The 60,985-nt window shown below is 42.6% G+C and overlaps 2 protein-coding genes across 3 annotated transcripts; both read left to right on the top strand.

Annotated features, from left to right (window-relative positions):
* The first annotated feature begins 510 nt into the window (after positions 1-510).
* Positions 511-16,029, top strand: TMEM171 (transmembrane protein 171). 2 transcript variants are annotated; one of them, XM_069001397.1, is made up of 6 exons: positions 511-652; positions 924-1,118; positions 6,013-6,141; positions 6,613-7,306; positions 8,938-9,079; positions 15,569-16,029. In XM_069001397.1, exons 4-6 carry the CDS (start codon positions 6,676-6,678, stop codon positions 15,795-15,797), a joined length of 1,002 nt encoding a protein of 333 aa, XP_068857498.1. In that variant the 5' UTR covers positions 511-652; positions 924-1,118; positions 6,013-6,141; positions 6,613-6,675; the 3' UTR covers positions 15,798-16,029. The 2 variants fall into 2 exon arrangements, with proteins under 2 accessions (XP_068857498.1, XP_068857499.1); XM_069001398.1 differs by lacking the exon at positions 924-1,118.
* A 5,116-nt stretch (positions 16,030-21,145) lies between these two features.
* On the top strand, positions 21,146-24,620 carry TMEM174 (transmembrane protein 174). The gene is made up of 2 exons (XM_069002164.1): positions 21,146-23,092; positions 24,026-24,620. Exons 1-2 carry the CDS (start codon positions 22,461-22,463, stop codon positions 24,126-24,128), a joined length of 735 nt encoding a protein of 244 aa, XP_068858265.1. The 5' UTR covers positions 21,146-22,460; the 3' UTR covers positions 24,129-24,620.
* Positions 24,621-60,985: the final 36,365 nt, after the last annotated feature.

Below are 60,985 nucleotides of genomic sequence, written 5' to 3'. Positions count from 1 at the left end.
CACCACTGAAGGAAATCTGTCACATTTAGGCTCAGCCTGTCTTTAAGTTGCCTAACAAGTTCTCAAATGTGTGGAGTAAGGCAAGTGTTGTTAAGGGACTACAACACTGAGGGCTCCTGAAATAGAGTCTGGTTCTAAGTAATGCCAAGACTGTGGGTTCCATCCCTCTATGGGATATTCACTGGAGAGTTGCATCCGATGGCTCTTGTGGGTTCCTTTAAAATCAGAATATTCTGTGATTCTGTGAAACGGGAGACGTGGCACTAGCATCCTTAGGGGGCTGCTCACCTGCCTCACCTCGAAGCCACGGGTATTTCAGGGGCACCCTTGACTTCGGCCCCGTACACCCGACTCCAGAGTTGCGTGCCACAGCCCTGCCCCGCGAGCAACACTCGCACTCGGCCCATCGGCCCGGAGATCTCCCAGCCGGGCAGCGGCGCCCGCCCCGCCCCGGGGCCGGGGGGAGCCGCGGGCAGGCCCGGTCGGGGCTTCCGCCGGGCGGGGCGCTGGGCACGGGGGGGCGGTGCCGCCGCACTCGCGCTCCCCCGGGGCGGCTCGGCTGGGCCCGGCCCGGCCCTGCCCCACGCCGCCGGCCGCATGTGCTTAAATAGCGGCGCCTGCCGCGCCGCCGCGTCCTTCCCGCCGCCGCCAGGTAAGGGGCGGGCGCCCGGAGCCCTTCGCCGGCCGCCCTTTCTCGCCAGGGGCGGCCGCGGGGCCCTGCGGCTGTGCCGCCGTGGCGGGGCGGGTGGGAGAGGGAGAGCGGGCGGGCGGGCGGTCCCGCGGGGTCGGGGCAGCGCGGCGGGAGCGGGGCGGGCGGGCGGCTCGTCCTCCGGCTGTCCCCGGCCAGGGGCCGCCGCGGGCGGGCGGGGTCCGCAGCGTCTCCCCGCAGCCGCCGCCATTCCCGTGTTTTCACCCTTCTCCAGGGTGCGTGAGAATCATCCGGGGAGTAAGTGTCCTGTCTCCTCCCTGGAGAGCCCACCGCTCCCCACACTGCTTCTCCATTGCGACCTCTACGCCATCCCTGAGGGAGGATGGAGTATCACTGAAGGGGCTTCTGCAGTTATTCTGGCACGCAGTACTCTCGTGGCTGGTGCTGGCGTACAGCTGGGAAGGCACAGGTGAGGAGGTTCAGGTGCTGCTCCATCACGGAGAGGTGGTGGAGCGGTTGCCCTCCTTGCTCCGGTGTGATGCATGACAGCTTTTGGGACATGGCCCATCCTCTTGAAGACCTTATTGTGACTTAGAAGACTAAGTGACTTAGAATAGAGCATTCCTGATGGGCTGGTGCATGAGGACGGGTGTGCCATAGAATGCTGCTCTTCCTAGATGGAGTAGAGCTTAGTTGCTTGTCCATTAAATTGTCTGGCATAATGCCCCAGGCCAGCCTCAGGAAACTGGGTCAGGATGACTTTAGGTAGCTTCTGGAGCCCTGCATCTCCCTAATGGTCACCATGGTCTGTCCCGTGGTCAAAGATCTGTAAGTCTTTTTGTCTTGTGCCTTTTGCTGCTTTGAAATACATCAGCATCCTGGGACAGACCTTCCTGTGAATTTCCAGAAATTGATCTGTCATGCGTTACCTGTTTGAAAAATGTCAGCTCTGGTGTTAACTGTATCTGTCTGCTTTTTTCCCCTGTCTCCCTGCAGGTACTCCAGAATATAGGAGCTGCTTTGCCACAGCTCTTGTATACCACTAGTGTGTCATGTAAAAAGCATCCTGCCAACAAGCATGTCACCCTTCAGAGCTCATTTTTAAGTCTAGGTGCTGTCCTGGTTGCCTGCATAGCATCCAGTCAATGGGTTACCAAGTTTTGCTTCGCAAGCTCCTCACTGTTCAGACAGACTTTTGGGGTCCTCCTGTCCAGCTGTGGTGTCGGTGTTCTATCTGGTGAAGTGAGTGAGGAACATTTGTGCATCATCTTTTACTGTAGCTGCTTTCCTCTTGTAGCCCAAAGGGACAGGAATTGGCAGCTTTACAGAATGCAGTTCTGTTTGGCAGTCAGAATCCCTGACAGTGCTGATTTGTGGTGAGAAAGATCCCTGGTGTACATGTCTCTGGAGACTGGCAGGATTCACCCCACTTCCTGGAAATTCCTACTGCAGCTGCTTTCCAGCACTTCTCCAGGTGGCTCGGGCCCCACCTGCAATGGCCATAAATAACAGCACAGCATTACCCTTCCTATACTGTGAGCTGAAACAGTAATTTTGTGAACCCATATGGGCAGAGTTCCTGTGGCATCCACTTGCAGCTTAGGAATCTTTACACACACTGTCTAAATCTTGAAATCATTTAGGATAACAGAGTCTTACATTCTGGGAGATAAGACCACTGTCAGTCACTAATTAGTAACTGCATACATAAGAGATCAAATTGCATGTATTTGACATCTCGGAACTTGTTACTGCTTGTAGTCTTGTTTCTTAAAAGTAGAAAACTGAAAGGACATCCTGTTGGGTATTTCCCACTAGCTCTTCAAATAAGTGGTTAAAAACACCACGGGGAGGGAAGAGTGTGGGGATGAAGGTTGCACATTACAATTTAGTTTAACCAGCTGTACTCATGGATGAGTGTTTCTGAATGCCAAGTTGAGAGTCCAGTCCAGGGGGAAACTGGGATTTAATGAAGAACAGGAAGTAGTGTGTGTACAGAAGCAGATACAAACAGAGAAGGAAATTTAGACATAGGAAGCCATTCATGTTCTAATATGGAACTTAAACTGAATGAGGTTGAGAGCATTTTTCCTTACAGGTAACTTGACCAATAAGGAGTCGTGGTTTAATTTACCTGGGAAAAAAAAATAAAATAACCCAAAAATAATCACAAAATGGCAGTGGCAAGTTCCCAGTAGCAGTTCAAAATTTGGAATGGAGAAATTAAAGTCCTTGAAAAGGATGGCTTATAAATTCTAACGGGATTTCCATTGTGGACTGCAACTGACAGAGTGTTATAGTGTTTGAAATAACACAGACTAGGCCTGAAACTTCTGCTTGAAATTGTGTGCTTTTGCAAGCAAATAGAGGGGGAATGGTTCTACTCTGGGAAGGATAAAACAGAGGGACAGCAGTGTTTTAATTCTTCCAGTGCTTTTCTTTGAATTCTCTGTTCCTGAATTTATAATGTCTGCATGAAGAAATCAAATTTCATATGAATAAGGGGGAGTAAATTTGTAGCCCTGGTGTTTGCAGGGGAAATCTTGGAAAATATGACTCTGAAGGCTCAAGAAGAATTGTAGTAGAAGTATTTTTAAATCGTTGGAGTTGTCCATAGTATGAAAGTTGTGATACAAGTGCTACACAGAAAAATGACAAGAAATTGCAAAGTTATTTCCTGTTCTAAATGCCTGGCATAGGCCTGAGTTGCAAAAAGGTAAAGCACTATGTCATTTAGGTTAAGCTTATAACCAGACTTCCTTTACGAACTATGCTTCCAATTCCCTCTTCCCGTCGTACTTAATGGCCTCTACATTACTGGATTATGTTCTAATGGTTTCTGACCTGTTATTTCCATGTCTGCTTTCAGACTTGAGTTTGAAGGGAAAATTCCGTTACATCAATATGCCTGTGGAGATACCAGATCTAGTGGAAGTATTTCAAGCACATAGACAATAAAAGGTTTACTTCTTTGTTAAAATACTTTTTCTTGAAACACAGGAAGTAAATTTAATCTTACATTGGGTTTTCTGTTAAAATTTCATGGTAGTGTAAATGGAAATTAGTCCTCCCTGATTTTCCAGGATAAAATCTATGGCTTTCATCTTCAAAGTCACAACAGATTGTTCTGAATGTTCCTTCTTTTGTGGCCTGCAAGAATGAAGAAAATATGTACATGCTTAATTTCTAATGTGTGTTTTAACTTAATCTCATAACAACAAGACTGGTGGAAAAGAAGCAGGCACTGTGTTGGAGAAATGAGGACAAGTCTCTAGACTTTTCTTTGTAACAGAAATATATTTACTTTTTTTTTTTGCCTTCACATTATTTTGTTTTGTCCTAATTTGCTTGTATTTAAGTCCGTGTTTTCTTCCCTAGAGGGAACTGCAAAGAAAAGATTCAGAGTTGACTCAGATTATAGAGTGTTGGTGTTATAATGGTTAATATGCCTCAGTAGAAAAATATCTGAAGACAGTTGTGTCTGGAACTGGGCTTTGCTGGGATATATTTATTTGTTTGTGTATGTGTGTGTTTCAGAGGCCTTTTACTGAGCTTTGTATGTTTGTTGGTAAGTCAGGAAGTCTGAGCCAGCTCAGATAATTTATGAGAACGGAGCATATGCAGTTATCAGAAAGAATTTTATTAACTTAGCAAAGACCGCTGAAATCAGAGAAGTGACCAGCCCAATCCATTTTTTTCTGCTCAGAAGTAGAGCCTTCAGACTGATTCCAGCTCATGCCGTATTGAAAGTGTGCTGAGCTAAAGGTCTTCAGTTTGAAATCAATCAGGATATTTTAAAATTTTTTTCAGTGACATGCTGTCCTATCTTTAGTGCTCCTTGTAATGATTTTTTTTTTTTTTCCCCGAGAGTGAATCTGACTCTTCTACTGAGGGATCCTCAGTTAGCAGTTTTTCAAACTGATCTTAGTAGTGGGTTTTCAGTAGACTGAATTCAAAACAGTGAAAAAACACTTACCAGACACAGTTTACAAGTTAACCGCTCACGGTAATGGAATGCATTAAGAGGCATTCCCTCAGTTTTGCTGTTGGAGACAGCCAGCTAGGAAGGAGACTTGGTTGCTTTCTGTAGTGGCTTTCTTGCTGTGTTCCCTTGCCTCTCAGACCTTGTGCTTATTGTTCCTTTTACCTGCATGATGTACTCTGCTTTCCCCTGTGCTCTTGGGGGCCTGGTTTATTGTTCAGTGGTAAAATACGTAATAACTTCATTATTCATGTATCTGCTCAGCCTGTTCTTTAATTGGGTTCTACTCTTTAAAGTGGCTAAGTAGTGACTCAGTAGATCGCCTTGCATTGCAGATAAATAATTATGTGTTTTAGTGACTAGTGGGTTCTGTGGTTGTGTTTTGTTTTCCTTCCTCTGGGGCACTGCAGTTACTGGAGAGTGACACAAACTTTGTTGGGGCTGACACATGTTCAACAGTTTGCTGCCAGAAATCACGTAATACCTTGTTTTTATTGTGGAATGTGTACCTGAGGCATATGTAAGGAGGATCCAATCTAATTTGATGGTTTAGGTTCCAGTCATCTGAATTAGTAGCAGGGCAGTAGAAGCTGGTAGAGAAAAGGCTGAAGGTTAACTAACAAACAGCAGTAACTAAGCTGATTCCCTGCTTCCATCCGTGACAAACTCCACCAGTCCCTATATATCAGCCCTCAGATATCCAAGACATAGCTGAAACTGTCTGTCACGGGAGACTGCTGATGAGGGGAAAAGGGCAGTGTCAAAACACTGCAGCACAAGCATGCCTAAGTACTTCCTACACTTGGTAGGGAACGGCTTTCTTGTGGTCTGTCCATGAGACTTGTTATTTTCCATAGTCTGAACTTCCCCTGCATTTCAGGTTGGCTTTTGATGGATGTTAGCCAGGATGTCCATGGTTGCTAGTCAGCATGGAGTGTAGTACTGGTATCCATCTGGCTCTGTAGGCTAGAGTGTCAGAGTAGCAGAAACTTCCTTGTAGGTAACAGCAGAGTTGTTTTTTTTTAATAGAGCTCACTGACTGTAACTCTGGCCTCAGTCAGGCTTCTCTTGCCCCAGTAAATCCACATCCAGCAGATTTGTTATACCATATGGGCTGTTCTTGGCCTCAACACTGTTTTCTATTTTCTTCTATTTTACTTCTGAACCTAGAGTCTTGTGGGCTCAGAAGCCTTCTGGGAGCTGCCTTTGTTAATTTCTTTTTAAGGATCTTTGGACCACAGACAAAGTATTCAGAAGTAGGGGAAGTGGAAAGGAAATGTAGGATCACTATGCTTACCAGCTCTAACTATGGAATCGGTGAGACTTGAACTAGTCTTCAGAATGGGGTTTTTATTTTCTTTTTTTTGTTTTGTCATTTCAGAACAGAACCAAAAATCATCTCAGTACTTGCTTTTGCAGCAGCATAGGACAGGAAGCTCATTTAAAGAGAGAAACAGGAAGGTCTTTACTGACTGAGGAGAGAGAAGCCAGATTTATATGCTTTGAGAAGGTATGTAATAGAAGGTCTACTTGGTTAAAAAGTCCAGTAGTCATTGCTCATTTCCATTAAGGTACTATCTCTCACAAGTTGTCGCTTCCTGCAGTTCACCACAGAAATTTCCTGTAGCTTTCTCTTTTCAAGGGGAAAGCTAGCCTGTCCTTGTTCCAAATATTCAACTTTTGAAAATAATGTTCCCGTATTCATAAGACTGTTTCTCTAAAGAAACAATTCATTTAGCTGTGCAACAACAATTACAGTTGGTTTAAGTTGAACTGTAAAGTAAGTTCTGTCTTTTCATTGGCATTTAACATCAGCAAACTTGACTAGGCCCTGTAATCCATAGTGGAGGTACTGCAAAACAGGAAATACAGGAGAGTATGCAATAAAGACTGAAGAGCAAATTTAAAAGTGAGAAATATAATGTAGCTGTTCTTGCTGGGGTTTTTTCTTCTTTTAGTTTGTGTATTTTCATGTTCACAGGTCTACTGTAGTTTGCTGCCATTTAATGCTAACAGCTCATCTGCTTGAGGAGATTCTGTTGTAATGTATCCAGTGGCTGTTCCTGCACCAGGAGGTGAAGGAAGTAATGGACAACATGGGAAACTTATTTTTTTCCTTTTTGTTTTTGGAGCTGTGTTGCTCTGTGCTGGATTCCTTCTTTCAGTCTTTATTCTCCAGTCGTGTCCATCTGGAAGCTTCAGTGACTGTAACGAGGTCCTTAAGGCTGCTGGGCCAGTGCTGGCTGTAACTGGACTGGTTTGTGTTTTACTGGCACGATCAAGGGCCAGGATGTATATAAGACAAAGACAATTGCAAAATGAGCAGGTGTACAGCCTTGTTTTTTGTCATGGGAACTGTCAGTTTGCCCAGTTTCTCATATTTGGATTCCTGTTTTTAACTAGTGGAATGCTAATTAGCATCCTGGGCATTTGGGTTCCTGGTTGCAGCCCTGGCTGGCATACGATACAGCTCAACCACACTGGCAATTCTGATGTGGACCTCCAGGGCTGTGGATTCCTGTCACTTCAAATCATGGGACCTTTGATTGTGCTCACTGGGTTGTGTTTCTTTGTGATAGCTCATGTTAAAAAGAAGCAAAACTTAAATCTCAGCCAAGAATCCTGTGAAAGTGAAGAACATCCTCAGAATCACGAGTCTTTTCAGGTTACAGTAGGTGGGTAAAAAATGTTGGAACTTTACACTGGAAATCAGTAAGGGTTTTCTTCCACTAGTAATTTACTTCTGGGTATTACTTATTTGAGCTCTAAGCGTGTCAGTTCTGCCATGTCAAGACAGCCAAAATACAATAATGTTGCTTTGTCTCATATGCTTTCTGTATGGTCAGTTCAGTTACCTTTCTCAAAAAGGCAGAATCTCTCTTGGCATAAAAGGAAAGGTCTGACTGTGTAAAGCAACATAATCTGACACAAATGACTCTAACCCCAATTCTGTTCTCAGATGGTGTAATTGACACTGCAGATCACAGACTTCTATGGCTATATTTAGCCTTGAGCTCTGACTGCTTAAACAGAAGATTGATTCATAACCAGTGTATTGTATTTTTTAAATTGTGGCCACATCCTCAATCAGTCAGATATATAATTATAAGATGCCTCTGTTAATCTCACAGTATTTGAGCAAATGTGGTGTGTTAGCAGGGTGTAACACCCTGCATATGGCCCTGATTTTAGTGCCCAATGACTACATTGCATGCATAGGTTGTTTTGATAACTTTGATTATTCTGATAAATTCATTGATGGATGAGTCAGTCATAGTGTTGTTTCATTGCCGTCTGACTGACTGGACCTGAAATTCATTATGAAATTCAAGGAAATGTGTAGACCTGGTGACACTCAGGAAACAGAAGGGTTTGAAGTCAGTTTTCCAGCCACCAACATAAATTAATAGGAGGGAATTCAGATTGTCTTTAAATGCAAGAAAGCAAAATTAGTAGATTCCTTTTATACTTTTAGACTTTAAGGAAAAGTAAAACTGAAAGGCTGAAGGCTGAGGTCTGGTTGACATAATGTTGTTCTGGAACAGTGCTGACTTAGCTAGAAAACGCCCCCCACCTCACAATTCAACCATTTTGATGTTCTCTGAACTGTCCCAGCACACAAATTACAAAGGAAGAAAAGGTGCCAGGCAGCTGTGAATGTATGTAAATTATGCCAGCTCACTGAATGATACAAACTTTGTTTAAAAAAAAAAAAATTGTAAACTGTTCAATTGCAGAATGGAAATTGGTAGATTTTTTCCTGCACAAGAGTCTGAAGTAGTGAACTATGTATCAAGTCATGGTTAGTGTGGCTTGAACTACATGTAACTTCGTAGGGAAACTGTCATGGCACACAAAATCAGTCCTCAGAACCATTAATGACTGCCATTATAGAGCTTCAGTACATACAGAGAAACTTAAAATTACCTATTTTAGGTGTGGGAAGGAAACTCAATACTTTCCTACCCTTAAAGTGGTCCAACAGTAACTGTGTGCTTTGCACTTCTGCTTTTTGTAGACAGCCAACCATGTTTGTGTCTCTTATCTAGATAGAACACTCCCCTTCCTCAGCCGTATTGTCTAAATTAAATCCTTCGTTTATAAATACGTTGCATCTTTATTTTGGGATTATTTAGGTTTTGAATGTACCTCCAACTTAGTCTGACAGCCCAGAATGTAACAATTCTGTATGTGGGATCATTGCACTTTATCTTAAAAGCTAGACAAGTAAAAATTCTAGGATACTGTTAATATAAACAGAGGGGCTCAGTTTTTCAGAGGTAGTAATTGGTGTTTTTTCCCCTAGGTGATGCTGTAATGATATTCCCACCCCCACCACCTCCTTATTTTGCTGACCCTATGTCACCAACTCTGACACACTGTCTTATGTCAAGTGTTTTGCCTACAAGTGAAAATCCTCCACCATACCACTCTATCTTCAGTGATGGGTAAGACTGTGTTCATCTCTGACTTTAGAAATTTGAGCTCTTTCTTTAGGTATTGAAGACCCTGTTCTTACATAACACTGTGAATGAGCTACTAGGCATGACAAAGTTTTCTAGTACATAACTCAACTTTACTTCAGATACTTTACTCAAATTGGCATTAAAATACTGTAGTATACTAGGGGAATTACAAACTGCAGTGTCCTTTTTGAGGATTAAATTATTATTGTGACTGGAAAGAACTTCTGAAGTGAAAACAAAGTCTTAAATCATTGACCCTTTGTAGATTTCTTCCACAGATTGTCCAAGAGAAGGTGCTGCTGACAGCAGTGCAGCAGTGACATGATATCCATATTGCCAGGTTTTAGGAGTCTGTAGAAACAGAGCAGCAGTATTTTGTGACCCCTACCCACAGACCCTGGGAATGTTACTTTTACTGCCAATGTGTTCCGCTCTCCTGTGTCCATTATCTCTCTCTGCCTTAAAGAAGGAGAGACCTGCTGTGCTGGTCTGCCTTGTTCCTGCTGTGGCCATGTGTTGAGATTAAAGGATACCTTAATATTGCAGGAGGCTCCAGAGTGCTGGTAAAGAAGGCTGCAAAGCCAGTTTCATCTCAATATGTACCTCATCCTTGCAGCCATTCCTTACATACGTGGATTATAACTGAATTGCCCGATCTTGACCCCAACAAGTTCAGGAAACAGGAGCTGCCAGCTTATTAAAGACTTGCCTGTGCCACAAGAACTTGCAGGGTTATTTAGCCCCTGTGGGTTAGCACTAGTGGGCTGCTAACTTGAGGGTGAAAGGTCTCTGCAAGGGCCACATACTAGAAGTTAGAGCTAGATCTGACCAGAAGAGCTAGGTGCCACATGTCTAGAGTTCCCAACTTACTTTCAGGCCCTTAATGATGCAGAATTGACTTGACTTAATACCTTTAGAATGGTCCTACATCAGCTTGGGTTTGAACTGTGAGTCAGTAGGTTATGTGGGACTGTCATTTGATGACTTCAATTTACAAGACTGTTATGTGCAATATTGTGTCACTGAAAACTAGTAAAAAAACTCTCCAACCAATTTGTTACATTACAAAGCCAACATTAGTTTATTAACAGTGCTGGAGGCATGGGGAATTCTCCTCAAAGCATGTATGCTCAGTAACCTAACAGACCAGGTTATATTCCTGAAACTATACATATCCTGAATACATGCATGTATGCTAATTATTTCCATGGACTTGCTTGGATATGGTTCCAGATCTTCTGATGAATCTTTTTTTCTTGAGAGTATCTCAAATAAGTCATCAGGTCATAATGTACTTCTCTTATCATTCTTTTCTCCAACATACAATCCTTGTTCTCAAAACTAAGATACCATCTACTACATATTAATCACTGATATAAGGAAGTGTTAGCTGGAGCAAGACTTATTAGTCACAGATGTAGGGAATTAACACAAGGCCACATTAATCTCTGGTATTTGTGCGAAGCACTGTACGGGACAAAACTAAGCATTAACCATGAATATAGGGATAATACACTATTATGCTAGAGTTAAAAGAATTTTCTAACATCATCCCCTACTGCTGCATAGACTTCTTCTTACAGAAATATAACCTGTTTGGTAACAGTTGGAGGCACCATCACTGCCACTGGTGATGAGTGTCTGGAAAGTTGTCTGGCAGGAAAGGACATGGGGATGGTGGTCAATACACCTGAATATGAGCTATCAGTGTGCCCAGGTGGCCAAGGCAGCCAGTTGCATCCAGCTGTGTAGTAACAATAGTGTGTCCAGCAGGACCAGGGCATGTAAATCCTCTGTTGAAGGGGAGAGGGCAATAACTGGCTTGTTCCTGGCAAACTGAGATGAGAGGCAAAGTTTAGAAGGACAAGATGCTTGCAAGGGTACTCTGCCACTGACTCTGAAGTGTGCTGACCACATGGGAACACACTTGCAGTCTTAGAGAGTTGAGCCAAGGGCTCCTGAGGTAACAGAAGCCAAGAGGGAAACACTGGAGAATTATCTCAAAGGAATTAGGGGATGTTCCTCTAGGAAGGCAACATGGCCAACATCTCAGCTGAGGTGCCTTTACACCAATGCACACAGCATGGGCAACAAACAGGAGCAATTGGAAGCCACTGTGCTGCTGGAAAGCTGTGAACTTGTTGCCATTCCTGAAACTTGGTGGGATGAATCCTGTTTCTGGAGTGTGACTTTTAATGGCTACAGGCTGTTTAAAAGAGACAGGGAAAGAAGGAGAGACAGGGGTTGCTCTTTACATCAAGAGGTGGGTTGAATGTGAAGAGCTGTCCCTGAAGAATACCCATGAGCAGGTGGAAAGCCTGTGGGTAGGAGCCAGAGACCGAGGCTGCAAAGGGAATCTTGTGGCTGGGGTCGGCTACAGCCACCTGACCAAGGGCAGGCCACTGACAAAACCTTGGCTCCAGCCACAGGAGGTGTTGTGCCCGCAGGGTCTTGTCCTGCGGGGGGAACTCAGCCACCCCAGCAGCTGTTGGGAAAGTAGCTCAGAGGGCTGTAGGCAATCCTGGAATGCGTGGAGGATAACTTTCTGACCAGGTGATAGACAGCCCTGCCAGAGGGAATGTGCTCCAGGATCTGTTGGTCACCAGTGCCAGTGAGCTAACTGGGACACGAAGATTGGAGGCAGCCTGGGCAGCAGGGATCATGCCCTGGTGGAGTGTGCAGTCCTGAGGCATATGGGTTGGGTAAGGAGTAAAAGTTGGCTCTCAAACTCTAGGAAAGCAGCTTCCAGTCCTTTGGGAACCTAGTCAGTGGAATCTTGACAGACTGCCCTCAGGGACAAGGGAGTAGAAGAGAGCTGGCAGATCTTTAAGGAACTCTGCCATAGAGTGTAAGAGCTGGCAATCCCCAGGAGCAAGGAATCAGACATGGAGGGCAAGAGACAGGCATGGCTGAGTAGGAACTTGCTGGTCAAAATAAAGGGAAAGAAGCAAATGCACAGGCAGTGGAAACTGGAACAGGTGACCTAGGAACTGTTTAAAGATGAAGCACAGCTTTATAGGGAGGGGGTGAGGAAGGCCAAGGCCTGGCAAGGGACAGAAAGAATGGGGAGGGCTTCTACAGGTACATTAACCAGAAATGGAAAGTCAAAGAAGGGATACCCCCGATAAACAATGCTGGAAGAGTGGTGTAAAGTAGATGAGAAGGCTGAGGTACTCAACAACTTTTTTGCCTCTGTCTTGAATGGCAACCTCTCTTCCCACTCAAGGATGGATGGACAGCAGGATGGGGACTGGGGGAACAAAGTCCCTCCCACTGTAAGAGAAGATCAGGTTCATGGCTCTTAGAGGAACTGGAATGTACATAAGTCTGTGAGACCCAATGAACTGCATCCCAGAGTCCTGAGGGAATTGTCAGTAGATGTAGTCAGTAGACGTCAGTCAGAGGCAGTTGACAAGTCGCTCTCCATGACACTTGAAAAGTGACTGCAGTCAGGGCAAGTCCCAGGTGACTGGAAAAGGGGAAACATTATACCCACCTTTAAGAAGGGCAGAAAAGAGGACCCTGAGAAATATTGACCTGTCAGCCTCACCTCTGCCTGAGAAGATCATGGAACAGATGCTCCTAGAGCTGTGCACATGTAGGACAGGGAGGTGATTCAGGACAGACAACACAACTGCACCAAGGGCAGGTCCCGCCTGATCAACCCAGTGGCCTTCTGTGATGGGGTGACTGCAGCAGTGGACAAGGAAGGGGCTACAGATGTCACTTATCTGGACTTCTGTAAAGCCTTGGGCACAGTTCCCCACAACCTCCTTCTCCCTTAAAACGGAGAGAGAGGGATTCAACGGGTGGAGTGTTCGGTGGATGAGGAATTGGTTTGACAGTCACATCCAGAGTCATAGTGGTCAATGTCTCAGTCCCAGTGGACATCAGTGACAAGTGGTATCCCTCAGGGGTCCATATTCGGACCTGTGTTATTAAATATCTTCATTAATGATATAGATGAATGGATTTGCAGATGACACCAAGCTAAGCAGTGCAGCTGTCAGACTTGAAGGATGGATGCCATCCAGAGGAATCTGGACAAGATGGTGAAGTGGATCCATGGGAATCTCATGAGGTTTAACAAGGCCATATGCAAGGTGCTGCACCTCCGTTGGGGCAGCTCCTGGTATCACCACAGGCTGGGGATGAACAGATCAGAGCAGCCCTGCCCAGAAGGACTTGGGGGTGCTGGTGGGTGAGAGGCTGGACATGACCCAGCCATGGGCACTCACAGCCCAGAGAGCCAAACGTGTCCTGGGCTGCATCCAAAGTAGCGTGGGCAGCAGGGCCAGGGAGGGGATTCTGCTCTGCTCTGCTGAGACCCCACCCACAGTGCTGCATCCAGCTCTGAGGTCCCAGCACAGGAAGGACATGGAACTGTTGGAGCGAGTCCAGAGGAGGCCACCAAGATGACAGAGGTCTGGAGTACCTCTCCTATGAGGAAAGGCTGGGAGGGTTGGGTTTGTTCAGCCTGGAAAAGAGAAGGCTTTGATGTGACCTAATTGCAACTTTCCAGTACCTGAAGGGAGCCTACGTGAAAGGTGGAGAGGGACTTTTTACAAGAGCATGAAGCAGGAAGGGGGATTGGTTTCAAATTGAAAGAAATTTTAGATTAGATATTGGGAAGAATTTCTTTACTGTGAGTGGTGAGACACTGGAACAAGTTGCCCAGAGAAGTTGTGGATATCCCATCCCTAGAAGTGTTTAATGCCAGATTTGGACGGGGCTCTGAGTAACCTGGTCTAGTGAAAGATGTCCCTGTTGAAAGCATGGGAGGTTGGAACTAAATGATCTTTTAATGATCCCTTCCAACCCAGGCTATTCTAGGCTTCTGTGGTTCCTTTTTGGGCCCTTTGTGATGAGAAAGACACTGAGGTCCTGGAGCATGACAAAAGAGCAGCACAGCTGATGAAAGATCTGAAGCACAAGTCCTGTGAGGAGTGGCTGAGGGAGCTGGAGTTTTTCAGTCTGGAGAAAAGGAGGCTTGAGGGAGACCTTATTGTTCTCTTCAATTGCTGGAAAGGAGGGTGTGGCAAGATGGGGGTTGGCCTCTTGCCAGGTAACAAATGACTGGACAAGAGGAAATGGCCTTAAGCTGTGGCGGTTTATTTTAGCTGTTAGGAAGGTTTTTTTTCATGGAAAGGTTTGTAAAGCTTTGGAGCAGGCTGCTCAGGAAAGTGGTGGAGTCACCATCTCTGGAATTGTTGGAAAACCATGTGGATGTGGTTTAATACCTGTCTGGATTTCTGTCTTGTGAATGTATGTACACAAAGAAGCAGTTTGTTGGGATAGTATCCAGTGGAGTGGATAAAACACCTCAGGCTTGAATACAGAACCCTGAATGCCTAGCCTCATGCTGTGGTGTTTTCTGGCTGGGGGTGCTCTAGCTGTTGCCCTTCCATGCTTCCCAGTGTCCTCACAGAGACCTGCTGAGCTGATACCACCTCTGGGTTTTTCACTCAATCCTGCTCTCATGGTTCAGCACTTGCTGGCAGTCAGGGCATACTGACTAGTGCAAATTGCTTCCTGAGCACTTTCATGGAAGAGAAGCAATGGCCTCGTTGTTCATAACAGTGCCATGGTTGAAGAGCCCAAATATGGCAGGGGATACACATTTCTTATGTTGGTGGCTACTGGACAAAGGTGATTTGCCTCTTTGGTCCATTGGTCAGTGTTCTGTCAGTAACTCACTCAGTATTGGTATAGGTACAGATGTATGAAATGTATGTACAAAAGCAAGAGTCAGCTCTGGGAGTGAATCATGAGGAGTTCTTCCCTTTACTTGGGAAGCAGCTGAAGGAATGTGCTGAGGCCCAACTCCAGGGCAAGGTGAACAAGTTACCAGAACAATGTGGGTTCAGCTAGTTTGGATGCTGTGATGGTTAGAGAAGGACAGTGAATACTTGGCTGCTCACCTTGACTATCACTGGGAACTTTGCAGTCTGGTCATGTCCAGTTGTTTCTGTGTCTCCAGCTCTGCACAGGAATATGACTCCTTATGTCTGTCATGGATTGCTGGAATGCCTAATAAAAGTTTGATTGCCTTTCATGCAAGATCTCAAAAGGCTAAGGATTGTGATTTTTTTGTGATGCAGTTCTAAGTCTAGTAACTGTCTTTCATAAAGGAAGGGGACTGTTTATATGATATACTACGAAAGGGAAGATACATTGGGAACTAAGGATCAGAAGATGATTTAGTAAGATTGTGAAATAGCACAGCCAGAAGCAGTTAATACCCATAAGCCAGGCTGTGACTGATGATCTGAAAGGTTAGAAGGGAAATCATAAAATTTTCATATGAGTCATAATGTAGCCCACAAAATGAAATCCTAATACTTATGCAAGTTCTTTGCTTCAGGGATTTTTAGGAATTGTATGCATATATGTATGTTTGTGTAAATCAAGTCAAATTTCACTCACTGTGGCTAAATGAATTATGCTAATACATAGTTTTGTGTTTTATAGAGCACAGCTTGCTGATGATGAAGGAACAGTTGCTGTTAGAGACTATGAATCCATATATACAATTTCTGGAAGCAGCTCACCTTCAGATATTTTACCAATGCTGTACCTTTCTTCTGAATCACCACCAAAATATGAAGAAAAAGCATCAATAACAAATAATGAATATTCACCATCTTCTTCCTCATCTTTTTCATCTATTTCCTTAGCCACATCTGACACCAGCTCATAAGGGACAGACAGTTCACTTAATTTTTAATTAAAATGTACACAGATTCACAATTTTTGAATTTATTTACATTTTGTAATAAAAGCAGTAATGTTGGCTGTGTCTAATTTTTCATCAGGAAGAATAAACAATGAATGTGGATTTCAAGAAATACTAGATAATGCTGGGCCTCTGCTGAAGTAGTCTGAAGGGAGTTCACTACAAGAACATTAAATGCTCATCTTGTTCTGTTACAGCTTCAGTTTCTATTTATAGCTGTTCTTTTTATTATGAAGACACTAAGTAGAAACCAACTTTTTTGATTATTTTAATTAAATATGTTTGGAGCTTCAAAAAAAGAAGTAATTAGGAAGTGTTTTTATTTCTATTTTTGCATTACTTTTGTGGAAAATACTTGTTTGTGAAGTTATTGCCTTAACAAGTACTCTGAGAGCATTCACAAATAGGGGTATTAAGATTGGTACCAAAGATGCCATGAAGAGCTTCAGTGGTTACCTTTTGGTCTGCCTGGTAACAAACACTCTGTATTTAGACTATCTCTGGTCCTTATGTAAGTATAATCCCCATGAAAATCAGTTTTAGCTGCAGTTAAGAGCCTGAAGGGAGCCCTGAGGATAGTTAATAGGCTAACAGTTTAACTGTGGTAATGACTGGTTTCAGGGGGATTATTCTGCTGTTTTATATCATCATTCGTGGATTATACAGGAAGTGCTTATTGTGTGAGAGTGAGTGCCACAAAGAAATGGTATCTTTGAGGTGCAGACATTACTTATCAGCAGATGCAGGAGAGGCGGTTTCATGGAAACCCATGCAGCAGATGTTTTTAACTGACACAGGACTTGACAGACCCTTCAGAAATACAACCCTCGCCTCTGCCATCCTGCTGCCACCCCAGAGTACTGGTAGTGCCCTGCCTGAAGGTTCTAGTTCTGTTTTGTGTTTGTTTGCGCCTGTTCCCAAACTGAAGGATTAGCTTGTAGTAGGTAAAGATAATTAGGAGGAACTGAGTTGCTGCTGATCTTTGACATTTTATGACTTGCTCTGAATGCTGTTTGAGAAAAACAGACCTGATTCTGTGCCCATAACTAGAAGTGGCAGAGCTACTCTTTGGGCTTGGTTCAGCCTGGTGAACTTGCCAGCATTAAAACTTTTTACAAGAGCTCACTGTCTTGTTCAGCTGAGTCTCTGAACACCTGTGTGCTTTGGGCCTTCAGTTAAAACTCAGCTTGTCATCTACCATGCTGAATTTCAGACAACTTGGCTGTAACAGAATGCCAAACTATGAATTAAGAACTTAAATTCCCTCCTGTGCCTAGGGAAAGGTGATTGCCATGTGTCACCTTTCTATGAATGTGCTTCTCACCTGCTGAGTGCTTTAGAGAGATATTCAGGAGCTCCTGCATTTGCCATTTATTTTCAGTTCCGTGTCATTCCCTCAGTCGTGCTAGGACAGCTCTTTGTGCAGCCACACAAAAACAAACCAGCCAGCGAGGGAGGTATATTTAGCCAGCAATAGAGCTAGAGGCTTATGCATGCAGAGTAATGAGCAAACACAGCACAGAGGGGGATTTAGTATGTGGGAGCTGATTAAACTGTCATGACTCAGCCGTGGGAAATGTCTATATGAAGAAAGGGAATCCACAAAAGCCAGTAGGCATTTTGTCCTCCGTTTTCTGAAACATTTTTTACCTAGTGAGATTTTCAAGGATGTTGGTCCTTGTACGCAATCTTCAATACAAACTATAGTTTGCCATGTTCATGATTATTTTTTTAGCTTTTGCCTCTACTATTTAAACAGTGGGGCCCACTGCCATGCATGATTCATGCATAAAAAGCTTTGCACATGTCTAAGGAGCCTGTTACACTCTCAATTTATCCTTCTATTACGTAACAAGAACAGAAGCTGGGGTATTTTACCTGAAAGATCCCATGCAACGAAGGCCCATATTAGCTTTATGCTGTTGTCTGGAACACTCATTTTTTGAAAAGGCTAAATATCAAAAAGTGTTTAAACAAATCTGGAAATATTTCACCATCTTTAAAAAAAAAAAGCAGTTGCATCTGGTGGCAAACTGCAGAAGTATTAACCTTTTCTGCTGCCTGCAATTTGCTCAGTTGATTGTTCCCAAGATGTACCCAAGAGACCAGGCAAATCAAGCAGATATGTTGACTCATCTGAGTCCTCTGTAACAGAGACATAATCTTGTTTTCCTTTAAGGTTATTGTGTTTTGATCATCTACTGCTGCGTCTTCGGTGTGGATCACTTTACTTCTAAAAAAGTAGTCTTCGCAGAAACCATGGTTCAGAAAGTTGCTGACCTGACTTCAGACTCAGCACCTGAGTTTCCTGGGAATGATAGGTGTTACCTCTGAAAACAAGGAGTGAAAACAGAATTTACGTCTGTATATTTTGCAAAGATGCTTAGGAAATAGATTGGTTTACAGCTGTATTAGCATCTTGTGTTTTTTACTTAGAAAATCATTACTTGCAAACTCAGTGGATGTGCTGGATGCATCTCCATAGACTGCTCAGTGCTGAAGGAGTTAACATAGCCAGTGCCTACAGTATTTGCCTACTGTGTTGTTGAATCTGTGGCAGCAAGGTCAGAAGAGGTGAGTAAGAGGCTAGCAGGTCTGCCTTCACCACCGAAGGCTACCACTGGGTGAAGGGCAATAGAAGGAGGAATTTTTGATGTGGGGAGTAGGAGTGAAATGTCTGTATTAGAAAGGAAGCAACACCTTGTAAAACTATAAAAGTAGCTTAAAATAATACAGAATAGCATTTTTATTGAGGAAGTGAGATACTTTACTGTCCCACTAATGGTGCTATAACCCACTTTCTGCCCTAAGGTTGGCTTAAGTGTTTGACATACAAATGCTAGGAGCAAATCAAGTTGGTTACTGATTCACACGTACTTAAACAGGCAAAGTGGGAGGTAAGGGTTGCCTGCCCTGTCTAAATGAAGTTAAGGTCTGTCTTCCTTGCTGCCTGCACTGACGTTGCGCTGCTTCTAACTGCAACAGTGCAATCCTTTGGATATGAGAGGGATTGACAAAATATAAATGAATGCCTTTTCTCTAGGAAAAGTCTTCCTGCATCACCAGCAGCTAAAAAAATGAACGGGTAACCTATCTGAAAAACTAAGATTGCACAGATCTTTGCAATGTTGCTATGTTTTTGGGATAACAGCACTTGCTGGATTGAACCCACCCCATCTTTGCCCTTTGTGGTTTGTGTTGCTGTATCCATTTATCCCTTTGCCGTCCTATCTTCAGAGTCATAGCTTGTAGGACCAATACCTCCACATTGCTGCAGTGAACATGCCAGACTTCATCTAGATCAGTGCTCCTCTCTCTATCACACATGCACGCATCTGAACAATTAGGCATGGAAAAACCTTCATTTTGGTGTGCCTGCTCACAAGAAAACATTCCCTGGAGCATATAAAGCCACCTTGCTGGTAAATGCAGTTGTGGGCAGCAGGCTGAACCTGCTCCTCACAATTTATTTATGCTTTGAGGCTGGCAGTGCAGTAGTTCAGGGGTGAAAGACCCACTCGCAGTGGTTCTTCATGTACTGCTCTTACACACGTAATTCATGTTTTCCACTAAAGATGTCATGTGCAGTTACCTTTCTCTTGGAAAAGTCCCACTAAGTCAAATCATTGGCTCCCTAATCTCCGTACAGTTGAATGTTTCATTATGGAGTGGTAATTTGTACTTACTCATTTTAAAGCTAGTCAGTGTGCAATACCATGTGTTGTGCAGCTTCTTTTGCGTGTTCTTTGACTAAGTCCCTGCTTATGTTACTGGCTTGTAAGAAAATAAAACCTTACTACAACAGGCTGATAATGTGAAAAACTATGTAGAAATAGGTAACATGAGGAGAGGAAAAAAGGGTGAAGTGATGGCCTGTCAGTGTTCACTAGGATGACTCTTGAAACAGGTTAGAGAATTGAGGGGGTGCAGAGCACCTGCTTCCAGCAGCAAGCGCTGCAGGAGAAGTCTGCATTGGTAATAGAAAATTAGGTGGAGGAACAGAAAGCAAAGCGGTGCTTGTGTCCAAAGGTAAATTCTGAAGCAGATGAGAACAAAACTGTAGTGAGATCTGAAAACAGCACTCATTCTGAAAAACCTTACTCTGACCAATTTTCCTTGGTTTCACAAAACTCTTTTGCTTAGGAGTCATACCAGGTAAAAGGGATGTATTTAGTAAATCAGCATGTTAAGGTGAGTCCCCAGAACATACATTTATTAGCAAAGAAAAGCACTGGTCTTAAAAAAATCAGTGTGACCCAGTAATCTCTTAGGACCTTGACAGCTGCCTGACTGCAGCATTACCATTCTCTGGGCAAATAATTGGAGAAATATGGGGAGGCATAGAGGAAACTGTCTTACAAAGAGGGGACAGTTTACAGGGAAAGGAGTAATTTTAATGCAGATCCTAGCACACCAAATGGAGAGTGTTTTCCATGCAGTTCAAGTGGCATATAGCTTTGGAAAGAAAAAAAGAAGCCTATGTTCTCCAGCTCTACTATGCACTTGCTAAACAATCATGAAGTCATGTCCTAGACCAGAGGCAAAGAGACAGCCGTGGGATGACACAACACCCAACTTGGAAAATTCTGATTCCAGACAGGATCTAAGGACTATTCCATAGGATTGAGGAAGTGCACTGGCATGATCCCATTGCAAATAGCAGTTGCAGAGTTCTTGAATGAATGAAAGAAGCAAGATGACACTACATCTGTATAAACTATTAGCTAGACCGCTCTTATAATATAGTGCTGCTTTTAAAAGGATGTTGGAAAGCCTGAAAGATTCAGCAGTGGCAAGAATGATTCATGGTATGGAAAAACCTGAGTTGTAAAGAGCAGTAACAGTTCATTCCATTAAGTTTAACAAATGTAAGGTTGAAGATGACTTAGACTTTGGCTATAATTACCAGTAGAAGGACAGTTTATCTAGTATTTCAGCACTTTCTAGTTTAGTTGTCATCATACAAAACCACTGCATTGCAAGACTGATCTCTTTGCTCAAGAGGTGCAGAGAATCCTGACCAGACTTAGTGTTGTGGGATAGGCTGATCTTGAGTGTATTTGTCAGAAAATTTGTTGACACCATGGGTAATAGGACCAACTTAATAATGCTGAGTTTGGAAACTTCACAGCTGTTTTTTTAAGGAATCCAGCACTAATATTCTTCGAGGTCTATGTGCTAAAAAATGAGAAAGACATCTGCAATTGCATTCAGCTTCAGTTCTGAAGGTGCCAAATTTGGTGAGTAGCCCTTTCCAGAAGAGAGCTGTTGTCACACAACAGCTTGTTTGTTGTCTTGTTTGTGTTTTGTGAATGCACAGTGGACTAAAGGCACTTTTACTGACTTTGAAGAAGCAGTCTGAAAGAATAATTTTCTAGTTCTAGAGCTATTTTTAATCTTATAAATCTCAGGATAAGCTTGCTTCCCCAGAGCTGCTGGTAGCAGGAAATAGCATTATGTGTTCTACTGCCTGAGTAGTAATCAATGTCCTGTGTATAGCACCCTGCCATGCTAGTCAAAACAGACAGAGTACTTGGATGATTTTTCATCTAAGGAGATTTTTCTTCCTTAAGGAATTGTACAAAGACATTCTACCAGAACATTCCAACAGCACTTACTTTAGTCTGAAACTGTTAGGAAACAGAAAATCTCAAAATTCAATGATCTATCTGTTTAGTGTATGAGACAGAAGTTCAGCAGAACAATTCACTGTGATATGAAGAAATATCCTAGGTACTTTTGAGTACAGGATAAGATTCCCCACTCTGTCAAGCTTAGCATTACAGGAGATGCTTTCTCATTCCTACAGTGATGTGCTGTTCAGGGTATTTGGGCATTATTCTGTATAAACCTTAAAGAAGGTGTGGAAATCCCACAACAAAAAATGTCCACAATTAAGGGGAACTTACAGGGTAATTATGCTACCTTCAACCAGCTGGAAAGCTTTGGCTGGCCTGAAATAATGTTTCTCCCACAGCCAACAGCTCTCCCAGGCTGTTGCCACTTACCCTCCTGCTCGCCTAGTGGTTGTCCCAGAAAAATATAAGAAAGTCTACTTTGATATTTTTTTAAACCATGAACTGCAAAATGAGCTGCAACAGACGTCCAGGCATGACTATATGTCACACTTCAGAGCATGAAAAAGCATTCCTACCAATGGCCATGTGGAATTTTCCTGCAGAAAATGGAGCAGGAAGTGGAGAGCAAGGATCTCCTCACTGCTGTTGACTAAACATGTGCTGTCCATATGCTGGATGCGTCAGCTAGCTGGGACCAAGGAAAAGCTGTGATAGCTCCAGCTTGCTTTTTCTTCTATCCAGAATGGGCACAGTATCATGGGTGCTAAATTAAAGAAGAAGAAACACAAAGAAACAGGCAGCCATGCAGGGGTGAAGCCATTTTGGAAGTGATGGTGGTAATTCAAGAAATCTTTGGTGATGGCTTCAGGCTTCACTTCCCAGACCTTTATTCTTCCAAGCAAAGTTTATTCTTTCACATGATGGACTCTGTTAACCATACACATGCAAAGTTCTTGTATAACTAACCTGAACCTTCAACTTTAAATGCTCTGCCAAGTCCTTTACAAGCCCTCTTTCTCTTGAGGGAGAAGATACATTATACTCAGTAATGGAGCAAAACAACAACAATGTAGAAGATTTCTCCTTGAATGTCTTTTCTGTCACTCCTTGTCAGCCAAACAGATCTGATGCCCTGGTGTCAGATGGGGATAAAGCTGGCACAACCCTGCTCTTTTCAGGTGTGTTTTTGGGACTGGTGGGGATCACTTTCACTGTGATGGGATGGATAAAATATGATGGCATTACTCACCTGGAGTGGACTCAGTTACTAGGGCCTATTCTGCTGTCTGTTGGAGTGACTTTTATTCTGATTGCTGTTTGTAAATTTAACATGCTTACGTGCAAGCCCTGTAAAGAAAGAGAGGAAAATACATCGGAACTTGACCAGACTGCAAGCGGACAGTCCTTTGTCTTCACTGGCATTAACCAGCCTATAACTTTCCATGGTGCCACAGTGGTGCAGTACATCCCTCCACCCTACCCGTCCCAGGAAGGCGCTGCTGTGAGTCCCAGCTACCTTCACCCAGCGCTCAGCTGCTGCAGTGCTGTTCCCCCCAGCACCTCGCCGGTTCTCAGCCCGGGTTCTCCTCACTTCTGTCCTGCCTACACCCTGGATAACCTGGCTTTTACTGGAGATGAGAACTACACTACTTACGCTTCAGAGAACACCAGGAATCAGAGGTACATCTTCTGAATAGTGTGCTTGGACACAGGGTTCTGAATGTTTTAAGTACTATGCGTGGTTTCGTAGGAAGCTACAGCTAGTTCAGGGTATTATCCTTCCTCAGACTTCTTTTTGTTTTTGTTAGGAATTTTTCTTGCATGAGGAAACATACTTTTCCTGTAAAGTGATTTTATACAATTTAAATTTAAATTCACTTAAAAATGCCTTTCAATTTTCAGTCAACTAAATGTCTTTTAAGATATATATGCTCCTGTATGTGGTGGTGTTTTTATGCTTATCTTACTTACCACCTTTAGTCTATTATGTGTACAGCCAGAGGCTTCCACTAAAATCACAACACATGAGTCAGCACACAAACAGCATTTCTGCAACAATGCAAGAATCAGTCTGGTACCAGATGCTCTCGCTCCTGAATACGCCTGGTCACAGCATGTTCCTCTCCCACTGTAACAGCCTTCCAGCCCTTCCACTTTTCATATTTTTGAGGCGTAAACAAGATTGCTGATGTTGCACAGCAGTTTGTAGCTGCTCAAATTGTATACAAAATAATTTTATATAGTTCTTTCCTCTAGGAAAAATATTGTAATTATAGGAATTACTCTTAATTATATCCTTTCTACAGCACAAGTCACTGTTAGTTCATTTATCAAAGTCTGCTTGAAAAACTGCTGACTGACCCATTGTCCTCAGCAATATGGGTGACAGGCATAGGGAGGGTGAAGACAAAGGTCACTTCCTGACACTTTTAAACTTCATGGAAAAAACACAGAAAACAGCTGAATCTCAGTAGAACTTCATCTCTTAGCATTTTCTCAAGAAGCCAGGGAGTACTTTGCCCAGATAAGGCTGGGAAGATGAAGCACTGATATTACTTGCATGTTCTGTGTTTGGTAAATTCTTTTTGCATCTGCTCCTCTTCCTCTTTTCAGGTCAGAAGACAGTTCTGATGAGCCAGAAGGACTGCTGGAAGACTATGCCTGTACTAACTTGTCCCCTCCACGTTATGAGGAAATATACCCTCTGTCTTCATAAAATCATCACAGACAAGAGACAACAATCCTAAGAGATGCCAACAAGAATCCAAAAAAAATCTTTTCCTTAAATGCTTGTGTGATAAGACAATGTGAGCAAGATCTTGATATTGACACACAGTTCAGTATCACTGAAGATATTTAACTGATCCCTTCCTTCTTCTCTGTCAAAGTTCATTAGCTCTTTGTGATGCAACTTAATAGCAGAGCTATTAATTATTTAATAGCAAAACTATTAATAGCAAAACCATTAAACTAAACAATCTAAATCCATATTAGGATTCCCCAACAAGAAGCTTAATTTTCAGACTTGCTGAAACCAGTGTGAACTGTGAATGCACAAGATGTTTGTGGAAGATCATGATTGCTCCTGGACATTCAGCATCTTTAGAGAACACTTGATTTTCTCTTGATGTATTTTCATTCTTAATTGCTTGGGAAACTTCAAAAGTGCTCAAGTGTCTGATCCATGAAAGTGCATATTATGTCTTAATTTTGTCTGATTCTTTAGACTAGCTTACTCATTAATAAGTCCAGTCTACATATTAGACTTCTTCTGCTTGGTTTACCTGTACAACTCAGTCCTGTTCCACAACCCTGTCCTGTAGACATTCTTTGGAGCATCCTGCTTGAGCCAGAGCATCTCAGAACAGAGAAAACAAATAGTGACTTCTGCCCACTTTTACACAGATCTCGAAGAGATCCTGCATGCATCAAATTCAGTTAGTTCCCTTCCCCACCTGATGGGAGGTCTCCCACCAGTAGTCTAATAACTACTAGGTTAATGTCACGACAGAAAATGGCATCTTTCTGAAGCCTCTGCAGAGGTGTGTGATCCTACCACTGTTGAGGACTTTGACAATCACAGCTGCTGCACCCCCACTCTGTGGGAGAGCTGTGATGGAACATCTGTGAGGTCCTTTCTTATTTGAATGTGGGTCTTAGGCACACAACCCAGGCTGCAGGTTGCCCCCAGTGTGGGCTATAGTGAATGCTCTTGCTCAAGTTCAGGTTGGTTCCATGCATTGAATCCACAACAACTTGAGATTAGCTTATTTGATTAGAGAATGGTGTTGCTGAACACTAAGACTGTGGGTTTGATTCCTATATGGGCTATTCACTTAAGATTTGGGCTTGATGATCCTTGTGGGCCCCTTTCAATTAACAATATTCTGTGATTCTGTGAAATGTATTTACAGCTGTATTTAACAAAGGATGAGCTCTGAAATTTTGCCGTTCAGAATGAAGATCCAAAAAAGCTTTCCTCGGGAGCCTTTTAAACCCCAGAGCAATGACAATGCCTTAAGTCCCTACATTTTCATTTTATTTTTCCACATATATTTCAGATTTTGTTTTTGAATGTGCCTAGAAGTGCGTCAGAGCTGGACAAGCTAGTATATCATTATGATGATCCCATGTCTTGGTTCGAGACAAAATAGGAGGAAACGTCCAAAATTAATGTGTCCTCTAATAGAAGGCAGGTTTCAGCAGCCCCTACCCACCAGGTTCAGAAAGAAATTTCTTGGAGGAAAGTGAAAAAAACCTGTTTATTTAACAAGCAAAGTCAATGCAGGAACAAAATGAATAATGTTAGATAATGAACCTTTTTGTTGTGGAGAAAACATGGTAAATTCAGAGTCCTTTCTGTAGGTGTGGCTCTGCTCTCTCCAGAGCTGGGGTGCTGCGTGGGCCCTTCTAGGCCGCAGTGTGGGGCCTCCTGGTGGTGATGTTCCAGACTGGAGCTGGACAGTCCCAGGAAAACTCCTTGCTTCAGCTAACAAACAAGAAACTAGCTAAAAAGCAAGAGAATGCATCTCTCTGCCCTGCTGCAGAGCTGAGAGCTGGGGAGAGAGCGAGCGAGTTATCTGTGTTTTGAATACAGGCCGCCTTCCCCCCTCTCTCTCAGATCTACCTTAAAGGTGCAACCCGACAATAGGGAATACAGTATCATAGTCACCCCAGGACACCCTATTAGGTTTGCCTATCTCCCTCAGAGGGGTCAAACCAAAAGCCGATCTCAGCTCTCACCTGCTGGAGTGGGCACCACAAAAAATGTCCAAAGTAACCAAGCGGTGCACTGCTACTGTGCCTGCAGGTCAGCTTTCTGGCCTGGCACAGCACAGCTCAAACCAGGTGTCCATTATGGAGGGCATCAGCTTTCTCTTACTTTGAACACAGCTGTCTTGGCTCTTGCCAGATTCCATCCATTTGTGATTGATCCCATATCTGGGCACTGGAGAAGCTTGGCATTTGAGCACAGACGGTTGCACACCAACCTGATGTACCTGACAGCTGGAAGTCTCAGAGCTTCTTTGCAGCTCCTTTTGCAATTAGGAGACATAGCTCTGGATGGAGATGTGCATTCAGAACACTGCCCAGCTGCATGGACCTTGCAGGTGCACACCTCCCTGTCCTGTATACTTAGAAGTTGCAAGAAATAAAGCATTTGTGGGGAGCACAAAAAAACCACTGTGCTCCGCAGTGATGGACAAGACATTGACAGTGGTCGTATTTGGGACACATCATTTAAATAGACTCAAAACTGGATTAGCAACTGCAGCAGCAGCTACTCAACATTGACTGCCAACTTTGTGTGAGGTTTTTCTTGTTAGAGAAATATGGGACACACTATTTTTCAGCAGTGATAGCCGGGTGTTAGCAGGTAGTTGGAGAAGGGGAGGCACGTGTAGTTGGAGAAGGAGAGACATGCTGTGTTCAGCATGACCTCTATGGGATTGAGTGAGAGAACAGAAGATCTAAAAATAAGTGCAAGTTTCTCTTATGGAAGTGTCTTTCTCCTTTTCTGGAATTTACACAGAGGTGAACTCATCCTCCCTCCACAGCAGGAAACTGGAAGGTCCCAAATCCCCAGTTAGTTCCACATGGACAGAGCCCTGCACTTAGCACTTAGTTCTGCTGACTCCAGCAAGCACTGCAGTAGCACAGGGGTCAGGCTTGATGGATCCAGTTGCAGGACTGGGGTCAAAATTTCTGCCCAGTCACCCTCCCCCACAACAAGAAAATTCCTTCAGTCAGACACCACAGATTTTTCCTGCTGCTCTTTCCTCCTGCCTTCCCCTACCCCCCCAACATAAATTTCATGAGGTAATCATATCTTTATTTTTATTACATCAAATCATACAGAGTAAATATAAGAAAACCCAGAAGGTTGCACTGTGGACTCCATATTGATTTAAAGTTTACTTCTAGCAACACTATATTCATTGAAAATAATTCAAAGAGCCCTGGGTTTCTCTTTAAAGAGAAGATTGAATATTAAGTTTAAATAGCGACATATTGAAATGATCTTGACTCGTCAGATGAATTCTGTCTGAATTCTGTGGGAGTCTTTTCATGCTCAACAGATATTTGAGAAACTCCAGGGTGATGACATTTCCCTGCTGTACTGAGTGCTGATCATCAATTTTAAGAACAGAGAGAAGTTCTGTAAAGGCTTTTTCTTCCTTCTCTTCCTTCCACCTTCTACTTTCATCCTTTTTTTTTCTGTTTTAACAGTCTTTTTAACTTTAGGGTTTGGGGGCTTGTTGGGGGGTATGTGTGTTTTCTTTGTTTGTAGGATTTGGGGGCTGGGTTTTTTGTTTTTTACTGGGATGTAACCATCACGTGAATTCACTTCTTAGCCCTATGATTTCTTTCTGCCCTATGATGAGTGAAAGAACAAACCTTTTTGGGTGAGTCTTCAACCAAGGTGAATTGTCACAGCCTTAGATTATACTGGTGTAACTCCAAAGCACCTGGAAGACTGTATTTGAGATTTTTCTCAATCCATTTTTGGTTTAAGCTGGTGCTCTTTAAGCAAAATTGCACTCTTCCACATTGCCTGCAATGCTAATGCAGACCTGCAGAATGCTGGGGTTTTAATAGTTTAAGGTGTCTTGCATTCTAGTCATAGTGACAGAATGCCGTATGTATTTTCAGCTATGTAACCCTGCATGCGTTCTTGGGATTTTTCCTAACATAACTCTATTTATAAGATTTTGATCATAAACTGGTTAACATATGAAATCAGTAGAGCCATGTCTCTTGATATGAAACTGTGCACGATCTATTCATTTCAGTAAAAACTCTGCGCAGAGCTTTTCTAAGATCGAGCAGCTATTTCCAGATACTGAATGTCACATGCTGCAGCGTGCAAATTTCTTCTCAGATTAAATCCAAAATCTGCTTTTTAACACCGGCGCTGCCGTATCTGCGAGTGAGTACGGGAGTACACCAGGCACGGTTCTGTTTGCTGTCCTTCAGCAGCACTTCCCACAGCAGCCGAATTTCACCAGCTGTTCCCGTTCCTGACTCGGGTACTCCTGCGCGAGTGATGCTCCCCAGCGCAGACCACGCACGGGCGGGGGCGCTGAAGCCCTTCGAAGAGCTATTTTTAAATTGAATCGGGATTTAGGAAATCTGGGTCTCCGAGAAAAAAAATAAACCTGTAAGTAGGGCTCGTTCCTCTCCAGAGAGCCGTAGTGACGCACACGGCAGGCCTCAGCGCGGCGGCCCCTCCCCGCGGGGAGGATGCTGCGGCTTCCATCCCGCGTGGAGCCCGAGCCCCCGCTCCCGCGGGGCCGTGTCCCAGCTGGACCGCGGCCGAGGGACTCCCCGCGGGCCGGAGCGGTGAGTGCCCGGCTGTCTCGCCACGCCGGCAGCGCCAGAGGGCCCCGGGGCCGCCCGGGCGCAGCCGCGGCCGCGGAGATGCTGTGCCGGCGCGGCAGCTCCGCAGGCGCCGCCGGTGCCTGCTCTGCTCACCCGCCCGAGTTAAAACTGTGTGGGTGTAAGGAGATCTGTTCCCCCACTGACTCGACGGGTGTCAGAAGTGCAGAGCCGACACTTTGTAAGCGGCCCCTCGTTGTGAGACACCCGGCGTTTGAGCCCGGGGAGCCCAAGCTTTTGTCCTTTGCTACGAATACTAGAGATGAAAAATATCCTGTGCTCTCTCACAACCAAGGGTTGGCTTATTCAAGAAAAAAATACTAATGGTGAAAGACCCAGTGAAATCGCCAAAGAACATTGTACCCGTCCCCACTCTCACAGCAGGAGTGGAGACATCTGGAAGGACGGCACAGTGCACTCCCATGCACCCCCATCTCCTCCTCCTCACCGCTGTGACCTAATGGGACAGGCTTCTGTCTGCATGAAGGAGCAGGGGGGAGTCCAAGGGTCATTTGCGAAGAACTAGGGCATGCTGTTTGTATACAGCACCTACGATAGTCTGTGCCTGCTGCAAGTATCGTTATTGGCTCCACTTTAGCTGTCAGGGTGAATAGACATCAACAGGACATGCTGAACATCGCTGTTGCTGCTCCATCCCCAGTGTGAATCAGTGTGTTTGTCAGAGAAGCATACAGCAGAGCCAGGTGGGGGATCTCCTGGGCTGTGCCTGCATTAGCTGAGCAGCACTGCTCAGCGGAAGCGGATCTGAAAGGGAAACAGCAGGTGCAGAGAACCCAGTGTCCACATGCACTGCATGTTGGAGAGGTTTATATCAGACTTACTCCTGTGGACTGGATGCTGATTAGCAGTTGAAATACACCTTGATCTCCTATGGTGTGTTTTTTGGTACAGCTTCATCCAACAGAAATTATTCATCGCACACCTGTGATGTGATGAAAAGCCTCATAGAGCAGGTGGGGAGTGTAGGGAGTCTCTTCAAAAACACCTCATTTAGAGACACTTGTTGCCCTTCAGACGTGGAATGACTTGCAGCAGCTGCAGGAGTTGCATGTGGTACAGCAAAGAGACTTTTCTCACCTTCCTGACTGCAGTGAGCTCATGGGGGAGCTTTTCCCAGTACTGATGGAGGTTACTTTGAGAGATCTCACAGCATAGTGTTGACATCTCCAAAGGTACATGTAGTCTAATTTTGATATGTAGCAGGCTTGTGCTTTCCTGAACAATAATTGCAAAGTGATGAAGAAGTTTTCCCACAGGGAAGAGGAAAAATTGCTCCCTAGCTCTTGTGGTCTTGCACCTCATTCCTTATGTGATAACAGCACAGGGTCAAGGGTAAATCAGTAATGGCATGATTGTTTGTATCTGTGTCATGTGTGGCATCTCTAATGAACAATTGATTATATCTACACACGCTATTTAGCAAACACCATGAGAGATGCTCTAGCAGAATAGCTCTTGTACTTTTATAAAATCCTAGGATGAGATTATTGCTCTCCTATTTGGGTTATATTGTGTCAGATTTAATTTTGTTTATTTGTTTATTTTTGCAGATGAATCGTCACTCTGTCACTCTATATGTAAGACGCTGTGCTTGCTTCTTAGGGAACAGGGCATGCTATTAACAGCCCTGGGTAGATGACCCGATAATTTCATGTTTTGCATAACTGCAGCGTCCTCTTTACTTACAGTTCAGCGAGTCTGCTCAAGAGCTGAGCTCTAAGGTAAAGCTTCATGCTCTGTCAGCTGAAGACATATGTAAAGAAATACAGAACAATAAAGCAGTCCAAATACATGACTTCCAACACAAACTAACAGTCAAACCTAAAACAAAGAGGTGTACATTTTAAACTTCTAACCATGAAACTGGTGGTAGCTTCTATGTTAATGGGCACTACTTGAGGTACCCTTCTTGTTTTTCTGCTGCTCTACAACCCAAACCCAGCCAGAAACAGTCAACACTGGCATTCAAGGGGGCATTGACTTGTCACATTGCCTTTTGTCCCCAGGCACCTGCCACACATCCCTGTGGTCAGCTGACAGAGCTTTGCCTCACACAGAGGCCTGGCACAAGCTGGCAGTTTGAGAAGGCTGTGATTTGCACCTCTTTGCTATTTTTGTTTGTCACCATTTGTTTTTCACCATTTAACAGGCCACCTTCTGCATTTATGCAGAGCAGGACAGCAGTTACCACAGCACAATCATGAAAAGAGTTTCATTATCTTTTTCGAAATACACATGCATTACATAACCATTCAGCCTGACTCTGCTTATACCCTCTTAAGAGAGGGAAGAAAATAAACTAAGACTTCACCAAAAATTAATCTCTTCTGAACTGCAGAGGTGCTGTAGGATTTTTTTGCCACAAAACAGAAGTTCCCTGCAAAATCTTTCATGAAAATGTACAGAAGGAGACACATTATAGTGAATATACATATATAATCCATCAATACAGTGGTCTTATTAATCCTGATAAAATATTAAGAGAAAATAAATATTATTTTTACTGTATCGGTTCGAATAAGATATTGTTGTTGCTGTTGTTGTTGTTGTTGTTGTTGTTGTTGTTGTTGTTATTATTATTATTATTATTATTATTATATTCCACTTCCCCAGATTTTGCCCTCAAATCAGAGGCATTTGAGTGTTTTGCAGTGTGCCAACATGGCACTATTGTAGAATTTTCTATGTTTCTATGTTCTTTTTCAGACAGACAGGTGGTTTATCCTCCTGCCCTCCATGCTGACTGAACAGGGACTGATCAGCCCACCTATAGACAGCACTGTGCTGCCACAGGAACAAACACAGATACACATGAACCCAGCACACACACGCACAGAGTAGAATGACTTGTTTAAAAATCACCTTCTGTAAGGCTGTGTCAGTGGGAACTGGACTAATGTGCCAGTTGATGAGAGACTGCAGCACTGGGAGCATCAAAGTGGAAAAGATTTGCACGGCTCCTGCTGTGGTAGGCAACTGCACAAGCCCTTTCATAAATTGTTCAAGCCCTACGTTAGTATTAGTTAGGATTTGGCCTAGCTTTTAATGGAAGGGAGGGAAAACTCAAGAAGAGAAAGAAAGACTCAACATGGCAGAAAAGAGAAAACCAGGTAATGGTTAGGAGGGAAAATATAATCTCCTTTTACACATTATGATACCTGTTTTAATGCCTTTGCCTTCTCAGTCCATGCTCTGCATGTTGCTCTTGACTGTTAATCAAAATCAAGCAACAAATGTGTTAATCTTTGATGTTTACTTAGCCAAACAGAGACCGAGAGGTGGTGACCCACAGGGTAGCATTACTGAGTTGGTTGTTTTTACATTACATGTTCAAGTATTTTATGTTACCTTCCTGTTATTTTCACAAAAAACAACCTCTCCTCCATCTGTTTAGGAAAAAAAAAAATCCAAATGAGCTGCAAAACTATGCTCCTGCTTCCAAACAAGTAGTGAAACCTTAATGTGAATAAACATGCCATCATAATCAAAGCTGTGTTTGTGAGCTAACTGGATAATAATTCACTTGTAATATCATCAGAGCAGAATGAACATCAGTGTAAGTGTTGTTGGTGCAGGTGTAACTTAATGAGTTCAGGCTCATTTTATCTGGCACTTAGTTGCTTATATTGGTGTTGGGAGCATTAGGTCCCCCAATTTTTCATAATGAGCAACACCATTAAACTGTCACAGAGCAACATAAATCAGAGATTTTCCTTAGACCCCATAAAACAACTAACGAAATTGTTATGGTTGCCAGATTCATCATGTGCTTTTATACATCCAGCAAACAGTACTGACTATAACGCTTTCCCTCTGGCTATTATTTTTGCTATTGTTTCAATAGTGTATGAAAATCGATGCGAAAATATAAGATAAGTAGGCTAGCCTGAAGAACTCACTGTCAAAGACATAGAGGTGATAGCAGGTTCCTGAACACAGCACAGGATCTCTGCTTGTATTCTTCTCCGCTGCACTGGACACATATTTTAGTCAAGTTAAATACACAAGCAATGAGGCCACAAGAAAGTGTGTGATTGCAGAGTCGTGTCACGAGCCCATTTAGAACGTCTTGGGTTGTACAATTGCATGTAATTCGTAATCACATGGGGACATGCCTAAAATGCTCACATCTTGATTTAGCCTATTGACACAAGTCTGTATTAAGTCACTGAAGGCTGGAAATACTAGGAAAAGGTATCCATTGGTATTTTTCAGAAGTTGATGTTACTGTTTGTTGTTCATTATCAGAGGATAAATTATGTTCATTCCTCGTTTAATTGGAGTCATAATACATTTAATAATAATATATATAAAGTATTTCATAACTTGTATCTTGCAGTTGAATTTTACATCTTCTGTTTACTAAAGAGACACCTAATCCTAATTTGACACCCTTCAACAGCAGAATATTATGTTACCCAGCTCTCTTCCTTCTGACCATGGTGAGAGTAAACTTTGCCTGACCTGCCACAGAAAACTGAGAGAAATCCATCTATTTCAAAAGTGACAAATTACACACTGCTTTTTGTGTTCATACATGAGTATGTTTTTTCAGCCTTCTATAGAAACTTCTAAGATGTCCATTATCTGCAAAATTGGAATAAATTCAGTCATGGTTCCATGGGTGCAACCAATTAAAATAATGTTACTGGCCCACAGTTACACCAAGCTAGCCCAATACATCTAAAAATAATTAGCTTCATATCAGGTATTCGTAGTCATTTGCCAGCCAGCTACAGGACCTGAAGAATATGATGAATGCTTCAAGCCAGTTTTAATCAAATAGCTGCCAGATAATGCCTGAAACAGAATCTTCCCTGCTTTTATAAATACTTTTTAATTAACGTATGAATAAACTGCATATTTGAATTTTCACCAACACAACTGTTTCCCCCAGGAAATCACAGTTGAAAGCTGAAGTGAATGTTCCTTTAGAAAGTGCTCTTTGTTTATAGAAATAGTCTAGTCTTAGCAGTTAATGGTTGGCAAGGTTTCAAACTTGGAATTACATTACATTGGTAATTTTAACTTTGTCATCTTAAATAGATCCAGTTTGGATGTATGAATACAAGCAAAGTAGGACAGCCCTCAAAGAACTGCCTTTAAGCAGGCTTTATTCTGTCCCGTGAAGCTTTGTAATTCCTTCTGTTATTATTAATAGCTGTTAAGTGCTGACAGCATGCTTGGCACTGAATGAAACGCAGGAGCAGACATGGTTCTTGTTAAGGGTGGCCCTCGGGAGGTCATTTACTGCGTGTAACAACAACAACAACTTTATTGGAGTAACCCACTAGCACAGCTGCAGGCTGGGTATCAGGAGGTGTCGCTGTTTAGACGAAATAGTGGTGTGCACCGACATGCTGGTATGACTCCTTTTACATGTTAATTTTTTCACCGCTAACAAGGCTGTCAGCTGAGCAGATAAGACCTTCGGGGGTAGCCAAAGAAAAGCTATGGCCCAGAATGCCATTTTGCAGGTTTTCCTCCCTCAGCCAGGGGATGTGCAAACTACAGGAACAGACCAAGCACTTAGGAGCATAGCAGGTTCTGGATGCGCTGGGATGGAAGGACAATCCTCGGCTGCTAGAGGTTGTGGCAGGTTCAACCACAGGTTTAAAGGAAATGGCAGAAAAGGACAGGCAAGAATTTCAGGCAAAGGGACCTTGAAGGTGCCTTATGTAGATGGCTTTCTTTTGAGCCAGGAACAGTTGGAAAATAGTGTTGAGGGAATGGTGTGGAAGACAGCTTCAGACCCTGACTCCTAGACAGAGGGCTTCTGAATCCCTTGAATCCTCCTAGAGGGAGCTGAAGCAGGTAAAGCTGGCATGCCCAGCAGCCACCATCTGTCTACAGTCACAGAGACAATGCCCAATTCCTGACCTTCAAGGTCCTATGAGATGTCATTGACCAGTTTTAGCTAAGCCAAGATGAGACCTCTACTGCATCATCATCACCTGTAGAGGGTAGAAGAGAGGGAGGAGAGGCAGTGGCGCCAAACCTCACCAAGTTCATGCTCCAAGATGTATGTGAGCCAGGAGCTTTGCAAGGGACCTGGTCAGGTGCCTGTGCAATACCCAAAGCAGAGGAAAATGTAACTGACTACTCCCCGAAGGTGACTGACTCCCCAGCAATGTCACTGCTGACCCCCTCCTCCTCAATGTGAGTAGTGCTCACATCCACCAGAGATTCTGATTTGACATATTAATGCCACTAAGGCAGGGTTGGCCATCCTCTGCTGTCTTCTCCTTTGGATATGCACTAATACTTCATACCAATGTCCAGGTAGTACTCTTGATGTTACAGCTGAACTCATGTTTGTATCATCTTCCCCAGGGCTCTGCTGTTTTACTCCAGCCATGGCCACAAACAACCTTACATCAAGCAAGGCTGGCTGGGGGTTTCTGACCTGTAAGCAAGAGTGGTAAAGCTCCACATAAATAGATGCTGCACCATGCAGGAGGTAAGTTACTCCTAGGTGTACAGATACTGGTCAGTGATAATGGCAGGAGAAAGCAGGTCCAAACAGGTCAAATAGTTCTCTCAAAACTGTTTATCGTATTTTCATTTTAATTGCCGGGCTGTCTTGTTTCCTGCTGCACAAAACCTTCCCGCCCCCTTTAACATCACCTACTCTTGAACAAATACTAACAGGCCTCCTCCCCTCTTTGCTGTCTGCCTCCTAATCCTAATTTTAGATGCATCTGCTTTTTGAGTACCTCTGCTAAAAGCAGAAAAACTTTCAGAAAATGCTCAAAAACACTATGTAGAAACACATAATTTTAAGGTGTTATATCTGAGTACTCAAAAAAATATTAATTCAAAAGTCATTAGTCACTTGTGGCCATTTGGGCTATATAATATATTAATTAAACAGATATTTTTAACTTCCTGAGGAATAGCCTTGCTTTCCATACTCTCATATGCAGTGTTGTTAAAATCTGCTTTTCTGTAAACCCACTGATTCTGTTGTATTAACACTTGAATTTGCAAAGGCTGTTCCCTGCACAGTGTTTAGTGGAGTTACACCCATTTGACCACGATGTACTTTTCAAAAGAACATTGAAGGGGTGGCACAGGGGGAATGTCTGCAGGAGCTGCATAGTGACTGTGCAGAATGAGCTGATTTCCATATCATTCCTCTGCTGGGAACATGCTCTCAAACCTCAGACAAGAGCAAAGTCATGACAGGATGATTTGCAGCTAGACACCGTGAGATAGGCATCTTGCAATGCATCAGAGGGATCTGAGATCATAAGTAACCTGTCCAGATTGCTGGGCTCTGTGACTGCACTACAAGAGGGAGAAGATCCAGCAAGGCTAGAGCTAGTTCACCAATGATGCTACAGCTGGACTATGAAGAGTGTCACCCAGTTTTTTGGCTGTGCTGCATCATGTTGCAGTGTCTATGAAACAGACCTCCCCCGGGCTTTTTGCACCAATGTGCTGCTGATATAATCTTAGTCTAAGAAAAGATAGAAGGTACAAAATGCTGGTCAATCCTAAAGTCTCTCATTTTCCAGAAGATTTTGATTGTGACAGCAGAAATAATATATCTGTTACAAGACAGTGAATAGGAAGCACTTCACAGAAGGGACTGTTCTCTATATTAGAATCAGTATTAACATATCCCTGGTTTCTCCTTTACTTTCAAATAAAAATCTAAACCAAACAACTTATGGATACAGAAGATGTCTTCCTCACCCTCACTGCTTACTACCATTTACTGTGTTTCAGATAATATTGTTGTTTAAGACCAAGGCCATTCCCAGTCTCCCTCCTCAACCACTCATCCACTTGACATGTCACCTCTGGCTGCTCCTCATTTCCTTCTGAACTTCAGCACAGAGCATGCTTAGTTCAATTGTTTTTCAAACATTAACTCCTCCACCGTCACACAAAAAAGAGCAACTTTGTGTATCTACCATAATAGTAGTCTCTTTATTTTCCTGTTTTGTAAGTAAATCAACCAGCATTTCACTTTTCCAATGCCATTGCAGATAAGATAGTCATAAAGGCATTTTCGAGCAGGCTTTGAGAAGAATTGAACACTGAGTTGCAAAGCGTCCCAATTAAGGCACAAAATAGGCCTGGCAATCTTCATAGTACTTAATACGTCATCTTCTTCCTATCTCTTAAACCCAATAACCTGAAAACCACCACTATATTGGAGCATTATATCTGCCATAACTTATGTCAACTTGGATCACATTCCCCCTCTTTCTTAAACAATATTTGGCAGCCAACCAAGTGTGGAAAGTGGACTGTTTTACATTAGCCAGAAGTACATTTAAATCATTCTTACTAAATGATTTACTGTGGATTACAAATTCTTATACGGCATTTTAAGTTAATGATTAGGCAAAGTAATATATCACTAAAATGATTGGGTGCATATGTATTTAGCTTCCATGATTCTAAATTTCTCTTTGGTTTGGAAGACCTCTCTGCACTTACTTTCCCCAGTTGCAGGGAAAATAAAAAGGAGAAAAGAGTAGGAGACTCTAACATTTCTGCCTGTCTTCCTAAACTATTGATTAGGTCAAGAGGGTTTTTCTCCTACAGAAGGGTCAGGTCATGAGGAAACACAGTAAGTTGATTAGTGCTCTTCAGGCAGATATTGGCAGGTGTCAGTATTGCATAGCATTTTCTAGCCCTACTGCATCCCAGTGAGAGGAGGAAAAGCTGGACAGAGAAGGATTAAGACTTTATAGCAAAAGTGAATGAAAAAGTGAATGAACCATCTGTAAAGACAAGATATTGTGGCAGAATATGTAAACTATCTCACAGGGAAAACAGAGCAGGACAAAACAAATCAAACAAAAACACTGACAACAAAACAAACAAACAAAACCCAAACAAAACTGTACTCATTCTCCATGCACAGACATTTCTGTGGAGTTCTAAAAATTGTAGGGGTCCTATGACAGCGGAAAAAAAGAGATTTGCTGACTCTGTCTAGCAAGTGGACTTTGAAACCCAAGCAAAAGAAAGATAGAACACACTAATAAAACATGGGCTGTTACAACAGATGCTCACAGGTGACTGGAATTCTTAAAAAGAAACAGTGGCATACAATAAATTATTTGTTTAATTTATTGCTGGGGGTCAGGATCCTGCAAGTGCTGAAAGATAACAAGAAACTTTGCATTTACAACTTACATGAAATAAGGAAGACAATTCTCTCTGCTGCAGAGGTAATAAAAAGAAAGGAAACCATTCACCAGTGCAAAGTTACTTGTGTGTAACTGTGTGCAAATCAAGACTTGTGGCCCTCACCCTCTGGTCTGCCACATACAAACAGCTGCCCAGTTGGTTTCACTGAGGCTGTGTGTGGCTGCAGAGATTCATTCGTAAGAGCCTTGTTCTTAGCATGGCAACGCCAGGCCAAATATGCACTGCACACTCATTTTGGCATCAATCACATCTTTCATCTGCAGTTGCAGATTGCTGACAAATAACAGACAGGATTACTGCAATATTTATTTAATTTATTAATGCCCTTAGGTCTTAAAAGCATATAGGGAATTAAAAAAAGAGTAAGTGCCGGATAGAAGGAGTGATCTGATATTCATTATTGACTTCTGCTTGGATTTCCCTAGACACTCCTTGGGGTTTCCAACACATTCTGTAACAGATCAGACTCCATATATTTCTCAGAGAAGTCTGCCACAGGTCATGCCACAAGGGCAATTTCTGCCATCATGATTCTTTACTAAAAGTTTTTAAAGAAAGGCATCTCTCTCTCCTTGCACTAAACCCGAAGATGTTAGGTCTTTTTCCTCAATCAATGCCAACACTCAGGAGGTGACAGGAGGAGAGAAGCTGGGACAAGATTTCAGATCATCAGACAAGGCCAATGCTATGTGTTGGCCCTAGGACCAAACTGAGAACCACCGCCAATCATAAATCATAGGCACAAAGTGTTTTGGTGGAGAGGTAGATTGAAATGTATGATGTTCAGGACAAGTGTCCAGAAGGAGGATTCAAGAGAAATCTAATCCTGAAGTGATTAGATTAGTTAGCAAATGAAGGGCTAACTATAGCAATGTGAGCCTACTTGGGGGAAATAAAAATCACAGATTCTCACCCCATAAAATCATGAGACTGCAACACAATAAAGAATGAAAGCTGACAGAAACTAGGGCAACACCAGACCATCTGGACTGAAATCTAAATTCAGCCTAAATTGTCCAGGTTTTCTCTACAGTGCAAGTACACCTAATAAGAGGAATAAGAAGAAGGCCCAAGCAGTTACAAGATGGGAACACAGAACGGGCTCACAAAGAATGCTAGGGACAGGGGGAAACCTGAAATCCTATCTGGCCTTTCACTGTTTAAGCACCTGATGGATATATCTGTAGGTAACTGTCTTCACCTGCATAGGCAATATGGCCTAATATCTCCTTTGGATCATATTGTACATACACAGAGTATGCGGTTACCTCAGATGAAGAAAATATTACCATTAGCTATATAGTAAAAAAAAAATCTAAGAAAACAATTACAGCATTTTCTCTGGAAGTAGGAAGGATGGCTTCATTTCCTTAGCACAGTGACTGGTGGCTCAAACCTACATCCACCTTTTCCATAAAAGCACAGACATTCCATATTCTAGCTATGTGGAGTGAAGAGTGTTGGTTAGCACAGTGAGTAAGCACTGCTCAACCCTCAAAAATAGCATCGCTTGGAAAGCATGGGAGTTCTGCAGTTTTGAGTCCTCTTCTGAGGAACTAAAACCAAAAGCATTAAATTACAAGTATTAGCAGAACAGGAAGCAGGTACCAGAAGCATAACTAAATGCCTGAAAATAAAGGATCCAGAGCTGTACTCCCCTTGCACTGGCAGTGCAGCTTACCTTAAGAAGGGTAATGGTTTAGATATTCTCATCACAAATGGGAAACATAGATTTCATTCAAAAATTTTCAGCCTCTGAGGCTGAGGACACTGAACTCGGGTGTCTCACTTCTGTCACACTGTTACATATATAATGGGCTCCATCATCCAGTCCTGTATTTCGAGCTGGCATCCGGCAACGCACTTAATCCAAAATAAATGAGGTCCAAAGTCAGATCTTCCTGGTGTGTTCTAGATGAGCTTAGAATTCCCCTGTTCACATAGATGACATAGGAAAGTGCTGGTTAGGGACAAAACTGACAAGAACTTAGATTAATATTTCAGTGTGAAACTGAAGTCTTAGGATTCCATTCAACAGCCCTTGGGGAGGGAGAGGGGAAAGAGAAAGACCTTTGGCAAAATTATACAACGGCACCCTTAAAGACGGCAAGTCCTCCTACATGTCCAGTGAAGCCTGGTATTGACTGGGAGACTCAGGTTTCTGGACTTTCAACAAACTTATTAAGAGTGATGGTCTTAGGGCTTAGAGTAAAATGATTTATAGTCGGTATGTAAATTTCTAGAGATGTTACACATCTAGAGATGTTAGGGTTGGTATTGCGTGGGACCCAGTGGGCATTTGGTTCTTTCTCAGCCCTCTCTGAATACTGTTATATAGTAACCCAAGAGATTGAATTAATTGTCCAGTGTTACACAACAGGACAGTGACGATAAGACAATTCCAAGCACTAGTTTGTGTTGCTTCTTCTTTCAAAAAAGGTGAAATCTGGGACATAAATGTTTTGTATGTAATATTTCTGACCTATCTGACAATCTTCGCTAAACAGTCTCCTTATAAAGACCCAAGATACAATCATCGTGGAATTTAATTTTTTTCTTCCAGCTGAGACAGCAAGATTGAGCCTTAAAGTATCTTTGTTAAACCAGTTAATAGATTATTGTCAAAAATAAACATATTTCAGTAAGTGCAAGACTGTTTTTTCCTCCCTCTTTCTGTCTTTTGTTCAACTCAGCTATTTATGATTCATTTCATGAGCCACTAGGTTTTCTCTGAAGGCACTAAAAAGAGCCAGAGCTATCAAACAGTTTTAGTGACTAGTGCCAACAAGGAACTGTTTTCCTCCTTGCTATAAAACAGGCACTGTCAATAGACTACAACCGGCAATAAACTATTAAAAAAGGAATTTATGATGGCTACTTATTATCCTCCTGAAATAATGTTGTTACAAGACTGCCCTTTCCAGTCCTTCACACGGATCACATGGCAAGTGCCTAACAAAGGGAAAGGCCCACATCTGCAGGGACTGTCTGCAAAGAGCCCAGGAATTACCCCACGTTATGTGGGCACACACACCACACCAGAGTTTCAAAGCAGCAGAGAAATTGTCCCACACTGGACTTGGGCTTGTTACACACAAACATTTGATTTAAGGTGGGGCCTTAATTAACTTATATATAGAACATGTTGAATTGTTTTAATAGCTAAATATCAAATTATGAAGGAATGTCTATTATTGTTTAGCGAGGAATTGGTAAACCACAAGAACAAAATAAGAAATGGCGAAAGCTCAAATGCAATCAGATCTGCCTCTTATTTTAGATTTCTAAAAACCTCCCAGTTCTAGCTCTTTTCCCTTCCTCTCCAACCCCATAACAGGCTTTCTTTTTTGCTGAAGTGTCTGCCTCTGTTAAGTTTACATTTGACTATGACACTGATCTGTAACTGCTACAAATTGTGGTATACCACTTGTGTTAATAGCTATGTCTTATCTTACTCCAATTAATGAAATGTTGCCTTCAATAAATATTTTAGACAGACTAAAATTATACAATTCAAACTTCAGTGTCATTTGGATTGACTCCTCCTGTTCTGGACCTTCATACATTGTGCCCCTTGGATCCTCAGTATGTCAGTCTGGAGATGTACAGGCTGCGGTCAAGGCTGAATGCACAGCCCTGAAAGGATGTATCCTAATAACATGCAGCTCTCAGGAATGACAGAGAGGGTCCTAAAGGTGTCTACAAAGAAGAGGGGTGTGGTTTGAAGATCTTGAGAGAAAAGAAACATTTTTGTCTAGAGAAGGGAGAGCTAGGCTGAGCTGAGAAAAAGAACGAAAACTGAGGTGTGGTGAAATGGGATGGAAGGACACTGTTACTGAGCTTTGGATTAAAAAACAAAGCAAACAAACCAGGAACCAAACCAAACCAAACCAAAAAAACCCCACCCCCAAATACAAAAATACATTTGCAGCATTAAGATTTCTCAATGTCCTGATCACTTGAAGTAGAGTTATCGAGGGTGAGGTTCTCCTCTTGTTGATTTCACTGTAAAAAAGTAGTTGCCTTATATTCTGTTTCTGAACAGTGCATCTGGTCGAGAGAAGACGTTATTTAATAGCAGATATTATTCTGAGAACATAACACATTCTCAGCAAGGGACTAGTTTTAAATCCAGTTTTGTAAATTTTATGAACATCAAATAAAGAACGTACACAACAGAAAATCATGAAATAGCATGTGTAGAGACCTCAGAAGGAAAATAACCATTTCAGTAAGAGAAATTTTTACACATATCATCTGTATGGTAAAAGCACTGGTGAGCAAGAGTTAAACTGCTGCTGAGACTATAACTCTGGGTTTACATTGTTTTCCCTTATTATTTCTCAGTGAAAAAGACAGTCCTGCCTGTCTCTCACTGGCTTCTTGACTTCACAATTCAGTTATGATCACATCTCTACAGTGAGAGGAGCAACAATTAAAATACTCCCGCAAAAACACTGAAGTTGCTCACATCAATCTCCAAATGCTTGTTTACATATTAATGTACATATTAATGTACATATTAATATTGACATTAGTTTATGTTTATTATTGTTATTACTATTATTATTATTATTATTATTATTATTATTAGAAGAAGAAGAAGAAGAAAAAGAAGAAGAAAAAGAAAAAGAAAAAGAAAAAGAAAAAGAAAAAGAAAAAGAAAAAGAAAAAGAAAAAGAAAAAGAAAAAGAAAAAGAAAAAGAAAGAAGAATTATTTACACTCTCTTTCCACAGCACCTTCTGCCCCTTGCAACCCTCCCATGGTCTGCAAGCACCCACCCAGAGAGCCAGGGCATGGAGGGGAAGTACAGCCTGCAGCTGGCTGCACAGAATATTCTCCCCTTCCCTGGAAACCCCTGGAGTGAAATATGGTAATTAATCATTTTTTGGCTCTTTTAATTAGTGTATGAATAGTCTGAAGTGAAACTATCACCTTTCACTAAGTCCTTAGAGGACTGCAGGAAAAAGACCTAAGTCTTCAAAATCTATGGTATGGCAGCATTTTTTAAGCAAAGGAATTTGGAGGCAAGTAAAAAAGAAAAGTGTTTAAGTGTGCACGAACAGAGAGAACCATTTAATTAAAAGCATGAAAGAGGACTAAAGACTACATTCATTCCTGCTTTTTGGTAACATATGCCTATCCTATAATTGCCTGTAAACAGCCACTGCAAAAGCAACTCAGATTAGTGGGTTTCTGGATGAGGGATGGAAACTCTGACGAGTTCAGCTGTCGAAATCTTACATGAACTAGTGCTGTACGGGGATGGGGCGGGGAGGGAGGGAGAGGGGGGCAGAAAGGGAGGCGACGGGTAAGGGAAATAGCAAAAAAAAAAAAAAAAAAAAAAAAAAAAAAAAAAAAGCTAAACCTATAGAAACTCTGGCTTGCAGGGATACTTTTCTAATTATCACCTTGGCAAGATACAGTTCCGTACCTCCAAAGCCAAGTTCTCCCTCACCAGCACGGATTTTGTACTCTCGCAAATGTTCTCCACTTCCGTCCGTTCCTCTCCCTCCCTCTCTCCCTCCCTTTCTCCCTCGCTTCCTCTCCGACCTTTCCACGGGTTTGTAGAAATCACCCACAAAAATGCCCCCGGGAGTTGCTTCGCGGTGCTCGGAGCCGGCAGGCGAACGGGGCTGTACCAGAGGTACCCGCTCCCACCGCTCGGCCATGGCCCCTCCGTGGCACAGACAGCAAAAGCCGCTCTTTCTGGGCCACCCCATGTCCTCCACACAGGCTTGAAACACCTTTTTTTTCCCTGTGTATAGGTACCCCTCTGCCAAGCTCCTCGGTAAGACGCCGCACATTTTAGGACAGAGACGCAGAGTGGTCCGCGGAGAGAAAGGAGAGGGTCGGAGGAGAACAAGAAGCAGGGGTGTGCCCATTGGGACCCCTGCGGATCCCCTCACAAGTCCGCTCACCCCAGAGCAGACATAGCTGAAGCCCGCAGAGGCGAGGTCCCCTCCAGCATTCGCCGCCGCAGTGTCCGGGTCAAGGCGGAGTGCGCCGGGCTGGGGGTCCCTTCCCCGGGAGCCACCGGCACCGGTGACCCGGAGGGGCTGGCGGAGCCGCCGGTAACGGCGCGTAGAGGATGCAAGCGTCTCCGCGGGGGGAGCGATAGCAAAGAGAGCTCCGTGCGCCCCTCAGGAGGGTGGGGGGCTGCGAAGGGGCGGCGTTCTGATTTCTCAGCCGTTTTGTTAATAATAACGCTTTAATGCTTTGGTTACAGCACAGTCGTCCTTCACGGTATCTTGCGCTGGGCTGATTTTATGAGGAACTGAACCGCGAGACGAGGATTTACACTGAATAGTTATTATTGTCCAGTCTGATGTATTAAACCACGCCAGGTTTCATGGCTACATCGACAACTCGTTTCAGGCACAAATATTGGGATATCAAGTTGTCACAAATTCCATCCCCTTCCCTGACCTACGTCCATGCGATTGCACTGGAACAACGGCGGATGCTCGGGAGAATATTTGTTCCCGAAAATTCATCGCCCAGTCTTTCCCTTCGACCTCCGCCGGCCGCGTGTGAGCACCCGAGATCGGGGAGCGCGGCACCGCCACCTCGGCTCCCCGCCGCTCTCCGGCACTGCTGCGGCTCCCATCGGCTCCCCGCCGGCAGTCTCCAAGCCGGAGAGCCGCGTCCTCGGTGTGAGCTTTCTTCGCTTCCTGAAAAGCACCGCCGGGGCTCTTTTGCTGTACATGCGGCACCGGGCAGACCGGAGAGCAGCGGGGCAGGCAAATTTCCTCTGTGACATCGGACCGCGAAAATCTGGTTTTGAGTTTTCCGTTACCTGTTGACTGGGATCACGCATATAGGGGAAGCTTTCGATATAATGCTGCTTTCGCTCACTGTAAATCCCACATGTTGCAGCCAAATTCTTACCAGCTGGGAGGGCCAGAGCAATAAAACCCAGCAATTCTGTTTCATCATAAATCAAGTTTATGAACTGTAGTACAAGGTATATAACTCTGGAAGCTGAACGTTTTGGTGGTAAATGACTGTTGAAATATTCGACTGTGACATTGTCAAATTCCCTTTTCCACCTAAAACTTGACACAAGTTAATTCTTACAGTTATCGGCGCCTCTTGCTTAGTTTGAAAGAAAACTACCAGGCATAAATTGCATTAGACAAAGAGAGAAAAAGAAAAAAAAAGTTAAAAAGTAAACCTCACAGCATAGTATTTAGAATAAAACCCCCAGGTACTGATACAGCCTGCGGTTCTGATCCACATATTTGTAATCAGATGTGTGCAGGAGCCTGACCGCAACAGACTGTCACGCAGTGGTAGTCAAAGAGTAACTGACCTCGTTTTAAAAGGAAATGTAAAAGTACCCATTCAAATTTCGTTTTTTAAGGCCACTTTCCTCCCTCTCTATACTTGCAATAAGCACAACAAGATTGGAAATACGCCCGCACAAGACAAATGCCATTCCAGTCTTATTTCCTCCTTGCTTTTAATTTCTTACTGATTTATTCTAGAGCTTCCTAGGAGCAGAGATGCTGAAGGAATAAACCCATGGTGTCCTCTCATTTGTGCTTGGATGCTGGTTTGCAGTTTCTTGTTCCTCTCCTAAAATTCAGATTACCAGCTACACCGAAGTTCGATGTTCCTTGTTCGGGGTTTGATCGTGCACTAGGTAGGAAGGTTGACCAGGAATATCTGGAGAAGGGTAGCTTAGTGCATTATTTGCTGCCACAGTTTTCATACCTATGCTTATGATAGGAACGAAATACGGCATTTAGCAAGACACCGATGATTGTTACCATTATAACAACAACCACGAACATTGCAGAGACTACTAATAAAATAAATCGATCTAGCAACAGAGAACACAGTAGTACGGCAGCATAATAGAAGATTTGGGTAGACTTCTCTGACTCCCGGCAATCAGAGTAGGGTCTCTATCAGGGCTCTTCTGCTTGTCAAAACTTGTCTGATCAAAGGAAGTGAAAGTGAGGATTTAAAGAATAGGGATTTCGCCGTGTAACTTTGGAGACGGGGGACGGGTTAGGGATCGAGTTTGCTCATGCCATGCCTGTGAGGTTGCAGCGGGCATTTGGGCTAGGAAATAACGCCGGTAAGCTGTTAATTTTTCTCCACAGAAATCACCCAGAAGATTGTCGTGAGAAACAGTTGTCAAGATTTTACGCTTGGGGAAAAGAAGAAAAGAAACCACACGCCACACACCCACACACTACTGCATATAAATAGCAACCTGTTATGTGGTGGGACTCCAGGGTTCTCAAAGAGGTGTCTCGTACATTCAAAACGATTTAGAGATACTTTAAAACTAAGTATTGTTTGGTTTAATAACTGTTCCATTTTCCCGTCAATAGATATCTGGATCCGATATCAAGAAAGTACGGAGACGTTCTGCATCTGTCCCCGTGGGACAGGGCTTGAATTTTGCTTGGTAATGTACTTATTTTAATGTTTCTGCTTTTGAACTTCCACTCATTGTTTTTGTGCAGCTGAAGAAAGAGACAACAACAAAAAAATAACCCCGAGGATGCTCTTGCTAGCATTGTCCGTGTGTGATAAACTGTATTTCCCTCCAGAGTTTGCTATCCTGACTCTTGCGTGGGGTTGCGGTGCTGCCGGCATGGACAGAGTAGGCGAAGGCAGGGCAGAGGCAGCCTGCCCAGCGTGATGCTGCGCCTGCCTCGACTTGCGGGCAATGGGAGCATGAATGTGGGCAATTTACATGCTTACTTCTTTTGGAGTTCTGGAAAGAGACTGTAATTTTATATATCCTTAACACTTTTTTATATATATATATTTTTTTTTTACAAGTATAAACTGTCTCTCTTTGAAGACAGATTTAGATTAGCTCCTAAGAATGCATAAAATCCAGGATAAATGGAGAGAAGAACTGCTATAGTTTGTAAATTCGTCATAACTGTGTAAAAAAAGACCGAGAGTTTAAAATCCTCCTATTCACGTTATTTTTCGGTGTATTCTGAAGTCACCTAGATTCCGTGTGTTTGGGATTTTGCAGGGAAATAGCAAATTTCCTTTTTCCTTTTTTTTTTTTTTTTTTTTTTTTTTTTTTTTTAATGGAGGTGACCTCTAGCAGTGGAGTCTGCTCTGCTGGAATTAGATACGCTACCATTTTCCGACCTCGCTATTTTTCCTGTCACCCTTCAGACCAGTTTTGTACGATAATCTGTATTCTAGTTTAGCCTGCAGTAGTACCACACCACCTAATCTACAACAGTTCCAAAAATGTATCTTGATTTATGTTTGCAAGCGGCGCTGCCACAGCAGTGCTGCTGCTGCTGCTAAAGACATCGTTTACGAAACACGCCCGCCGTGCCTCACTCTTCTTCTGGAGGAATATAGCTCCATTTTCATTTCCGCTTCACAGACGAGAGATCATAACTTTGCTTTACTTCCCCAATGGAAAAGCAATGCATCTGCATGTCTTTTCATTGTTCAACGCCTTAATCTATCGTATAGACCATTAACACACAAATACAACCTCTTATTTAGAAGTCTATCTGGTCCGATTAGGCCAGCAGAGTGCTGGCTGAGCCGATCCTAATGCGAGCCAGAAGAAGTAGACAGGACCAGGATGGAGACAGAAGGCGACGGGGAATAGCTTTATTAGATAAATGTATTAATCTGGATCCCAGCTGTATCTGCAGTGTTTTCCAAGATTCCTTTCAGAAATCATTCTTGTCGGATGTGGGTTTCCCTAATTAATCACTCATGCCATTGTATACATTACAGCTCAAGAGTGTAATTTTAGTCAGTTGTTTTGAAGAGCGTTACTGTTCCCATCTGATCTGCATTTGTCGATTAAGCGTACAAGAAACGTAACACTTGTAGATAGGAGTCGCGATACGGGCTCCCCGCGGCACCCGGGCACCCGTCCGCCCTCGCCGCCGCTCGGGGCCGCCGCTCGGCGCGCCGCGCTGCCCCTGCCCCTGCCCCTGCCGCGGCCGGGCTCGGGCCGCCGGAGCGGGACTGGCCGCGCCGCCCTCCCGCCGCGCCTCCCGCGGCCGATGCCGGGACCGCTCGGGTGCGAGAGCCGAGGCCGCCGAGCCCCGGAGCCATCCAGGCCCCGACAGCGCCCGTGGGCGGAGCCGTCCCGGGGCGCGGCCTCCGCTGCCCCGCCCGCCGGGGAAGGGCCTGAGGCGGGGCCGCCCGGCCTCTCCGGTCCCGGCCCGCCCGGGCCCGCCCCGCCGCGCCGCGGGTGCCCGGGGACGTCTCGCTTCATCTGTCACCAGCTCTGTTCGCCTGCCCAGCTGTCAAAACAGGGGGTGTCTTTTTCATTCCAGCTCACAAAGTACCAAAGGGGGAAAGGGCTTTAATGCCTGTGTTTGGACACAAGCAATTATCCCTAATTATTGTTTTTCTTTTGAGCCTGCCCGTCCTGCTGGAGAGCCAGCAGATGAGCATGCCCTAATCCTCCCCAGTCGGTTGATCTCAGTGGGTTTTGCGGGACAAACCGGGAGAGAAGGCTTCGTAGCTTTCATCTCGATGTGAGTTTTGAACTGATTGAAACTCATTGCGATGGAAGAATTAACCTCGGAGCCCGGGCTTTCAATGGCCCCTGATAAGAGATTATACGTGTTGATGGCAAGCTTTTCTTGGCAAAATGTTTTCAAAGGACTCGGAGCTGTTAAATCAAAGCCCTATTGAATTGCTGGTCGGCCCCGTAGAGCTCTCCCTCCTTCTTCATTCCCCGGTACTGTGTGTTCGTAATTACTGACAGGGATGGGAGAAGGAAAACAGAAAATCCCCTCGGAGGTACACACACATGCGCACAAGGGTGATGAGCAACATTAGACGGAGAACTACGAGGAAGACACAGGAAAATTTCTTAATTCCATGGAGGATAATTCCATAAACAGTCAGGCCAGTGCAATATTGATCCTTCTCTGCTGCAGTCTCCTGTCATATGTCTGCCCCTTCTTTTTGTGAAGTCGCAATAGCATTCCAAGGAATCATGCTTCCATGTAATTTCCTCAACAATTCGTCCTCTTACATGTATGAAAAAGAACTAGGAAGTAGAAAAACCACAGAAAAGCTAGAAACTATGAGGCTCTTTCAGCCACGAGTATGTGTGGGTGTAAGAAAAGCAACGTAATATTTAAGAAAAGCAAAAATCATAATGAGATCTTTTTAAAGAAGAGATACTTATTCTTCAAGTTTGCTTCTTCACCTGTCCAAAGTGTGTGTTTTGGGCTCTGGAATTACACATATTGGTAAAGAATCACCATATTTATGAAACCTGGGTCATATTTTGTTAAATACTCTCCCTTTCACTGTCTCCAGAATGGGAACTTTGAAAAATCCTGCATGCAAAGCTAAAAGTTGTCTGCTTCCACCATTTTCATGACTTAGGGAATCTTTGTTTGATGCACCCTAGATTTTGTAAATGAGTGTATTTTTTTTCAGAGGCAGTTCTGGGGTAATGGATGTGATTCTCAGTTTAACAGTGGAAGACTGAGGTCTAACAGAAGAAAGACTTTGAGGAAATAGAGGAGGAGATAAGCATTTTCCATTGGAAAGTCAATCCACTTAATGATAAATGCTGACAAGGCACCCACTGTAGAAAAGTGTTGAGCTGGAGAAAGAAATCTGCTGGCAGTCAAGGACACAGGTTTGGGTGGGCCAAATCTTCTTTATTTACTATCTAGGGCCATGGGACAATGTTACTAAAATGATGTGCGTATTGGATGAGGAGAAAAAGAAAACATTGTTATCCAAGACCAGAAACATATGAATAAAAGAATTTTAGGAGTGCTACTGACAGTAAAATATTACCTTCTCCAGTATGTTAGCCTGCAGTGGTAATGAAGAGGCAGCGAAAGTAGTGGCAATATGGAGATAGACAAATAGCTTGATGGATAAGATACCTGTAAACTTCCTTAGAGGGAAGAGATCAGCACGGCCAGGAGCTGGAGGCCTGTAAACCTAGACAACAACCCTATGGAGTTATTACAGCCAGCTGCCTCAGCTGATGCTCCGAATGGAGGAGGAGGCCTAGGTGCAGTGCTATTCAAAGTCTGTGCTGCATGCTGGTAGTCATACTACACAGACTGGCAGTTTTTAAAACTGACTGTTTATTGCATTTGCTTTTTCTCTCTAATAACACTCCATACATTTAGAGCTCTATGTTTAAAACCTTTTCTTCCAAGGGAACATTTTCGAGTTTAGAATGCTCTACTGAACTGGTATGCCTTGTCTTCCCAGCTCCTGATCCAAGCTCTAGCCAAAGTAATTTACTGAAACCTCCATAACTTTGAGCTCAGCCCTTTATAATGCCTGTCAGTGTTTGCCAGAACACAAACACGCAATCCTTTTCTTAATTTAGAAGCTTAGGCTGTAATAGTTAAATATTATGATTAAACTGCAATTGCCTGTGCATGGGCAGTACAAATGCCAGAACAGTAACCTTTGCTTTTAACACCGCAATAAATTGCCACAAAAATCCAAGTTTTTTGGGTTCCTTTCAGGTTGTATTTTATCACGGAAGTTTCTTGCCAGCAGATCTTTCAGGGGAAGTCTTGATAGTAATTGCAAAATAGGCTTTTAAGTTGAAAATTTGTAGTGTTTATTTGCTTGTTTGTTTACTTTTGTCAAACAGCATCTCAACAACAACTGGAATTACAGAATGAAAATTTTGGCTTATTCACTTCTTACTGTTGACTGGGCCTGTGATTATTGTGGAGATTCTGGGAAGAATAACAGCTTTACTTGTTTTGGTTGTTGGACTGTTCTGCCAAGGGATCCTAGAGAGTTCACAGGCTGTGCAGGATCTCAGAGAACCTATACATTGCAAAGAGTTTATTCTTATTTCGTGAAGTGCCTAAATCATCACTGAACCATTGTAAAGCTTGTTGGGAAGAATGTACTTGCAGACTTTATACTCTTCATAGAAGCAAGCAAATGCAATGAGATTTTACAGCAACCATAGGATGAAATAAACCTGTAATAGAAGAGAAGACAAACCTGTAATAGAATAGATAGAGTAGCTGTATAGATATTTGGCAACTCTGAAGAGACGTCTGAGGCTAAGGCTGTTTCACAACTACTTCAGTAATGCCTGCAAGTCCCAAATAGTTAAAAAGTTTGCCACCTAAAATAGTGTGTCTAGCTTGTAAAGTTAAAAGATTTGGTTTCAGCCCCAAAGGCTTTAAAATTTATATACTCAGTGAAAAGCAGCACCAAGATCCAACAAGCAGATGGTGGTAATGTGGTATAACAACAACACCTTATTAGCAGCTGCAGCATGCCAGCTCACAGACCAGCATCCCAGACAGATGTAGTCTCTGTCACCAAAGGAGAAAGACTGACAGAATCTAATACAATAACAGAGCTTCTGCGGTTCTTGGGATCAGGAAGGTGTTTTGGGTCAGTAGCTTACACAGTCTTGGCACATTGGAAGAGCTTTGGCTCTAACAGCCTCTGACCAAGTTCTTGATACAAAAATAGGTAACTACCATTTTGATTCTTCATCCCATTCATGCCAGGACTTCCAGTGTCTCAGCTGTGACTCTCTGGGCTCAGCAAAAGAGTTCTTGTTCCCTAGAGCAAGGAGGCCATATTTATATTTTCTATTGAGATATTTCATGTACAAACTCCACATGTTGCAGGACCTCTGCTGGTTAATAGACTGATTAACCAACCCAGAGAGAGACGGTTGCTGTAACTAGTTGCTCTACTCATACGGATTTGCCATCTAATCACATACAAGTAGCTACACAGTACAGTCCCCTCCACTGCCTTTCACTTTGCCGTAGCTCAGTAAATGCTCCATTCTTCAAAGCAATAGCTAGACCATTTAGAATTAAACTTCAGTTGTTGCTCAGCAGGAACAAAAGGGGGATCTTACATGAAAGTACTGTGTAGGTCAAATACTATCAATCCTTACTCTTTCTACATGCTCCTTTCTTGCGAATACTTCTTTTGGTCTCTGCAATTGTTTCCAACATTTATTATCACTGAAGGACAAAAAAAAAGTGGCAATAGTTACCACATGCCCTGTGCCAAGTACGTAATATATGGTATTACAAAGAGAGTGAGCAATATTTGTAGCTGGAATCTAGTTGCCAAGCATTAAATCAGTTTTAGCCCAAAGTGAATCCTGATTTTCAACTTCCACTTGTTTTCTAACAACAAGGTGGGGTTTTTTTTAAGTAAAAGATAAATGTTATCCTTATTTAGCAAAAATTTACCTAGGTAAGATAATTGTATTTCTGTGTATCTTGATACAATGTAGCAGGATTGGGGGGGGGGGGGGGGATTAGCCCAAGAAGATCTGCAAACACTTAAAAGAAGAACCATTCTTTATGGCTTATGAGATCCTAAAGAAAGAATATTCTAGCTGTAGCAGGTGCCACAAACCACAGAGAAGAAACTACAAAGAATAATTATATGCAAATGTATCAAGGGAAAGAAATGCTAGCCAGGAAAATTTAATGAAATAAAACAACAGAAAGGTAAGTTAAGACACACAACAACGGGCTCAGACATTACTCAGTTGTTAAGAGATGCTTTGCTGACATGATGTTAGGTACTTAGTTCATTCTGGCACACTCTCCACAAGATATCTGTCTAAGACGCAGAGTAATATGTAAAAAATCTGGTATTCTTCACAGAGGAGAAGCTTGGATTAACTCCCTTTTGCTATTGTGGTTTCTATAACCATATCAGAAGGGAATCTTAGTACAGAATATTTTGCTTAATGTCCCTTACATATAGACTATTAAATCCATTATATTATTTAAATTAATATGTTTACCAAATGTTTCACTTATTATTCCACTCTTGTTCTGTTTGAAATAGTACATTTTAAAAAATAACTAAATATATGGTTCATAAAAATAAAATCTCTTCCCCTTGCATAAAAATAAAATCTCTTCCCCTTGCACATTCTGAAGAATGTTACTGGTCATTTCCCAGTACAAAGCTATGTACTTGTACAAGACTGTGATCTTGGCCAAAGCCTGCCTTTTACCCCAAATGCGATACCATAGCTTGCCTGTGCAGTTTCCCAAGACATCCCTGTATGTTCAGCTGCACACTTCATATCCACTCACAGCCTTCATTTCAGCTGCAAACATACTGTGTCTACTGGCCATACATGAATGGACAGAGACGTGAGCAGGGACACATGTTTAAAGGATTTATTTAAAGTTTTGAATAGTTTGTCATCTTGAGGGCTTCAGCTTGTTTAGAGGTTCATACTGACCTGTTCAGTGACTCACAGCAATAAACAGCCTTTTGCTTTTTAAAGCTTGGGTGGACGACAAGCACTTTCAGATTAAACACCGGGACTGTAGGAGACATTTTTCACCTGGTTTTGTTTGGTTGTTTTTTTCTGGTTGTTGTGGGTTTGGGTTGGTTTTGGTTTTGCTTGCTTGGTTGGTTGTTTTGGTTTTGGGGTTTTTTGAATGGGTGTCTTATCTATTGTACTGTTTGTCTGAATTCTGACAAATTTTTTTCTGTTCTTTTGTTTTGATAGCACACTTTTCTCTCCTCTCACCACACATCCACAAAACACACCTGGGAAGATTTCCCTGGACACATGTGAGAGCAGAAAGGGATGCAAGGGGCGTCCAAGCATCAGTGGCTTGAGAAAGCAGTGGCAGAAAGGGCTGAGTACTTGGCTGAGTAACAGCAAGTGTTGCTGAAATTCAGTCCTGTGTAGCTATCTGGGCTAGGCAAAGAAATGCATGCAAATATCCTGGTGCAGCTTTGAAATCAGGACAATGTCTGCATGAGGGCTTCCACACCCACAGAAGTAAGAACTTAGAAACACATAGACATCAAACTCTCTCTGATTATGTCTCTTGACAAACCACCAAGAGACCTTGGAAACAGAGACTGTATAGCAAACTGGCCAATCTGTGTGTCACAAACCGTAAAGTTTAAGCCGCAAGTGCAGCTCCTCTGCCTGATGTCTGACTGTGGCCAAATTCGCCATGAAATACAAAGCAATAAACACTAGTGGAGCAGTGGGACCTCAGCTGGCTTTTGTTGTATCTCGGCTGCTCTCTGTTTCCCTCTTTTCGGAAGTGTGAGATACATGTCTCTAGTTTCCCAGTCCCTGAAGATTCTGGCACACAGTCTGTGTTGTATGAGATGGTGCTCATCCTTGGCCTAAGGTTCAGAGCTTGGGATGCCTTGACATAAACATGGCAATCTGAAGTCCCTGCAGAAAAGCAAGGGAGGGATAAAATGCCTGACAAACCTGATGGTTTCCTCTGAATCTGAAATGGTGTCATATAATCAAAATCCAACAGCAAGCAGCAAAAAGGAAAAGGATATTTTCTGTGTTACTTTAAGAGTGCCAGTCCAGACTTTCCTCCAGCCTCTACTTGTGACCAGTCTTACAGCCAAGTGGAAAAGACAACCCTCCTTTTAGAGTCAATATGCTGCAGAATGTGCTAGAGAGACATGCTTTTCTTCAGCTGAGTTTGGGAAAATCTTTTCAATAAATTGTACACATGAGATACTTTCAGTTGAAACACCGAATACATGACTCAAGAATAGAGCCATAGTTTGAAATAAATACTTCTATGCTTGGATTTAAATTATGATGCATATCTGTATTTTATGTGTGTCACTTCACTGGGCTTGTGTGGCAAGTTTTTGGTAGTGTGGGGGTGATGATTACAGGGGTGGCTTCTGCAAGAAGCTATCAGAAGCTTCTTCTGTGTAATTGCCTAAACTAAGCCTGTGCCAGCTGGCTCCAAGATGGACCAGTCACTGCCAAGGCTGAGCCCATCAGTAATGGTGGTAGAACCTCTGGGATAACATATTAAAAAGGGGTGGAAGTTACTGTGCAGGATCAAATTTCAGCCAGAGAACATAGGAGTGACATTATGTAAAGGAAAATCAAGGTCAGTAAGGAGGTGCTCCATGCACCAGAGCTGAGATTGTGTCCCTTGCAGCCCATGGTGCAGATCATGGTGAGGCAGCTGTGCCCCTACAGCCCATGGAGGACCACAGTGGAGCAGAGATCTTCCTGCAGCCTGTGCAGGATCCCACACCAGAGGAGGTGGATGCCCTCAAAGGAGGTTGTGACCCCTGGGAAGCCTGTGCTGGAGGACAGAAGGACCTGTGCCCACTGGAGAGAAGAGACCACACTGCATAACAAGTTTGTTGGCAGAACTTGTGACCCCATGGGGTACCCCTGGTAGAGCAGTCAGATCCTGAAAGACTGCACCCCACGGAAGGGACTCATACTGGAGCAGTGGGAGAGTGTGAGGTGTCCTCCTGCAAAGGAAGGGGAGGCAGAGACAGTGCATACTAGACTGACCACAACCCCCAGCCCTCACTCCTCTGTACTGCTCGTGAGGAGGAGGGAGAGAATTTGGGACTGAAGTTGAGCCCAGGATATAGGGAAGGGTGGGGGAAGACATTTTAAGGTTTGGTTTTATTTCTCATTATCATACTCTGGTTTAATTGGTAATATATTAATTTCCCCTAGTCAAGTTTGTTTTGCCCATGACAGTAATTGGTCAGTGTCCTTATCTCAATTTTTGAGCCTTTTGTTATACTCTGTTTCCCCTGTGCAACTGAGGAGGGGAGTGACAGGGTGGCTTTGGTGGGAACTGGTGTCCAGCCATAGTCAAGTCTCCACATTTGTGTTTAATTTACCTCTAGTTGAGAGAACACTTTTTGTGTTTACAAGAAAGAAATGCTCAAATGCATGGATAACAAACTTTTAAGACTTCAAAATCAGTGTGAATTGACCTAGAGGAGGAGTAAAGCAAAATTTTTCTTGGAAGACAATGAGAAGTGATTCACACAATTGTCTCACTTTAATTAAAATCTTTCTGTCTTCAACTTCAGTTTCCAACAGATGGTTTTGTAGAAGTGTGACAAAGGAACACTGATATATAGCTAATTGCATTAATAATTTTGAAAAGTAATTAATATGATAAACTTTGCTTTTTTATCTCAAACCTATTTGGTTTACTTTAGCAGATGTCAGCATCTTAAATGCAGTTGGAGCCTGTATTCTGAAATAATTGTTGAACCTGAAGTCATTTATGTTCAGCTGCAGTGATGATGTGCTGGATATTACAACCTAGAAAGCAGAGTGCTACAGGCACTCTCAGTCTCCAGATGTTGCTGTGTTAGTTTTTGGTGTCTTGGAAAAAAGTATTCAAAGATATTGAAACCAGCTCTGTTACTGCACCACATGCTTATCTTCTTGTTCTATATATCAAAATATCAGTGTCAAAATTTACTTGCTTCATGAACTGGAGAGACTTTGATCTAGAGATAAGATGGTTCAGTCAATATTATGTAACAGCTGCCCTTAGTATATTTAAAAACAAAATTTAAAAAACCATTTATTATTATTTTGTTGCAATATGATAAGCATGAATTAAAGTGAAATAAAGCAATAGGACAGTCACAAATAATTTTGAATCAACAAATTATTTTGAAATTAAATAGAAAATGCATTTTCAGAAACAATTTTAGTTTAAGTATTTTTACATTTTGTATTCTCAGGGAACTCACAGTCTGTATTTTTTTTTTCTAATCCCACGGAAACAAAATTCCAAATTTTACTACAATCTGTAAAGTGAAAGAGAATTCAGAGTGCTGACAGGCATAAAATGTTGCTTGTATCCCAGGAAAACTTTACGACAATTAATAAAAGTAAGATGTGAGATAGAGAAAACGTAAGAAACTTTCAAAATGCATCTGTGAAATGACAAGGGATCCTATGAGTAATGGTAGCATAACTGAACAAAGGGAGGAGGGGAAAGAGCATGGAGAAAAAGGAGGGAGAAGGTGACACCTAAAGGTCTATGTATTGTCACAGAAGTAGGTGTACAGCATTTATTTGAGAATTAAAGGAAGATTTCATATACCTGTATGTCTTTGGCAGATCATGAGAGGTGTCTTACAGCAATTAGTGAACTTTTTGATTCTTCTCTGGGAATAATCACAAATGTGTTGTTCACAAATGTGCTTGTTTGACAAACTGCATAAACACATTTGTCAAAGACTCATCTCCCAGATGTCCTCAATTCTGCATGCAGTCAGCAAAAGCAATTGACAACCTCCCTTGGGTCAAAAAAAGGCCCATTAGAAGCATTGCTCTCCTACCCATCTGCTGAAACTGTTATCTGAGGCAGCTAATTATATGTTTCACTCTTTCATTTCCAGAATCAAATATACCTCTCAGTCTCTGTATCATTGATTGAATTAACTGGAAATATTTGCAGGTATCATGGACAGTGAACTTTACTTCACCCTGAAGATGGGGATAATGGTCCTTCCACCTTTTTTTTTTTTTTTTTAACTTTGTAAAACTGTTTAGAACAGAGAGAGTGAACAGGGATAATTCAAAACAAGAAAAACTATTTTTGCATATATTGCATTGCCTGTCATGGAAGAAAATCTGACTTGGCTTAACTTCAGGAAAATCTAGGACTTCTCAGGACTTTGTCCTAACCACTACCATGTTCTGCTTAATCATAAATTCAGATATCTGGCATACTTCTTGCATGATATACAGTTATGAATGTTGGTCATGAGATGGTTATTGAAGTACATTCTATTGAATCATCAATATAGGCCTATTTAATATTTTCTTTTCTTGTTTAGCACCATATTGCTGCAGCAGACCACAGCAACAGGGAGCTCACTCCTTTGCAAGAGGAAAGTGTTCCAGAAATGTGCAAGTCATTTCTCTAGAGTGGGACACTGCTGGTGAACAGCAGTGTGTGCTGGGAAAGCATTGCTGAAGGCCTGGAGTGGCCACAAGTGAGCACAGAAGGGTAGTGGGGAAGATGTATCACTGACAGTGGGCTATTGGATGCAATTTAAACCAGTAACAGGCACTTTTACTGTTATTGTATGTATCAACCTTCATGACCAAAACAGGCTTTTAGCAGGAAGAAACTGGTTGACTGGCATATCTGACTCCACACCCGAATTAATTTGCCTTAGTTACCAAAACATTGCTTGTGTATTTTCCAAAATGCAACTTTGAAAGGACAACAAGTCCTTAAATGGTTTAATCCAGGAGGGATTAGTGCTAACATGGGTTTTTCTCATTGGAAGCTGTCCTACAGAGTCCAGATAGTATATTCAGAGACATTATTTGTGAGAAATATATTTGTCAGCTCTTTTCATATAATTTATTGCTGTTCTTAGCCAAAGGAATATAAGCCATGGAATGTAGCATTAATTTTCTGATGTTTTGTTCTTTGGGCTCCTTTTCAGTATGAGCAATTTCAGCTCCATTGGAAATGCTCAATTGGAGGTGATATGAAATCAGAAAATTTCCAAACTCATTGTCATTAGAAAGGGTCTTAAACCAGAACAGTATTTTCAGATACATGTCTTCCCTTTCTCTGCAAGATGTTCTTAGATTAGATTCATAAAGCTGTTTATTTTTATTGTCACTCCCTTATTTTTACTGACCGTTTTGTTTTATATTATCTGATGGTTATTTTATTAAGTTAAATTAAAAGTTTAAATTAAAATTAAGTGTTATGTATTGTGAGGAATGAGACAACTCTTTGTAGAAATTAAAACAATTTATTAAAACAGAAAAATTGAAAAATTGCAAAAACTAACAAAATATAAAAATTTGGGATCCTAGTGGCTCAAGAGGTATGCCCCAGGAGCGCAGGGATTCAGGAGCTTTTGGCTTAAGGCAGCTCTGAACCTCAGGTAGAAAAAAAAAACTTGCAGTCTAGGCTGGTCAAAAAGAAATCTATTTCTAAAAGCCCCTAAAAAGGGGTAGGTTTCTCCAGCACCGCCTTACCAAGCTGGAGAGGAAGGGAGAATGAGAGAGCGTGTCTGTCTTTTGCTCCCTTTTATAACTTTTGCTCCGCCCACAGTCCGCCCACAGCCCACCCCTTTGGTTCAAGGTGATTGGTGCTCTCCCTTTGACAGACCATCTCCGTCCACCAATGGCTCCTCCTGGTCAGAGGGGTGATATTAGTTGAGACAAGGGTCAGGTGCCTACAAGGTACGGCCATGGGGGCTGGGCTGTCCGTTGCAACTGGGGTTTTTTAAAATCTGCCTTGAAACCAAGATACAAGTAAAACATAAAAAAAATACATCCAACACATCTTAAAACACTTGTAAAAGTATACATTAAACACAGGAAGACCATAAAAACTTGATTAGTGTACCTGGGCTGATGGGTTAATTTTAACATTCAATTTAAAAATGTTAAACTCAAAATTAATTAAAGCACTTAATATGCAAAGACCAAGCACAAATAGGGATTTCATGTATGACATGTATGATGTTCTTGAAATTCAAGAGAAAACTTTAAACTATCCTTGAGAATGTCATAGAATCAGAGAAGGGTTTGGCAGAAGGGACCTCAAAGATCATCTAGTTCCAATCCCCCGCCATGTGCAGAGACACCTTTCATTAGGCAAATTTGTTCAGAGCCCCATTCAGCCTGACCTTGAACACTTCCTCAGATGGGACATCCACAGCTTGTCTGAGCAACCTGTTCAGCACCTTGCCATCCTCATGGTAAAGAGTTTTTTCCTAATATCTGATCTAAACCTACTTTCTTTATGTTTGAATCCATTGCCTCTTGTCCTGTATCTACATGCTCTTATAAAAAGTCTCTGTGTTTCTTGTAGAGTCCCTTCAAGCACTGGATGGATGGCCACAGTTAGGTCACTCCAAGGCCTGAACAATCCCAATTCTTCTATCTTTTCCACATAGGAGAGGTGCTGTACCTCAGTACTACTGCGTTGTGTCAGTATTGACCATTCAGACCCTTACGGTGATGCAATGTTGCTTATTTTGAGCTGTGTGACCAAAATCTTGCTTATGATAATACCACTTCACATAGGGAAGACTCCAGGCTAGGAATACAGGAGAAATACATTTTCTATGAAAAGATTGTGTAATCTCCCCATGGATTTTCGAACATCACTTCTGATGTCCTGCAATCTGAAATTCTTAGTTGCATACAAGACATGCTCAAAGTAAGACAGTAGAAATTTGTTGAATCCCACAGGAACAACATAGTTAAGCATCTAAGTAGCTCTAAAGTTAAGAGAAGAAAATTACAACTCATGCTCTGTGAAGTACATCAGAGACGTAGTTAATCATACAAATATATTTTCTTCGCTTATCTGCTGGTAGATGTGTGTGTTATCAGCTGTGAAATTGGTTACAGTGCTGGAAACAATCCCTTTCAGCACAGGCTTTGTATTCTTGTTCCTGCCATGGGTATTTTGAAACTGCTGGCAGGGTATTTGTTCTACTTTGCTGACACACCAGTAAAAATACATATAAAAACTCTTTCGGAGTTTTAGGTCAAATTTTTGTTCTTCATTATGCTAATATTAATACAGAGAAAAGCTACAACATTTCTACTTGTGTAAACAAAACAGAGCTTTGCCTTAAGGAACATGAGTGCAAATGGCAAGGTATTAAAAATACAGATGCAGAGAGAGAGGTCCAGTGTGGTTTCTATTAAGAAGCAATTGCTGAAACAAATGAGAGTTTTGCCCATGCAGGGCTGACTTGATTCTGTATGTTTTAGAGACATGTATAATTTGGACAATTTGTTCTGCCTAGTCATGACTGCTTCAGATCACTTCTCATCTCCTCAGCACTCTTTTGGTAATTTTTTTGGACTGATGCTGGACCAAACTTCCAATTCTAGTTGTCCATATATTCAACCAATGTTGACAGAAGAGATGTGATTGTTAGTATCTTCAGAGCATTACTTCCAGTTAATCGCAAATGTTGTGACAACTAGCTGCATAGAATATATTAGCCTTTCAATTAAGAACTTCCTAAAATTCTCTGCACAAACTTTCAGTCTGTCACTGTAATACCTAAAGGAATTTCTGGGGAGAAAAGTTCCACGAAAACAACTTCAGGCCTGCTCATGATGAACAGAGATAATAGAAAATATTAACCAAAGTGATGTCTGTTTCTGTTGCCTCCTGAGCAACTTTGGCACCACTTTGGCTCCTAATAATAAGATAACATGGTATAATAAGATAATAGGG

The sequence above is a fragment of the Aphelocoma coerulescens genome (assembly GCF_041296385.1).
Source record: "Aphelocoma coerulescens isolate FSJ_1873_10779 chromosome Z unlocalized genomic scaffold, UR_Acoe_1.0 ChrZ, whole genome shotgun sequence".
Lineage (NCBI taxonomy): Eukaryota > Metazoa > Chordata > Aves > Passeriformes > Corvidae > Aphelocoma > Aphelocoma coerulescens.
Note: the sequence above shows the minus strand (reverse complement) of the source record. Positions and strands in the feature narration are given on the sequence as shown.

Coding starts and splice junctions, on each gene's coding strand:
- TMEM171 (XM_069001398.1), top strand. CDS start 6,676: ATGTATCCAGTGGCTGTTCCTGCACCAGGAGGTGAAGGAAGTAATGGA. Junction 7,307..8,937: donor GTCTTTTCAGGTTACAGTAG/GTGGGTAAAAAA, acceptor TTTTTCCCCTAG/GTGATGCTGTAATGATATTC. Junction 9,080..15,568: donor CACTCTATCTTCAGTGATGG/GTAAGACTGTGT, acceptor TGTGTTTTATAG/AGCACAGCTTGCTGATGATG.
- TMEM174 (XM_069002164.1), top strand. CDS start 22,461: ATGGAGCAAAACAACAACAATGTAGAAGATTTCTCCTTGAATGTCTTT. Junction 23,093..24,025: donor GAGAACACCAGGAATCAGAG/GTACATCTTCTG, acceptor TCCTCTTTTCAG/GTCAGAAGACAGTTCTGATG.